This window comes from Plectropomus leopardus, chromosome 16, assembly GCF_008729295.1.
Source record: "Plectropomus leopardus isolate mb chromosome 16, YSFRI_Pleo_2.0, whole genome shotgun sequence".
Classification (NCBI taxonomy): Eukaryota; Metazoa; Chordata; class Actinopteri; order Perciformes; family Serranidae; genus Plectropomus; species Plectropomus leopardus.
The window spans coordinates 2,083,414-2,155,502 of record NC_056478.1 but is presented as its reverse complement, the minus strand read 5'-3'; the positions used below and the strand labels follow the sequence as shown (position 1 = coordinate 2,155,502).

At 38.6% G+C, this 72,089-nt stretch overlaps 2 protein-coding genes across 2 annotated transcripts; both read left to right on the top strand.

Moving 5' to 3' along the window:
• Window positions 1–35,324: 35,324 nt before the first annotated feature.
• On the top strand, window positions 35,325–49,765 carry kcnk13b (potassium channel, subfamily K, member 13b). Its single transcript, XM_042503749.1, has 3 exons — window positions 35,325–35,661; window positions 40,808–41,586; window positions 48,240–49,765. Exons 1-3 carry the CDS (start codon window positions 35,325–35,327, stop codon window positions 48,393–48,395), a joined length of 1,272 nt encoding a protein of 423 aa, XP_042359683.1. The 3' UTR covers window positions 48,396–49,765.
• A 5,583-nt stretch (window positions 49,766–55,348) lies between these two features.
• Window positions 55,349–65,074, top strand: LOC121955479 (26S proteasome regulatory subunit 4). The gene is made up of 11 exons (XM_042503455.1): window positions 55,349–55,381; window positions 55,905–55,958; window positions 57,506–57,602; window positions 57,993–58,117; window positions 58,302–58,487; window positions 58,730–58,858; window positions 59,766–59,862; window positions 60,545–60,734; window positions 61,815–61,966; window positions 62,507–62,661; window positions 64,724–65,074. The coding sequence occupies exons 1-11, from the start codon at window positions 55,379–55,381 to the stop codon at window positions 64,856–64,858; spliced, it is 1,323 nt and encodes a 440-aa protein (XP_042359389.1). The 5' UTR covers window positions 55,349–55,378; the 3' UTR covers window positions 64,859–65,074.
• The last annotated feature ends 7,015 nt before the right edge of the window (window positions 65,075–72,089 follow it).

Here is a 72,089-nt window from a genome sequence, read left to right as displayed (position 1 = left end):
TATCATATAATATTTGTTTTTCCTGCAACATATTTTTAAATATATAACAATATAATCATAAGAATTACAAATATAGTGTTCTGGACATTTTTTTCCTTTTTTTATTTAAAATTTTTATTTTAATATCTAATCCCCCAAAGCTAATTTTCAGATTTTCAGGTCATTTCTTTGTCACTGTTTCCTTGTCAATCAATCTTGGCATGTTATTGCCAGAGGAGAAGTTGCTTAACATCACCATCATCACAATCATGTTTCGACATTTCAAAAATACTGCTTAAGTTTTGCACAAATCTGTGAAACCAGCGTGAAACCAGCCTACTGGCTGCGTTTCTCAGCCTCAGAGGTTGCTGCTTGCTTTAACCATTGATAAGAAGGTTGCATTTGGCGAGTTCGTATTTTTAACATCACCAGGTAAAGAGTTTAATTAGAGACTGAAATTATGCGAGACTGTCATATAGCTCTGAGAGTTTTTACGCCACATGTTCTGCCCGTGTACATCACATGTACAGGAAATAATGATTTCATCATGGCGTGATTAGAAGCTTTTATTTAGTCGTATAGCCGTATAGCGTGCCACTGTCAATAAATCATTAAATCAGGGTAGCTCGGGGCTCGGTCAAAGGACCATCAGAAAGCCATTACTCCAGATGGTGCATTAGGATGAATATCATTACGATGATATCATCCCCCACAGGTCCCTTCTCTCCGCCGTCACCCTCATCATACTTTACGGCTGACCATCACGCCGCCATATTGTCGCTGTATTGTTCTTACATGAGGAGGAAAAAGTGTGTATTTTTATTTGCTCTGGATCAAAACACTTTGAGCAGGTTGTTCTTTTTAAACTCCTTTTCAGCGTATTAAGGAAAGCTCTTTACAATCCTCAACCCGAGAAGAAGAAGAAGAATCCTCAGGCTGAAACATTGTCCTCGCGTCTCTTTTGACTATATTTCTAAATTTATCCGTCCATTAGCGGGAGACACAGAAGAAGACAGAGAGAGTTTGCAGGAGCTTTTAACAAGGCGTCTTCTTCTCTTCAGTGTCATGCTCTACTGGCCTTCAAAACACGCAGCACTCTTTTGTGTCTTTATTATAGCTGATGCTGAAAAGCTCTGTGTGTGTGTGTGTGTGTGTGTGTGTGTGTGTGTGTGTGTGTGTGTGTGTGTGTGAGGGGCTGGCGTCAATAACATTTTAAGGAAGCTGCAGTAGGTGGTATTTGGAAACAATGTTAATTTCGTTGATGAAAACTGTGACTCAAAATGTTCGTCAACAACCTTTTTTCCCTCATGACGAAAACAAGACGTCGACAGGCTAAAAATAGATCTTTAATAGTTTTAAAAATGTAACACTATTTCAGCCTGTTTGCATATCAAAGTCATCAAATACCATCACTTTTTTCAGTGATTTCAGCATCAGACGCCAATCATCATGTGCAGCACAGATTTATTATTCTACTTTACATACATATTCCTGTTTTTTACACCAACAGAGTCTTATCTTTTATTTAATGTCGAGTGTTTTTATGTTTGAATTTGCACTGGAGAGTAGAGTCGCACCAGTTTGGTTGTACGCACGTGTAATGACAGTTAAGGCAATTCTGACCTTTTACAGCGGTGTGATTCGCTACTGGACGGCGTCAGCTGAGCCATCGGACAGCTGGACGACTCCTGCCGCAGCAGCACGATGGGCAGTGTCACTTCAGAACGCGGCCGAACTGAACATGTTGCGTCCACACGATACGGCGCGAGCTGGCTTCAGGTTGAAATGGTGATAACGTAATATAAGGAGCACGAGGGCGCCCATGGGGCAGCTAGTAGGACTGACGGATGGATCCAAGAAACCCACAACGACCTTTCATGCGGGAATTCAGTGTTTGCTTCCTGTTTGAATGTGGTGTTTTTTTACACTTTACCATGTGCCTCTTTTACCAATCTGTGTTTGATGACGTCCCAGTGTTGGTTACCATGTGCTTTTATTGCCTAAACATAACCACATGTAGCGTAATCCCACCATGTGCTTGTGTTGACGTCACGTTAGCAGCATCAAGGAACATCAACAGCAGACGCAAAAGGATAACTAGAGCCAATATGTAGATATAGCCAGCAGGACGGGATCCAGGGGTGCACTGGTATGACGTTTCGACAGTGCGTCGTACGTGGGACATCCCGGCGTTGGTCACCATGTGCTTTTGTTACCTAAACATAACCACGTGCAGCGCCATCCCACCAGTTGCTTGTGTTGACATCACAGTAGCAGCATCCTGAAATGTAAAAAACAGATGCAGAAGGACACCTAGAGCGTGATATTTAGACCCAAAGTTCACTGCAAAGCAGCAACATGTAACGACTTCTTGGTGGTTGTTGAGATTTTGGGGCAATAGGCTTTTTGGAGTTTTTTTTTCCTTCTTTTTCGGGGATTGCACCACACAGATATTAGTCTGCATGTGTAGTAACAGTAGGGTTTATGGATGTCTGCTAGTGTGTCTAATCAGTTTGTGAGGTGATATTAGAGAGGACAGTTTGTATTTAACTCTGTTTTTCCAGCTGCTTTGCAGAAGGATGCCCTAAAGGCGAAATATGCAGACGTGGAAATCTAATAAAAAAGCGGCAACATGTGACGACTTGGGATGAGAGTATGTTGGAAAATGTCGATCTATTTTTAAAAAAGAATATGCCCACTAACTTGTATATGAGCTTTTTTTCCGGGTTCTTCTGGTGAGTTCCAGGAGATCGTGGACGATGCAGCACTGACTCTTTTGGATCAGAGCTATAAAACTCCTCAAGCTGCACACAGCAGACTTTGGAGAAGTGGGCTTATGAAGATAAAATGGGGGTTTCTCCTCTCTGCAGCCTCCACACAGCCAGATACTCCTGAACCAGGCATCTGTGCTCTGGTGTCCACAGGGGCCGTCGCTGCTCCCAGGTGTGTTTACTCCTGCGACTGAATCAGGATACACAGAACACTGCTGCAAAAGAACAGATGAGTTTCATCAATCCATCGCAGGTTAAAAAAAGGGAACATTTTGGAGCAATTTCCACTCTGTTCTCAAATCTAGAAAACAAGGCTGCCCTTTGTGTGCGCGATCCAAAACTAAAAATCTGTCACATCTGTTGAGAAAGGTAAACGTGGCGTGCTCCCATTCATCCCCCGTGAAATGTTCCAGCACGATTGTTATGGTTTCAGTGACAGCCTGCACGCACGTCTCCCGCCTGCCATAAGACACTCAGGCACAAAGACGCACGCCGCAGCCATGCAAACAGGATTTCTACACTCCCAGACAAAATGAGATTATTTTTTGCCATTGAGATTATTCCAGGCGAGCGTTCGTGTTGTGTCTCAGCCCCGCTCAAGCGCATATTGCACTTCTCTACATCCAAGAAAAAAAATCATAATGTAATAAGAACGAGAGTCAATTGGCTGGTTTCACCTACAGGGCTGAGCGGGCTCGGCCGGGGCGCGCTCATTATTCACATCATTCATCCTCCCCGTGTTTTCTATGCGAAGAGAAATGAATTGTCTGCTGGGCTGTAGTTTAAAATAAACAAGCGGCGCTTTCAATCCATTTCTAAGTCGGAGTCGGTAAGCCCTGGCAATGGCCACTTTAGCCTGTGGTTGATAAGTGGTTATTGTGGGCAGAGGATGATACGGCGATGGTGAGTGAGAGGCTGCACATCCCATCCTCCCCTCGCCATCATAAACGCAACACTTGATCTTCTTAACGTCCCTCCTGGTGAATATGAGTAAATTAACCACTGACTGTACTGCGCTCCAACTTTGTTTGCCATTTTTATTGGCTTCTCATGCACTGATGACATCTCAGACAACCTGCTTTTTAACTCTTTAGATGCATAAAAGCAGCAGGGTGTAGGATATGGGGGGGGGTGGGTTGTGTTAGTGTTGCCAGATTGGAAATGTTAAACTATCTTTTAAAAAGACAGTTTAAATGGTCTTATTTTGGGAAAAATGATCGTACGCCAGTCACACTTTAGCAAACAATATTTAAACAACTTTTTGGCACATTTACAGATGTACCCGCTGCCTCGGAGAGAAACTTTTTCTCAGCCTACACAGCTCAGCCCACAGCTGACGGTTTTTTTTCCAGCAGGCGGCCGAGAGCTTCCGAAAACAAAAGACAGTGGCGCGTACTCGACTAATGTGACCCGAACATGGCCTACTCCAAACACGATTGGCTCTGAGGAGATCATGTGAGAAGGGAAATGAGTTTAAATGAGATGTGTAAACTAAAACAAGTGCTTATTGTACGTGTCACAACGGTCAAATTATCGCACATTACAGCAATTTTTGAATTACTGATCATTCATCGTAGAGAGGGAAAAATTATCGCACAAATACGATAATTATCGTACATCTGGCAACACTGTGTGACGTCTATCATGTGGATTGCAGATTTTAACTTCTCTAGAAATTTTCAGCAGACTTCAGCAGACGGGACAAAATAAATAGAAAAATATCAGAAAAATACAGCAAAAAAGCAGCAAATAAGTAAAAGTATTTGCAGCTACTGGCTGTTGCATCTACATGCACTGCTGTCGTCATAACAACAACAACCTTATTCTGAATCGTACCTTACAAACTGAAAATACACACTAGGAGCCACCCAAAAACCGTAGTGTCACTATACATGCACACTAACATTTACGTGGTGTAAATACTTTGATGTCAACACAAGCACACGGTGGGATGATGCTGCATGTGGTTAACAAGTGGCAACCAACGTCGGGGTGTCAACAAACACATGCTGGTACGGATAGTTAGGATTAGGGAAAGGAGGCACATGGTAAGGTGGAGAAAAAAACATCACATTCAGACGGGAAGTGAACACCAGACTTTTGCATGAAAGTTTGGGTTTGTTGGATCCGCTCCTGGCAGTAATTCAACCCAACGCCAGCCTGCGGTTTCATGTGGATGTGTAATGATGTACAATAACTCAGTGAACAGTTCTGTCTGCCGGAGTTCTCAGCTGACGCTGTCCAGTGGGATATTATGTGGACGCAAAAGGTGGCTTTTGGCACCGGGATCTTACGCCAAAAGCACTGTCAAAGCGGCAGCCTTTATTTTGACGACTTTGTTGTGCACATTTTCTTAAAGCTTACGGATACGAGCAAACGGAGCAGAATCAACGGAAATGAAGAGGCAGGTTGTTCGTACATTGTGCGATGAAAATGAATGCACCTAAATTCATACCTCGTGTTTTGAAAGGCTGCAGTCAGGTTGGGGTTTGGATGGGTCACCAGAGACACGTGTTTGGAGCCATGTGGACTTTGGATGAATTTCAAGTCAATTTAAGGTACGTCCTCACCATGTTTCTTCTCCTTCACCTAACCGCAGTAACTTAATTTGCCTAAACCAAACTTCCGTAACTGTTCATTAATCACATAACTGTACATTAAGGACATAACATCATTCACTGGGCGCTAAATCAGAGGACATCATACTACCCGTTCTACGTGAACACGTTGCGTGAGGGCAGTGTAGGGTATTTCAGACGAGACACGACCGAGGAGAGTGTTCTCCATCCACATGTCACGAAACGTTTATCGTTCTCACAGACCGCCATCTACAACGCTGCCTCCTTTTAAAGGTACATAATTACAACCTCCTCCACCGTCGCCTTAAATTTTGTCGTGTGAAACTTTGATTCTGTCCTCTAGTGCCATCTATTGGCTGCCAACATAAAGGACGCATAGAAGTATGAGGATCAGTTAATAACATTTGAATCTGATTTTGTAAAAATGAGCCTCGAGGTGACAAAAACACAAAGATTCTTATCAGCAGATGATTGTACACCAAAGAAAACACACTTTTTATTTTCTATTTCTTCAAATATACACCAGCCTAAATCCGTCACACTGGACCTTTAAGCGCTGCAGAGACGAGACGGAAACATTTCAAATTCAAATGTCACAACAGTGAAGTGTCACTTACCAGCTTTGCTGTGTTTGGGTCTTTTTTTAGATCCGAGAATCTTTGATCCAAAGTTTCTCTGGGCCGCACTAATTAAAAGATCAACATCTAACAGGTATGCCTGGTGGAGACGGCGGCGCAGACACTGTAGTAGTTAATTTCCCATACTACTCCTGTGTGGCTTCAAATTGCAGCAATTGGATTTTAATCTGTGTACCACTGATTAGTCATTTGGCTCCCCAGCCGCTGTGTAATTTGTTCCACAACAGAGAGCGGAACAGGCACGTGCACACACACGTACAGTACACACAGTGAACAGGGACACACACACACACACACGTTCAGGAAAGCATGCAAAGAGAGAGACACACACACACACACACATGCTGAGAAAGTTGGACACATGAGAGAGATGGAAAGGACTCAGAGACAAAAAAAAAAGCAGAAGAAGAAAGACTGAGAGAGATTTCAGAGTGTCTCGGCTCCCTCTCATGGCGCCCGGCTGCACGGCACTTAAAAAAGCCAGATTGATTGTCTACACTGAGCGAGCGTACAGATGTCCGGAGGGGATGGACAAGGTCGTTCGCTCAAGTCAATCCGTTTGGACTGTCACGGCAAAGTGGCTGGGACTCCTGCAGCCAAGGGTCAAGAGCCGAGCAGGGGGCCACGATGGAGAGGAAGAGAGTCGTTTCACCTGACAGGCGAGGGCGCCGCCGTGGACGCCACGTGTGCGGGCGTGATGGAGTGTCAGCGAACGCAGCTCATGACCCTTCATCCTCTTCGTTGGGTTGCCTGTCAAACCGTTTCAGCTGAAACAGCCTCAGATTCAGTTTGCAGTTTTTCTTTTAGTCTCCGAAACCTGGAACGACATCAGTTTTCTTGAGCTGCGTTCAGACGCATTTAAATCTGTGAAACACCAGCAAATTAGTTAAATTTTGTTTTTGAAATTGTGTCCTGCAAATTGCTGGACATTAGTAAATATAGAAAAGTATTTTGGAAAGGAAATTAGGGAAGATTTTCCAGAGAACTTCATTTTTAACCATCATAGTTTTAATTTTCAAGGTTTTTTTTTCCCGAATCATTTCCCCTCCTTCTTTTTTCCAACTTTCAAGTTTTGTTTTCTTCACATTGTATGATATTATTTAATTGTTTTTTGTTAAGTTTTTTTGTTTTTTACTTTTATGTAATCTCTTACATACATACACACATTCTGGGTCATTTCTTCTTAAGTTGGTAATTACGCTCTTGCAATGTGTTTTTTAGGTTTCAAAGGATTAACTCTTTGAAACCTGGAACGAAATCAGTTTTCTTGAGCTGCGTTCAGACGTCTTTCACATGCATTTAAATCTTGAAAGACGAGCAAATTAGTGACATGTTTTTTTTAGGTGGTTATAACGGCAATAAGAAACTGTGTCCTGCAAATTGCAGGACACAGTGTATTCAGAAAATACTTCCTATTATTATTATTATTAACAATTTATATTTATTTATTTATTTATTTGACCTTTTTTGTTGTTTTATTTTGCATTTTTTCTTTCTTCTTGTTTTTGTTTTTTATGAAATTTCAGGTAATTTTATTTTTACTCAAAACTTACAACTTCTTCCCATGCTTTTGTCTTAAATCAAGCCAGTTTGCTCAAAGGGTTAAAGCAGTCACTGCCAATTTTGTGTTTTCATTAACTTTCTGAGGCCCCAGCTTTTATTTTGTTCCCATTTTTAATTTCTCCAAGCTATTCAGGAGATGTAGGACCTAACAAGTATAATAAAACTAAGCGCTGTCTTTGAACAGTAGTTTTGGGGGAAAATGATGTGATTTGATTTAACTTGATTTTTTTCAAACATGTAAAAAAGAATATGTCCTCATATGGGGACAGAGGATTTATTTTCAATAGTATTTAGGTAAGTATTTAATAAAGTAAAAATAAATAAATAAATAGTTTATACTAGTGTCTGAACATTGTTGTGCAAAACCAAAACAACAAACGATGCAACATTTGTTCAGTGTTTTGTAACTCTGTGGGTCAGGGGTCACTGTCCAAACCGAAAACTGAAAAATCGTTTTTTCAGCGCTTAAAGACGGCTGTGCAAAAGCAAAATTGCAAATAATGCGTCATATCTAAATGATTGTGAGTCCGTCACACTTAATGCTGCAACATGCTGTGATTTGCTGCAATAATACAGTAATGTTATACTATATGTTACAATATGCGTTCATATTTTAGGCGCTCCGCCCTCTTTATTTTAGAGAATTTAAAAAAAAAAAATAGATAAATAAGTAACTCACATCAAGGGTCGCAGTGAGCTGCTGGTCTCTTTCTCTTTTATTCAGATGATTTCTTCGGCAGTCAGACTCAGACACACTGACCTGTCATACAGGCCACGCCCACAGCCGTCACACACCTGACAGTGACGAGGTAATCAGGCCACACCTGCAGGCTCCGCGCGGCTCTGCACCACCCAAAAGAAAACGCTTTCAGGGAGCACAGGAGCTTCAGCAGGTGAGTACTTGTGCAAGTTACTCTTTTGTTGATGTGAAGTAAAATTAAATCAGTAAAATTAATTTTCTATTTCTATTTCTGTTCTGTCCGAATTTAACCCATTATCCCAAATTACAATTAGCCTTTACAGGCTTTACAACATATGATATACATGTACAGTATACATATCCTTTGCACCCTCACAGCGGATAAAGGACCCCCCAAACACACTGACACACACACACACACACACACACACACACACTGTAATTTCACCTTAAAATGTCCTTATTTTTACTCTTAACTATTATTCTATATTCTATTCTTGATGTTAAGTCCTGCACTGTCCAAATTCACTTTTTTTTTTTTTTTTTAAATATTGTTGTTTTTTACATTTTCCATCATATATGTTGAGATATATATTCAGATTCAGATAATAAATAATAAGAATGAAATAATAACTGTGTGAGTTTAGGACCTGTAGAAATCTGAATTTCCAGCATTAAAGTTGTATTTTATGTCTTTGGCCACCAGAGAGCAGCAGTCACAAACTGTTTCACTGTCTGAGCTTCTGTAGAAACAGTACGATTGGACTGAAAGCTCCGCGTGAGGAGAGTTTTTGAATGAGTGAACATTGAGTTTTGACTTTCAAACAAGCTCCTGTTGATTATAACACACACTCTCCTCTTCACGCTCTACATTTACTCGGGTGAGAAAAAAACACACTGTTTAATTATTTTAAAGACACAGGAGCCAGTCTGAACCCCCCCTTTTTTAAATAAATAAAATATAGGTGCTATAAAACTCAAAGCAATGCAACACAGAATTTAGTCTTGAGGTGCTGTTTAACCCTTTAAAACTTGCAAAAAAAAAAAAAAAAAACAGTCAGAAGGCCATGAGCAAACAGAGGAATGACCCGGAAATAAGCAAGAAAATCTTTTATATATATATATAATATATATAATCATATATATATATATATATATATATATATATAATTTTCTAAATCTATTAATTTCTTGCAATTTGTGGAACATTTCTAACAAAGTTGCACATTTTCTTTTTCCCCATGTTTTTGAAAAAAATTGCACCAATTCGCTCGGGGTTCAAAGGTTTAAATACTTGTGAAAAAAAGAAAAGTAGTGCTGCTGTTTCATCATTTCAAGGCAACATTTGCAATTTAGCAATTTTCTTTTAATTATTTTTCCGCATTAAACAATTAAAAATTGAACTTTACTCATATTTTATTGTGAATGCATTTTTCAGGACTGTAGTGTGTGTTAACACCAAAAAACGGGTATGTTACCGAGGGGCAACACGGTACTATAAAGGGTTAAAGTTTGAAACTTTTCCAAAGTGCATCACCCTGTCAGGTCTCATCAGAGCTGTGACGCTGGTATCTCTGCTTTCACATTTGACTTTACAATTGTGACCTTTAATCGTACAAACATCATTAGGTGTGTGTGAAGCTACACAGTTTTTAATCTGTCAGAGTTTGGAAGAAAATACCCGCTTTGGATAGAAATTTTGACCTTTAATTACACTGAAACTGGGTTAGACGTCAGTTTTGTTGTGCTGCATTCAGGTGCCTTTCAATAGCATTTTAAATCTTTAAACCTGAGTTAATTGATGGATTTATTTAAAAACATAAAAAGAAAAGACAAGAAAATTACGAGGGGGACAAGAAAAAGACCTGAAAATTCGCTTTATAAAGACAGAGAGAATTATTAAAAAATATCATAATTAGATTTAATTTCCTGGTTTGTTTTTATTTTCTTTTTTTTGTGCTTCAGGTAATTTTCTTGTATATTTTTGCTAATTTCTTGCTAATTTTTTGTGTCATTTCTAGTGAAGTCGTTCATTACATCCTTTCTGTGTTTTTGAAAGAAATCAAGCCGATTTGCTCAGGTTTCAAAGGGTTAAATGTGTAGTTCGTTTTGGCTGAAACCAGGCTAATCATCAAAGGAATGTAATGTTTTCTGCCAGTGTCGACACAATCGTGAGGTTATTGTCAGAAAGCATGCACAACTTTATTAATGTTGTGTCTTTTGGGAGAAAGTCCTGTATTTGTTTGACGCATGCACCTCCGAAATCTGCTTCCTCACTCGGACTTTCATACTATTTAACTACCATCTGTACAACTGCTTCTTTAATCCTCTCCGTGCATTGGTCACGTGATTGCACATTTCATGATTATGTGGGTTAAATTTAGAAAACCTGAGCAACTTGTTTTAATTTCTTTCCAAAACGTGGAGAGAGGGCAATGAGCAACTCAACAACATATGACCCAAAAATGAGCAAGACATTCTTATTATTAAATTACCTGAAAATTACAAAAAAAAACTGATACAAGCAAGAAAATGACCCTTAAAATACAAAAAAGAGAGAAATATATGCATATTTTTCTGCATTTTTTTTAATTTAATTGTAAAAATATTTTTTTCACACTTTTCCCAAGTTTTTAATAATTTTTGAATAATTATCTCCTACTTTGTAGACTTATTTTCAGGTATTTTTTTTTCTACTTTTTATCTATTTTTTGTCATTTGTGGGGTATTTTTTGCCACACCTGTCTTGCTTTCTTCCCCATGAATTTGCTCAGGTATCAAAGGGTTAAACACACAAATTACTGGCTCATGGTTATGTGGGATGTATACAAATTGTAGTGCATTACTTTTTGTACGTACACATATAAACTGTGCATGAAAATAGCTCCAGTTGGTATCTCTGCTGCAGAACTCTTCAGCTCAATTCTGGAGCATTTAAAAAAAACCCATTGCCCCCATTAGTCTCTTTTCAGCAAAAACATGAGAAAATTGTGCAGGTTGAAAAATACTGAAGTTACCCTTTAGATGGTATTTGGTTTATTGAGTAACAGTGACATTTCCATCACTTTATTCCTTTACACGCTCTTTTCAGTCATTATTTTTTGCTGGTATGAGGACGGACGGTTCTACCTGCAGAGTGAATCCACTCAACCATTTCATCAAGTCTCTCTGGCCTCACGCTCAAAAACCTTTTTCTGAGTTATTCTTTTCATTTTTGTCCTTGTGTAAGTTTCCTGACCTCGTGATATTTCTTTTCAGTCTGACCGTTGACATTTTTATTTATTTTTCTTTTTTTTTTGGTCTTGCTGCATGCTGACTCACACACAGCTGCAAAATAGGACCAAACAAACCCAGAATAGAGCCACTTTCCTGCTGCTGGCCTCTTACAGTGGTGCCATTAATAATGATGTACTGGAGCTTTTTATCCCTTGAGGACTGTTTGGTGCATTTTCATGCTTTTTATTCTTCTTTTTTTAAAATAATTTTGGCTGTGTTCATGCATATGGAATTCATTTTGGCAAAAATTTTCATGAATTTCCAGCTCAGCTCCTACAATAAGTCTAAAATACACTGTGGAAACTAAATAGTTACATTCAGACTGTTCAGGTCAAAAAATGCTCCATTGAAACCCATTCAAACTGACATTTTTGATCCCACAGCCATCAAAGCAGAAAAACAGGACTTGTATTATTTCTGGGTGTCATTCTGGGCTTTTGACTCTGAATTTGTCATTTTGACTATTTTCCACCTGATGAGGTCATTTTTTATGTTATTTTATGTAATTATTTATTTATTTTTTTCCATATTTAGGATATGGAGAACATTCTTTTTCTACAAAGTGCACTGTCTCAGTCAGTGTTTCTGCAAACCACTGACATATATCAGGCTGTGATAAAAAAAAAAATCTCTTTTGTATCTCTTTTGTTTGCATGTAGTATATTGAAAATAATGCAATTTTTTGCATCTAAAAACATAGTTGCATCATAACAAAAACCTGAAAAGAAAAATTCTGAAAGTTAATAAATATTTAATATTTATGAGTAGGACTGATGTTGGTTGAAAAATAAACTGAATGTATAAAATCAAATTAATCTCTAATAGTTTTTATAGCCTGTTTCGAGAATAACATTTTGTGTGCAGAGCAGTGTCAGTATTTGATAATGCACAAAAATTAATTATGTATAAAAATCAATGTTGCTGCTAATCGCTGACATCCCAGGCTGTGATAATTTTAAAAAATCTACTTTGCATGTATTATTTTGAAAATAAAATATCTTATCTTGTGGGGTTTTTTTCATCTAAAAACATAGTTGCATCATTACAAAAACCAGACATTTAAAGGGTTAAAATTCTGAACATGAGTGAATATTTGATATTTATGATTGGTACTGATGTTGGTTAAAAAAAAAGTAGAAAATAATATTAATGTATAATATTTTTAAAGCTTGATTTTCAAAAGCGTATTTTGTGCGCAGAGCGATACGAGTGTGATATTAAACATTAAATTCTATAAAACTCTTTGCGTAGCTGGTTTATTTTGGGGATTTTAAACAGTACACACCAATCAGCCCCCGCTGCCCGTTACTTGAGCAGCTCAATAGCTCTGTTAAGACACTCCAGGCTCCACGAGCCAATCAAAAGCTTTGTTTTCTCTCACGATGTCACCAGGAGATGTTAATTAGTCAGCCGGTCGAGGTGGAAACCTAAAAATAACGATGACACGGTGACACCGCCGCCAAAATGTGCCGGGCCTACATCAGGGCTCCTTCAGGAATAAAGGATTTGGGGGGATAAGAAGATCAAAATAGTACTCATGGGTGTGCGCGCGTGCACACACACACACACACACACACACACACACACACACACACTTCCATCAGCAGTGAGAGCAGACTCATTTCTGCCTGTGAGCTCTTTCTCACCATGATCACTTGTTATCTCCTTCAGTCCAGTTTCTGTTCATCTCTAATCTGTTTTTTTCGTATGTTTCCACCCTCGGCTCGGTACCTTTTTGTGCCGCCTCCTGCTAGACCTCAACTGTTTGAGCAGTTGATTTCCAAAGAGCCGATTTTTATGTTTCAGCCGGCTAAATCGAAGACAGCAGGAGCAGCTGCACAGAAGTGGGAATCCGCTCTCTGTTCACTGGTATTTATCTGTCTGTGGGTTTGTGATTCATAGTGGAAGAGGTTCAATATTCTTCTTACTCTTGACTTTTCACAAGTATTCAAACCTTTAAACCTCGAGCAAATTGCTTTCACTGATTGTAAAAAACATAATAAATCATCAAAATAAATAATCACTTCACAATCATTTGAAAAATCTATGAAAAATATCCTTCGACACATTGATGTTTTGAGTTTTTTTTTCTTTTTCTCTTCTTCTCTGCCTGTTCTTTCTCATTAATACTTTTTATTATGGCCTATATGTATGTATATTTTTCTCCTGCATGTCTCCTTTTATTGAAATGTAAAACATTGCTGTTTTTTGTATGTGCTAAATAAATTAAATCACATTAAATCAAATCAAATCAATGAGCAACTTGCTAAGACAAGCAATAATAAATAAATAAAATAAATAAATAAATAAATAATAATAATCCAGATTATTATTATTCCAATTTAAGCACTTTGTTTTTTCAGTCATTTCTTGCTAATTTTTGGGTCATTACTTCATAAGCTGCGGATCACTTTCTTCCCATGTTTTTAACCCTTGTGTTGTTTTAACTGTCTGTATATACATCATCTGAAGGTAAAAAATGACCTGCCTTCACTAAAAGCCCTAAGCCCTGTGGTAAGAAAATGATTTTATAACTGTTGGGTCAAAATTGACCCCTCAGACCAGATTTTTACTGTTTTACAGCTTTCGTGGAAATATGAACAAAGGCAATGTTTCAGTTTTTCATATGTTGGGCTCATTTTTGGAAAAGTCATCGAGATTCAGTTGAAAAAGGTCATGTTGTGCTTTTCTATGATGGCGGTGATGTCTGACCCCTAAAATGACGTAAAGGTTACAGGAAGTCAGTCTGCTCTGCACAGGTTTCAAAGGGTTACAAACCCTCATTGCCCTCCAAAAAGCCCAATCAGTGCTTGAATTCATCTTCTCTCTCCTTCTCAACGCAGATGTGGCTCCACCTTCGGCCCCTCCATCGCCTTTGACGCGGCCCCTGGCCCCGGGGTTGCCAGGGAACGGTGACTCCTTGAAGTGGTGTGGGCGGACGGCTGGACGAGTGGATGGGTGGACGGAGACAGGAGACCGAGGTAGGGGGGTGATGAAGAGCCTCTAGTGCTCGACTCTGCGCTCGGCTTTTCTTTTTAATCTTCCTGCGGTCCCCGCTGGCTGTCAGACGCCCAATTAGACTTTTTCTCGCACGCCACTAAAAGCGACGGCTTTGTACCGTGTTGTTGTTTGGTGCTGGTGCAGAACTGTTCTTGGTACAGATTCAGTTCAGAATTTGACTAATGAGTCACTCGGTGTAAAAGAACTCGGTGCGTTTTGGCTGCATAAAAGCTTCTCTGCAGTACAAAACTAATTAGCAGTGTGGCCATGAAGCAGCAGCAGTGACGGGGTTAAAAGGCTCTGGGTACCACTGTGCAGATCACTGTTGTTCAACAGCACAATTTCTACAAGTTGCACCCTCGCCTATTCACTAATACACTGTCGCAGCTTTCAGAAGACATCAGGCTCAAAGGTCTCTGAAATATGAAGTGAAATTAAGCAGCTCCTGTTAGCAGCGTTTAACCCTTTAGGGGCCACTTTAATATCACACACACTCATATCGCTCTGCGCACAAGGTATGCTTTTCAAAATACAAGCTATTAAAAAAATTTAAACATTAATATGATTCTCTTTTTTCACTGAGTTAATTTTGTAACCATCATTCCTACTCAAAAATATAAAATATTTATTAATTTTCAGAATTTTAAGTGTTTAAATGACAGGTTTTTGTCATAATGCCACTATGTTTTCAGATGAAAAAAACCCACAAAAATTAATTTCAATATACTACATGCTAAGTATATATTTTTTAATATCACTGCTAAGAATATGCCAATAATTAGCAAAAACATTGATTTTTATACGCTATTATTTTGTCTGCAGTGTCAAATACTCATACTGCTCTGCACACAACATGGGGTTTTTAAAATCAGGCTATGAAAAATACTTTACATGAATATGAGCTTTTTTCAATACGTTTAAATACAATACAATACAATACAATACAATCATAAATATAAAATATTAAATTAATTAATTAATAATAAAATATTATTTTCCTTTGAATTCATTTTATTTGTTATGATGCAACTATGTTTTTAGATGCAAAAAAACAACAACAAAAATACACCAAAAATAAATAAATCAATAAATAATTTAACATTCAACATGCAAAGTAGATTTTTTTTTTAATATCACAGCCTGGGATATGTCAGTGATTAGCAGCAACATTGATTGTGACAGTGCAAGTAGTGGAAATAGCATGAATTTTCTCCATATGCCAAATATGTTTTAAAAATTACAAAAAATAAAAAGACATCATTGATAGAAAATAGTCAAAATAACAAATTCAAAGTCAAAAGTCCAGAATGACACCCAGAAATAATACAAGTCGTGTTTTTCTGCTCTGGTGTCTGTGGGATCAAAGATGTCCGTTTGAATGGTTTCAATGGAGCATTTTTTGCTCATATTTTAGACTTATTGTAGGAGCTGAGTTGGAAGTTCCAAGATAAAACAAAAATACGCAATGTTGCCAAAATTTTTGCCATATGCACAAACACAGCCAAAATTATAAAAAAAAAAAGAAGAATAAAGAGTGAGTAAAATGCACCAAACGGTCTCTAAGGATCAAAAGAAAATGTAGACAAAGAAACACTTAACACGTTAAATCAGTTATTGACTCTGTCTGTCTGTGGTTTAAAGCTCATCATCGACTTTGCTGAGTTTAGAGTTGTGATGGCACTTTGGATGACGGACATCTGAATACATTTTAACGCCTCCCAGAGCTCAGGAGCTCAAACAGGCCGGAGGAGAGAATCTGAGCTACCTGCTAAGATGCTCTTCGCTTTCTTCCTCGTCCTTTCTGTGCAGAATTGGCTTAAGACCACTTGCCATCAACAAAGGAGAGGTTATGCCATGTGATAGTTACCGTTGCACATGTGAACACAAATTTTTCTAAAAATCTTCAGGTTTGCTCACATCCTTTTGTACAAACACAAACAGCACAAATAAATCTGCAAAGAGGCGACGCAGGAGCGAGAAAAGAACGAGCCCCGCTCCGTCCTGAGCACACAGCTCCTGAGCTTTGTCTTTTGCAATATCACTTCAACAGATCCCCGACTCCTGAGAAGGTTTATTACAGCACCACGCTGGTGGCTCACCGCTGCGAGGCGAGATGAGGTGTTAATTTACAGCTGTTGCAGTGACAGCACAATCACGGAGAGGACGGGAATTGCTTTCCGCTCCAGCTGGATGCAGCGGCGATGATGACGAGGATGGCTGGTTGGTTAGTTAACGTGTGAAAAGTTAATAATGCAGCTCCAGACTATAATTGATTTGTTAGGATTTAATTAGATGTTTATCGTTTAAGAAAATGCTGTTTGAGGCAAAGCTGCTGTTCGATTCGACGCATCACGTCTAAAATAACACAATCTTACATCTCATTTAAAATGCGTAGAGGTCACGTTTCAAACAGAGCTTTTCATACACGTTATGTGTCTTAAACATGCTTTAGTTACACCGTTTTTTACAGGTCTGACCGTATCACATTCCTTTGCTTGCATACTGTGTTTCAGTGATACTCAACGTACAGCCCGAGGGCCAAATCTCCAAATCTGACCCCTGATAAGAGTGCCAGGTGGTTCCCAGGTATTTTCTAATTCACGATAAAAATGAAGTGATTCACACTGGGAACTGTTTTTTAGTATATATAAGGTGTCAGAGTGCATAAAACAGCATCAAAATAGAGCTTATTTATTTAAAAAAAGTGCCAGTGGAGGATCCCCCACACCCCCAGACAGAGGTCCTAGCTCAGACCCCAGTGTCCTAAAGTCCTATAACCGTGCTAAAATCCAAGAAATGTACTTAAGTCCTAGAAATGTCTTAATATCCTACAAATGTCCTTAAATCTTAGAAATATCTTAAAATCCTAGAAACACCTGAAGTTCTAGAAATGTCCAAAAGTCCCATAAATAACTTAAAATCCTGTAAATGTCCTAAAGTCATAGAAATGTCTGTAAATCTCCCAAATGTCCTAAAATCCCCCTAATGTACTTAAGTCCTACAAATGTCCTAAAATCTTAAAAACATCCTAAAATCCCAGAAATTTCCTTAAATCCTAACAATAATATCTTAAAATCCCAGAAACACCTTAAGTCTTAGAAAAGTTTTAATAATCCTAGAAATGTCCTCAAGAAATGTCCTGAAGTCCCATAAATGTCCTAAAATCATAGAAATGTCCTCAAGAAATGTCCTAAAGTCCCATAAATGTCCTAAAGTTGTGGAAATGTCCTTGAATCCTATTAATGTCCTAAATTATGAGAAATGTGCCAAAATCTTAGAAACGTCCTAAAATCCTAAAAATGTCTTAGAATCCTTGAAACAAACATTAATCTAAGAAGTGTTTTAAATTCCTTGAAATGTGCAAAATTTATAGAAATGTGATAAAACCCAAGAAAAGATCCCAGAAATCTTCAAAAATGTTAATGACATTTTAACCTAAAAATCCTAAAAACCTAGAAACATGTTAAAATCTTGAGGTAAAATCAGACGAATGTCCTAAAATCCCAGAGACATGTAAAGGGTTGCTGCTTGTCCCTCATGACCTCGTTAAGTTTTGCAGAGCAGGTTGCGTTTCTCTTCTATATTCAAAGATGATAATGACTAAACATTCACACGTTTTGTTCGTTATTGTCGCCCTCGTTCAGCAGTCGCCCCGCAGGCTTCAGCCCAACAGCAGGCGTTTTTTGTTCGAGTGACATCAGAGCGATCTCTGGGGACTCCTCTTCCTCATCTTCCTCCTCTCTCTAAAATCTGTCGCAGGTCTCTGCGAGGCTTTTCGGTGACCTGCAGCAGACTGCTGCTGAAGCCGTCTGCGATTATTCACATTTATCTTAAATCTGTTTCCTGTCCTCCTATCAGATGTTTGCATTTTAGAGTATTACAAAGGCAGCCGAATACACAGAACAACAATGATACATTAAAGTCCAGAGGACATTTTCAGCCCTTTTTGTTGTTGGTTTTGGTCTCTTTGTATAACTTTATATTGAAATTTTATTAATTAATTAAAATTAATTTTTGCCCTAGTGTTGTCTCGCTTGTGTTCAACAGGACTTTTTGGCTCTCTAAAAAAAGTTAAAAAAAACATCCATCCAAAAAAATGTAATTCAATTTAAAAAAAAAAAAACTAACTAAAACCTCCCAAAAACTGAAAATTATTTTTAAAAAAAAAAAAAAACATCCATCCAAAAAATGTAATTATATATATATATATATATATATATATATATATATATTTTAAAATGAAACTAACACCTCCCAAAAACTCAACATTATTGAAAAAAAAGAAAGAAAACATCCATCCAAAAAACCTTAATTATATATATATCTATAAATCTTTATCTATATCTATATCTATATCTATCTATCTATCTATCTATCTATCTATATATATATATATATATATATAAAGAAAATGACACCTCCCAAAACTCAGAATTATTTAAATAAAATAGAAAAAGACCTAAATGTTCATAGAAATATTTGGCAATTCATTTTCTGTGAATCAACTAATTAACTAATTAGCCGTACTTGTGCAAAAATCCTAATTTGTAGAGTAGCTAAAGCTTTTAGATAAATGCGGTAGAGTAAAAGTATAAAGTAGCAGGAAAAGAAAATACTCAGCAAAGTACAAGTACAAGTACCTCAAATTCATACTTAAGTACATGAGTACATGTTACAGTATAGTATAGTACAGTATAGTGCATGAGTAAATGTTACAGTATAGTATAGTACAGTATAGTGCATGAGTAAATGTTACAGTATAGTATAGTACAGTATAGTACATGAGTAAATGTTACAGTATAGTATAGTACAGTATAGTACATGAGTAAATGTTACAGTATAGTATAGTACAGTATAGTACATGAGTAAATGTTACAGTATAGTATAGTACAGTATAGTATAGTACAGTATAGTATAGTAATGTAAATGTTACATTCCTCCACGCTCCTAAGTGATTCAGACTTTCTTTACAAATTGCTGATGCACAAAAACAAACACAGATATGACAATAAATGCAACATATACACAGAAAAACACAAAATACACAAATACATGCATATGGACACTTAAAAAAAAGCAGGAAATGTGCACACGGAGCTTTGTTTTCACACCGTTCACTAAGAAAAAAATAACCATCTGCTACAACGACATCATTAGCAAACCAACAGCATCAGTTTTCAACTCTTCCTCTGAAAAAAAGCCACTTTTCGACACCTCCTGCTGTGAATCCGTGGCCGTGGTTTTTATCACAGTTGTGCCAAATGTTAGATTGATAATATTGTAACTGATGCTGTTGTTTCTGGAGCTAAAAGTGGTTCTACTCATGTCCTTTGACACCCAGTTAGCTCTGTTTTTATGGTTTTAATCGCTCATTTAAATACACTGAGCATCATGTTACTACGGCTCGTTCTGCCTCCCACAATGCACCTGTCAAAGGGGCAACCGGAGGCAGCCGAGCTCTGTCTGTTCACGCCATCACGACTTGTTTTTGTCAATTGAAGCTTTGATTATTCCACAGAAACTCTTGTGATTTCTCCTCAGAGAGATAACATGCCACAGAGTCGCGGTCAGGCTGTTTCTTCCAATTTGCTCGACCAAACAAAATTTGCATATTGAACGTTTGCATCGGCTCCATATTGATGACTTGATTCCCAGCAGGGCGTTGTGGTTAAATGAAAATCCAAAGTGGCCGGTGTGGCACAACATGGGTGGAAAAAAGCTGCTCGTGACACATCAAAAGGGCCGGCCACTGGGAATCGCCATGGTAACCGGTCTGCTTCCCCATGACATCGCCACGGAGGGCAAAAACCACGATGTGGTCTTTTAGAGGGTTTCATGATTCACTGGGGAACAAAAAGAAACAAATAAAAAAGACAGAGGAGGTGTTCAAAAGTCTTTGATTGGTATAGAAATTAATTACAACCCTGCTGACATGTGATTGGTTTTATGTTTATATTGCAAAAAGGGGGAGGCATGTCAAATTACCCCCAAACTCAAAATTATTTTTTAAAAAAAGAAGAAAAAAACATTTTAAAAAATAGAAAAAGACATCCCAAACTCCAAAATAACAAATGAGAAAAAATCCCTCCCAAAACTCAAAATTACTTTAAAAAATTAAATTATTTAAAGAACAAACCCTCAAAACCCACAAAAAACCCTATAAATAATTTTTTTTTTAAAATAGAAAAAAGCTTAAATGTTTATCAAAATAGTAGGCAATTCACACAAAAACACCCCCAAACTCAAAATTATTTAAAAAAGAGGAAGAAAACAACCCAGTAAAAAAAACCCCTCAAAATTATTTAAAAAGAAAAACACACCCCAAAACTCAAAATAATTAGAAGAATTTTTTTCTTTAATAGCCAGAAAAAGAACATATCATCGTGTTTTTACATTCCCAACAGTCCTTGAACAATAATAATGTGTTATTTTACAGGTTTATGAAACAAAGTGCCATGTCTTTTCCAAAACTTTCAGGGCATATTTGGTTTTCCAGAACTTCTTCAGGCCTGGGAATCGCTATTAGCAAGTTCCATGATATTTCCAGGTTTTTCATGACTGTAGGAACCGTGTTTTAAACTGTCTGAGCAGATTATGCTTCACTTAATGTAAAAAATAAAAATGAAATGGACACAGGCAGTCTGTGGTTACCATGGAGACGTCTAACATTTTGCCAAAGCATAAATTAAAAATGTTGCACTGCTCTTTAATTTCTGTCAAGTGACGCTCTTCATAAGTGTTGAGCGCCCGACTTTAAATCAGAGTGAAGTCTGTGGTGCGTTTGCTCAATGGGCCCCACGGTGTGGAAGATTGAGCTAATTTCATTCGACAGAAATAGAGCTTTTTTTTTTCTTCATGCACCACTGAGCAGCTTTCATACGAATGATGTACCCAGTTCACTTTATACATCCATGTATGTGACACAGTAGTGTTGAAATGTTAACCTGGTTACACAATTAAAAGGCTGCAGATAGATCCGTTTTTCTTGGTAATTAGGGGCCGGGCAGCTCTGCGGTCGCTCTTGTTTTTGCCAAAAATAAATGAAAAAAATCAAACTTGGCACAAAGATGCAGTCCCATCTTCAACAGGAGTTGGGGGCAAAAAGTCCCGATGGTGGCGCGACACTGGTGATTTAAAATTCCTAACAATCGGCTTTGCAGCTTTTACTAAACCGTAGACCCAATTATGAAGACGCTTTTGTAAATTCCAGCCTGTGCAGATGATGAAGTCCATCACTGTTTTGATCAAAAACTGTAAAACTAATTAAATCAAATCAATCTCCTCCCACATTTTTTTGCTCAGTATGCACCAAACACACAGCGCAGGACTGTAAACAGCTATTGTGACTTCTCACTGAATAAAGCTCCAATTTTCATGAAAAAAATAAAATAAAATATATGTATATGTAAAGAAAAATTACGAGGAAAAAAAACAAACAAGAAAATGACCTCAAAAAGTGCTAAAAATCAAATAATGATTTTAAACAAAATTATCTGCATGGTTTTCTCTACATTCTCTGCTTCTTTCAAGCAAAATTTCAGGTAATTTTCTTTTCACGTTTTACTTATTTCTTGAAATTTTTAGTGCTCACTGCCTCCCCCCAGAAAATGTTTTGGGTTTTTTTCACATTTTTAAGGGTTTAGATGTCTTTGAAAGATATCTGAATGCAGGAAAAGAAAACCAATGTCAATCCAGGTTTCAAAGGGTTAATCTAACACTAAGATCTGAAAGTATAGAGTTTTATGAGAAGGAAAACTTTCTTCTGAAAAGAGATGCAGCCTCTCACATAGATGAAAATGTGCTCCTGTGTCCGCAGACATCTGCCACACTTTGTTCACGATGCTGCGATCGATTTGTGGAAAGAAGACTGCGTGCTCTCTGAGAGCAAAGCAGGAAAATAGTGTTTGTCAAGGTAAACATTTATCGCCGGCCGTGCAGGAGAAAAATCTATTCACTTCTTGTTTTAGTGATGTGCTTTTTTATGCTAATAAGGGATTGCATGTATTAAAATAAAGCACCAAATTGAGCACGAGGAATGTGATTTCTGTTGCAGTTAGTAACTGTAAGAAAAACTACATTATTTCCAAACTTTATTGTAAAGTGATTTTTTTTAAAAAAGATCAAAAAACTATTTTGAAACCTGAGCAAACTGGCGAGCTTTCTCTCAAAAACAGGGGAGGAGGGCAACGAGCAACGAAAGAAGAAAGAAATAATAGACTTATTTCTTTCTAAGAAAGCAAGAAATAAGTCCCCCCCCCCAACATATGAAAGTTGTTAACCCTTTAAAGACTGGATGGACATCACTTTTTTGTGACTGTGTTTGCACACATTTCACATGTATTTATGCCTTCTTCCCATATTTTAAAACAAAATCAAATAAATTTGCATAGGCTTCAGAGGGTTTCAAAAATTATAATAATTCTGTAACATCATCTTAAATATCTACTTCTGATCATTTTGAATATAATTTTCTACCAGCTTTGAAAACTAAAAATGTTCTACATCTAAGGTTAACACTAAAGGTTAAAACTTGGAGCACGAACGCTGAGCAGTATTTCAAGTTGCTCTAAAAAGAAATGTCAATAAAAATTATGCATGTAAATATTAAAAAAAGAAAGAAAAAAATGATAAGGTGTGTGCAGGCCTCCCCCCTCTGCAGCAATCACTGACTGAATAATTTGTACGCTGTTAATCGCTTCATTATGCTCATCTGCATATAATAAATTATGTTCTCCGCATGTTAAAAAGTGAGTTCGTCAGTAACTCTGCCACATGTTGATCGCATATTTCAGACGTGATGGAGATTCTACTGTAAAAAAAACCCTGAGGGTGAAAATGATTGAATTTGGCAGCAGAGGCAATTTTAGAACCAGTTTTGAAAAGGATATTGAGAGAAATAAAACATGCAGGTGATTTCTTTAAAACATCAAAATCTGTGTGTTTGACAGATGAAGGTTAACTGTAAACTCGAGCTCCTGCAGAATGTTCCAACTCACATTTTCAGACTTGTAGATTTATAAATTTGAAGTATTTTCTCATCGTTTTATAGAAGAGGTTTGCATGCAAAATCAAATTATAGTTGGGAATCTTATTGGTAGCCGTGTGGAAGTCATGCGACTGTGGTTATATATCGTATTTCCAAGTTACGAGTGCATGAACGGCCCTCCAAAGATGTAATTAAGAGCAGGATATTGGGACATTTTTTCATAACAACGTTATTTTATAACACGAGTTGTTGACTTGACGTCATAAATGCATAAACATGGCAGGCAAAAGTCAATGTTTGGTCAATGGGAAGAAACTTTTTTATTCATGTATTAAATATCAATTTTTGAAAGTGTAATATGGTATTGATGTTACCTGTCGTCTATGTAGAGTGACCTAGAATAAATATAAAAATATAATAAACAATAATAATAAACTGTAAACAGCTATCAACCTGCTGTTCAAATGCTGGTCGCATTAAAACAAAATCAATCTTTGTTGTAGCTTCCACATTGTTCCCACTTAACAACCTGAAGACACAGAAGAACGACTTCACGGCCCTCTGACGTCACATGAACGCAGCACAAATTTAGGCTTTGAAAATCTTAAAAGTGATGTTTATTCATGAAGGTTGTCTTGCTGAACAAAACGTCTAAGTGTCATAAACTTTTGTTCACCTCAGAGCTTATTTTCTGCAATAATAATGGAAAATTTACAGATTGGCCCTTTCCCACTAGACAAAAAAAACACCAACATCTGAAACATCAAACAGCAGAAAGTGATGAGCAACTAATAAGAAATTTCCCAAAAATGAGCAAGTCATAAATGAAAAGTCACAAGAAAATGACCTGAAAAAAGCGCCCCCCCAAAAAAGAGAAAGTAAAAAACAAACATGAAAATGACTTTAAAAAAAAAAGTGCAAAAATCACTTAAAAATATCTTTTTATTTTTTTCAGAACACAATTTTAAATATATAATTGACATTATTATACATATATTTTTAGACATTTTCAGGTGTTTTTGACAATATCTAATAACGCTCACATGAGGTGGTATTTCAGGCGATTCCAAAAAGCTTTCGTAATACGAACCTTTCGTTGCCGGTTCCATCCGGCTACGTTCTCAAATAACGCCACTCATGCATGTTGCATGTGCACCCGCCCGGTGCCGTCGGGCCGTCCGCGGGCTCATAATAACAACGCAACCGGTTCTGTCCAAGTGTATTCTCATCTGACGCCGTCCAGCTGAGTACGGCTGGACGCGGAAGGTGGCTTTTGGTGTCACGCTGGTGAACTGAAAGCACTGAGAGAGCAGACGTATTTGAGAAGTTTGTGACCTACAGATAAACATTACCATCCAATAATATCGTAATGTGCAACGAACAATCTGTTTTCTTGCTTCAGATTTTGAAATAAACAGTGAACCTCCAGCAGAGGAAGAAGATGTCACATTTATCAAGCCGGCCGACCGCAGATCGGCCGTCGTCACCTCCCCGGGGAGCACGAAGCCTTTATCTGACATTAAAAACACGGAGCCAGAATGAAGGACAGCTCCCTCCAATTTAGCTTTGTTATTACAGCTCCTGTGTTTCTGCAGCCAGTCACTCCTGCTCACACGGAACAGGCTCATTATCTCTGCCGGCCAATTACGACAGATTCAAGAGGCGGACGTGTATCCCCCCCCCCCAACCCCCGCCGTGATTCACAAAAAAGCTTCAAAGGAAGCTGAGATGAAGGCTCTCCACACACTCACCAAAACTCTGAACACGCAGACATAAATATGTAAAGACATGAACGTGTCTGTGTGTGTGCATGTGCTGTTTACCCACAGAGGGTTAACTGGCTGAAATCCAGCTCTCTGTGTCAGCTGATACGACAGCTGAGAGTCCAACACTGTGGACGGACTGAACTACACATTTTTTGGCTACTGCCGATAACGCTGTAGTGTAATTGACTGACATCGGAAAAAAAACGTTGAATTAGCAAATTTTTTGTGAGTGTCAAAACCCTCACAAAACGACTGGCGGAAGTAACCCACTCGGTCACACTCGGACCCGTTCGGCTGCCGTTAATCTCTACTACGCGCGGTCTATGGGCCAGTAGCTCCAGGTATTTTACACATTTCTAAACCCAGAAAAAGAGTTTTTCTGCTTCCTGCGCCACTGAGCAGCTGTCATAGGAATGAACGAGGCCCCGCCCCCAACGCTGTATCCAGACTTCCCTATAATACATCCATGGGGTCCATGCATCGCCAGTTTACACGGCGACAGAAAACAAAATAATCTGGAACCCGGTTTCAAAAGTTTGCATTTTCAGGCCTCCAAAACGTCGTCTTGGTGTGAACAAAAGGCCAAACTGCAACAAAAGTTTAATGTTTCATGCAAGAATTGTTGCCATGTAAACAGCCCCGGAGTTAATACAGCAAGCCGATAACCACCTTCATGGCGCCTGTTATCTGTAAATGAGGCTTTAGGGTTTGTTGAGCCAGTGCAGGCTTTTTTTTTCTGTCTTTTTTTAATTTCCAAATATGTCAAAAAAACCAACAAAAAACAAATACAGCTTAGACATGAAACATCTGAAAAAAAAAAGTTCCTATCCAACTTCCCACTTCCCACATTGGCTCTTAGATAACTTTACAGCCACAAACACACAAAAAAAAAAGAAAAATGAAGAGGGAAAAAAAGATCAACAATAAAACAAATTTCAAAGAATACCAAACAAACAATGACAAATAAACATTAGAAATAATAATAATAATAATAATAATAATAATAATAATAATAATAAATAATGATAATAATAATAATGATAATAATATATAAGAATCACTCAATCAATCCACCCGAGGGGCTGAGAAAAATGACTCGATTTATTTCAAAAAACACTGGAAGAAGGCTATTAGCGACAAAAAAAGAAAGTACCCAAAAATTGGTCAAAAGTACAAGAAAATTACCTGTAATTAGTTTAAAAAACACGACAAAAATAAAAGCTGTAAAAAAAAAAAAAAAACAAGGCAAACAAGACTTTGAAAAAGTGCTTCAAAATTATTACAATTTTAAATATGTAATTACGATAATTACAAATATAGCTTTTCCCCTACCTTTTTTTCTTTTCATCCATGGACATTTCTCCATATCTTTTAAAAATAATTTTCTAAATCAACTTATTTTTTGCAATTTGTGAAACATTTCTTATCAAGTTGCTCATTGCCATTTTATTTTTTTTAAATTGCTCACAGTTCAGCTTTAAATGCTTGTGAAAGACATCTTGTTGGTAGAATATCGTCTGACTGAGACGGCAGCTATGTGCTCCTGTGTACTTTACTGTTGTTTGTATACAGTACATTACAACCCAGTTTCTAGTTACTATGGTTACGCCAGGCTCAGCGGATAAATGTCTCTCCTAGAGAGAGAGAGAGAGAGAGAGGATCACTGTGAATGCATTAAACTGAATCTTGTGATTTCGATTTTCATTTGCTTTGCTTTTGTGCAGTTTTTTTCCCACAGAGGTGCTGAATACATGATACAGATAGACCAGGAGAGCGCCTTTGCCCAGTGTTCATTCAGTAGCTGAAGGGCAAATGTTTGGTGCCTTTAAAAGATTTTGAACATTATTTTTTTGTATTATTGTTGAACAAAGTATCTGCAGGACTCGTAAAACTGATAGCCGAGGTTTAATCGTTTAATCTGGATTGATTAAGGTGTGAGCGTGAATCAGTGTTTTCTCTACTGATAGTCCGGCTGAACACGAGGATTTGCTAATATGATCTTTTCTGTTACAATCATTTTAATACAATCATTTTAATAGAGCCAACTGCTCCGATTCGTGCCAGAATTCATCTTTTTCTTCATGCTGCTCCTCACAGGGAGGTCAGAGGTCAGTGTCGGCTTGAAAACAAAACCCTGCAGCTGCAGGAGTTGTTCAGGTCCAGTGTCTTGCTTGGTGATATTTCAGCAGAGTGGTGTTTGTAGACCCGGGAGCTTAAAGAGGACCTATTGTGCTCATTTTCAGGTTCATTTTCAGGTTCTGATGAACAGAAACAGCATACCAGCTCCAACAAACTTCAGATTTGACATTTATTTCTAGAAAATTCAGTGTATCTGTTACCGCGGGTTAGGGGTAGGTTAGTTATGAAGGGCCATCTCCAGAGCTGTTCTCCTACTGATGAACCGATTAACTCGAACAAACACAGCAACAACGTCTAACATCTGACACTGAGCTAATAAAATGGTCTCATGAAACTTACAGCGACACACTGAAACGGCTTGATTATGTAATGTTGTATGTATGTTATTATGCAGTTAAACCTGTTACAACCCTTAAAGCAGCTTTGCACTGAACGTGGAAGCGCCAAGAAGCGTGACAATTTTCAATATAGCTTCCTTATATTTGAATAAATAAATAAAAACAACCAAAACAATCAAAATTATATGACCAAATACAAAAACCTCCAAAAAACACCTGACTTTCTGTCAACTGACTGATTCATTAATCAACTAATCATTGCAGCTGCACTTGTATAAACTGTTTGGTAATTTAATTTATATCGAAACATGTTTTAGAAACAAATGTAAAGTAACGTCAGTGTTCAAATAAATCTAATGAAGTACAAAGTACTATATGTTCCTCTGAAATGTTGTGGAGTAAAAGTATAAAGTGACATAAAAAGAATATATTCAAGTAGGGTACAAGTATCAAATTTGTAAATGTCCTTAGTTACGTTCCACCACTTCCTCCACATACTTCATTATTTTGAAACTTGATCATGTTTATTATGAACCTCCGACACTGAAACATCACAAATAAGAAAATGCATATCAGATCCCCTTTAAATTGGCGTTGCACTTTATCAATCTGTTTTTTGATTATGTGTATGTGCATGCAAATCCCGGGAGCTCCGGCCTGATGATGCTGCTGATGAACCTGGGCAAAATGAGATGAAGTGCCCACTTACAAACTGAGAGGCTGATGACAAACCCGTGACCTTGGCAGGCAATACCGTAATGATGGAGGCGGCGGAGCTGCAACTGTGTTGTCGCATCAAACAGAGAAAAAAACTGCAATCATGTACATCCAGATATTCTACACACACAGAGAAGCTTGTTATTAGGTTACAGCAGGTCTGCTACTGTGGTTACCGAATGTCTCGGCTCATGAATAACCCTTATTTGAATATTTCCAATGTATTTCCATGGAAACAGATCTCATACTTACCAGAAAAAAGCGTAAATTACATAAAGTGATTACTTGCTTCAGCATTCTCTATAAATTATATAAACCCAGACGCACTTGCCACATTTTTTTTCTTTGGTATATTTTAGCATGTGAATCACTGTGTAAATACATGGAACGTTATGACAAACTTAAATAAGTGTTATAATAAGACCGTCTGAGATATATTTCTTTACAGAATATTACTTTATTTCTGTGAATGGTCATTTTATGTGTTTCATATTCTGACAGAATGTGTTACTAAAGTCAGAATTAAGAGACATTTTGAGTCTTTCCTTTGGCTTCCAGTTTAAATGAGATTTTATCTTTTCACTGAGTAAGTTTCCAAACAACTGCAGAGCGAAATAGTGGATGAACAGACTCATCAATTTGTATTATTTTGCATATTTTCTGAAAATTTGGTTAAAACATGTTCTAACTGAATTTCCAGAAAATATGCAAACGAAAATATAAATGTATGAGTGTCCAATACTGTTGTCTGAAAATCAGGATTCGCAAGCATCAAGCTAAACAGCTGGTGGCACTTAGTCTCCAAAATACATCTATTTTTAACTAAGAAAGTATTAGCCAGTTTTCCACCAGCTTACAGAGCAATTACTTTTTGTGCAAATGCAGCTTTCTACCATCAGCAGCACTTAAAAAAGTCAAGATGTTGTTTACAGTGTTGCAGGGGAATTATGAAAAACTTTTGCACATAAAAAGTAATTAACCCCAACTTTAATGCTGCAGCTTTATGGGCTGAATAACAGATGCACTTCATGCATAAATTAAGAAAATTGTGAATAAGGATGCAACAGCCTCACAAATATCCAAATTTATTAATTCCTCCTTGGCTTCCTCAAATATAAAGTCAAATATATATTATAATATGTACACATTGATATTTTCATTATTTCCCGTAATTTTTAATGGTTAGTTAAAGGAAAAGTGTTTAAGATTTAGGATGACTGGGTAGTGTCTCGAGGTAAGGACTTCAACCACCTGAAATTAGAATTAATTCACTGTTTGCTGTTGAGGAGGTTTTTACTGAGAGCTGAATTATCCACGGAGGTCTCCTCCTCTCCAAAACACACACCAGCTGATTTAAACCAGTAAAAACACTGAATAAAGACGTTTCACGTTACAAATCAGTGTTTTTTCAATGCTTTTGAATACCATTTGTGATAGCATGTGCTTTTGTTGTCTAAACATAACCACGTGCAGCGTCATCCCATCATGTGCTTGTGTTGACATCACGATAGTAGCATCCCAGAGCGTCAACAGCAGACACAGGATACCTAAAATGTAATATATAGACATGGAAGTCCACTGCAAAGCAGCAATATGTGACAACGTGGGATGAAACTGGTTAAAACACTCAATAAAGTAGTTTCACAATGAAAAATCAGGGTGTAGTGCTGTGCAACAAAATGACGATTATACTCCAAAGAGACATACTTATTATATTATTTTCCATTTTTGCCAATAGGTCCCCTTAAATCCCACACCCTGGACCTTTAAAATCATTTTTAAGTACCCAGAGAGATGTTTCCTCTATAGTTCCAGGACTGAGACGACATCATTAAAGCCCCATATACAGATTTATGTGTTTTGTGTGTATGCATGAACTAGCAGATTACTTGTATTCACACCCACTTGCATGCTTATCACTGCCCACGCTCTGTCACCATTAATGACCTATAATCGAGGTTATATATGCACAAACATGAATGTGTAGTTTGTACGCTGACGGTTTTTGTAAATTAACTCTCACTTTAATCAGTGTGAAGAAGAAGCTGGTGCTCGGGTTCATTCAGTTAGCACGTGTGTTAAAACAAGTCATGCACTACTACTGAAAAATGTACTAGTTCTGCTGAAATGACTATAATATTATTGGGTCTGGCTTAATACCCATCTGTCTGCTGTGAGTTATATTATTAATAAAGCCACCACAGCCCACTGATCTCCAGCACTTCATGAAGTAAGACCAGAATGCAATTACCAGTACTTGGCATCAGAATCCAGATCCATGAAGTGAAAGCAGAATCACTTGAAGTATTTTAAAAGAAAATAAAGATTCTGCCAGAGAGCAGGATTAGAGATACACACAGATAAGTGTATATACACATAGTGTTAAATCTCTCCAAGAGCGACCTGGCCAACAGGGCAGCATGAAACATAATTACAACAATAAATATAAGCAAGGACAAGGCAGCTTTATTTGTATAACACATTTCATACAACAGGGCAATTGAAAGTGCTCTACAGATCAATATAATATTTAAAAATAGAAGATAAAGATTTACAATAAACGAGCTAAAATATAAAACATAAAATATAAAACATAAAATCGATTTTCAAATTACTTAAGAATTCTAAAATAAAAATCACCATTAAAAATAAAAAAGAGTGAAAACAAGAAGTGCAAAGAAAAATTATTAGGGCCCAGAGAAGACGTGTCCGTGACGCATCGCTCTGTGTCTCATCCAGCCGCTCGCGCTGAGCTCTCATTATTATTACCAGGGGCAGATGTAATGTTTCGGGGGCCTGGGGCCACAAGCACATGAGCTTATTTTCAGCCTTTCTCTAACTAGGAATGTTGGCAGGCTGTTGGCAGCTATAGGAGAAGTAGGCCGACTCAAAAGATTTTAATTCCTGAGTAAAATGATTAATAGCACAGAAGTTTGACAGAAGCTGAAGTCAGAGTCCTGCACTCAGGAGAGGTTGGCCTATTATCAGCACAATGTGCTTAAATTTACCTGAAGTTTGTTTAAGATGGAGCTGTTTGAAGTTGGTTTTCGGAGTATATGTCCTATCCATCTCCAGTGCCGCGAGAATCTCTGCCTCTGCTGGTTGTTGCTGCCACAAGTCTTTGTCACTGATGGCATTTGTTGCAGACAGGTGTCAATGAATGCTTGTATTTTGTTGACGTTTATGGCAGTGGTCCTCCATGTCTCAGAGCTGTAGAGTAGGATTGACTTTGTGTTGGGGTTGGTGTTGACAATTATTTTTATATATGGTAAACATCAGTGGACCCAATATGGAGCCCTGTGGCACGCCTTCTGATTCAGGGAGCAAGGCAGAGGAAAACCCAGCAAACTGGACACAGTGTTCTCCCTTACAAATCATTTGTGAATAAGAAGATAAAAACATCCCATTTATCTGTAACATTGGCTTGTTAGTAGATGTATTTTCTACTTTGAGTATAGTTGACAACAAGAGAAACCGGAGGGTTTGTTCATTGATCTCTTCAGGAGCCATGGCAACTTCCACAAAATCCAGCTTTAATTCAAAGGAAGATGTAGAGAGGTACAGCTGACAGCCACAGTCAGCAACGTGAAACACAAATATTTAGAGGTAACAGACTGTATTCAACATCCCAGTCGCCTGAATGGAAATTAATAAAATAACTATCCAGTTGCGTTTAATATTTTGTGACAGAATCATTGTTGGCAGGGTTGCCTGTTTTTATACTTCATTGTGAGGAAAAAGACACATTTCAAAGGACTCACTGTATTTTTTTCACTTTTGAAAGCCTAACAATGGAAAAACCTGAAAGAGACGGGATTTGGCTATAAAACATGTCACTCTTTGATTAAGGAAAAGCTACAGACCTTGAGTTTGAGCCTTTCATTGTTTGAAAAAGAGCAATCAAAAGCTCAGGTTGTTCAATGAAACAGGGACAAACAGGAACACCAGTTATTATTGAGGAATATATGAGCTGGAACTGAATTTTATATTGACAGTTCAGGATAGTATAGTATAGTATAGTATAGTATAGTATAGTATAGTACAGTACAGTACAATACAGTACAGTACAGTACAGTATAGTACAGTATAATATAGTGTAGTGTAGTGGCCTCTTGGTAAAGTATATGGTACAGTATACTATTAAGTATACTATGGTATAGTACAATGCAGTATGGTATAGAGCAATACGGTGCAGTATAGTATAGTAATAGTGAGTTGATATACTAAGGTATAGTATAAAAACTACAGTACAGTTCAGTATTGTGTGTTATGACCGCTCACTAACATGGCGTCCTGAATGTCTGAGAACAGTACTATCAGGTGTAATGTGTTGTGACCCTGAGAAACAGAGAAAATCAACACCGTTCTGATTTTATCTCAGTGTCCTGCACACATAAGAGTTTATTTATAACTCTTTAACAGCCACTCCAGACCACAGCAGTTGCTAGGAGAGTAGAAACAACACTGCAATCAGCGCTAATTTCCAAATAACTGCCAGTGAGATATAATAGTTTGCTGTGTGGTATGGATCGGGCCCAGTCTATAAAGTGTTTTTATCGGGGAGTGAGTCATGTCAACAATGAGATTGTTTACTCTCATGGCTGTTTGGTGCTCAGATGCGCTTGAATGGCTTCCTCCTCTTAAATTACTATAAAAACTCCTTCTAACTAACCACTTGGCTTCCCTCTCACATTTTTTACTCACCTTTTTATGTATAACTACCATCATCATTGTTCTGCATTTGCTAAGGAATACACCCTGAAAAACTAATAAACTTCTCAATACGTTCATGGCTGAGAGAGACTGTACAGTTTCCAGTTAAAATCATGTGTTTAGATTCACGTTCAGTCTGGAAATGATTTCCCCGCTTTCTCGTTGTTGCAGCCTCAGTCAGGAGCAATCAATCCGAGATGATGGCCTTTTGTTCAGGTGGCTGTTATGTTACAAAACAATAATTTCACATAAAGGACACTGAAAATGACATCCACTGATCACCCTGGTGTCCTTGTGAAATATAATGTTATGAAATAGTGTTGTTCAGTCAGGCAGAGATGTATTCATAACCTTTATTGTAGCTGTATTTAGCACTGTTTCTGTTTGTTATATTCATTATCATTCATGTAATGGGACTGGACCTCTTTGTAAGAGTATGTTTCGATTTGGTAATCTATCTTTTTTTTATTAATAGTGTATGAATATATTAGTTTTACTTCAAAATACTGCTTTTTCACCTCATTTTGTGCTTAAGTTTGAAAAGTGTTATCTAACTAATGATCATTATTATTATTAGTAGTATAATTTGAACATGTGCAACCCCACAGAAATGCACAGTTTTGGTGCATAAAAAATGACCAGAGTATATGAAATAACTGTTTAATACTTTTTATGCATTCAGTGCTGTTTATTGTTTGTGCTCTAATGTTCTTCATTTTGGTTATGTCATAAGGAGGGAGGGGAGGGACTACATTGGTTTCTGATATTTTATTTTCATTCTGTACTTTCTTTTATATCTGGGAAGCACTTTGTGCCTAAACATGAGAAGTGTTATATAAATCATTATTATTGTTGTTTTTATTATTATTATTATTAGTAGTAGTAGTAGTAGTAGTAGTAGAAGTTGTTGTTGTTGTATATTTTGCAACATGGGCTTTTGCCCTGGAATCTGTAACTTTTGCATAAAAAAATTACCAGAATATATGAAATAACTGTTTGATGCTCAAAATGTTGGTTGCAGTACTGTTTAATATTTAGTGGTCTAACATCCTTAATGATCTTAATCTTGTACCTTGTGTTATAAGTTACAATGTAGTTTTGTCATTTATTTTATTTGTCATTTAATGGGGGCGGGGGAGGGACTACTTTGGTTTCTGATATTTTATCTTTATTCTGTAATAATTTTAATCATAGAAGAACTAACTTAAGCCAGAAATGCACAGTTCTGGTGCATAAAACATTGTCTGAACATATGAACTAAGTGCTCAAAATTTTCTGGTGGAGGACCCCACAACTTTGAAACAAAACCTACACCCCTGTTTAAAGCTCATAGACAGTCACCACTAATGTCTAATGATGCTTTCAGTTGACCTGGAAAAGCTGCCGCTCTGTCCGCGGCTCTCTGACGCCTCATCATGTTGTTAAATTCCCAGTTTTACAGAAATAGCTCGTTTGTTGTCCCTGTGATCCTGAATAATTTATCTCGCGCCGTCATTCCGTGGTGACATTTGCTCACAAGGTCCCGGGGTAAGCGCGCGGGCAGGAGCATGAATCCCCCACCGGAGCCCCGGAAAGGTCAAGTCATATTGATCTCACTATGCAAACGCGCTCTATATTGTCAGAATCAAACCTCCAAAGTTTGGTTCAGGTGGAACATTTCACTCATTATGTGACTCCGGAGCTGAAGTGAGGAGACTGCGGCTGCAGTTTGGCAGATCAGACCGAACAGACTCGATGAAAGGACGGAGGCTGTGAATTCATCCGCGTGCTGGTGGTCAATCGGCGGTGCGTAAAACGCGCGCTCAGGGGTGGGGACTTCTTTGGAGAGGCAGGACCAGAGAGCGCGACAGGGCGACTCTCTGCATCCACAGGTTGTCGCGCGGCTCTCTCCTCTCATCTGAGCATCTTGGCAACCCAGAGATAGTCGGTGCAGCCGGTGGGGAGGAAGTGAGGGGACGCGTTTTTGGACTTTGACGCTCGTAAGAAAAATGCCAAATCCACAGCTTTGGGAAAACTTGATTACAACCTGCATGGGCATTTTAATCGCACCGCGCAGGACTTTTCTGTCATAAAAAAAATTGTTTTTGTCGAGGACTGTGCGTTTTATTCGACAGCACCATGCCACAGGTCCCTCACTACAGCCGCGCCACAGAGACATAATGGCCTGCAGGAGCGGCTGCTGCTGCGGCTCCGGTCCAATAAACGAGGACAACGCGAGGTTCCTGCTGCTGGCATTGTTCATCATCATCTATCTCCTCTGCGGGGCCGCAGTGTTCTCCGCGCTGGAGCAGCCGAAGGAGCGCGAGGCGAAGGAGCGCTGGGCGCAGAGGTTCGAGCACTTCAGCCAGAAGTACAACCTCAGCAAGAAGGACCTCAACAACTTCCTGAGGAACTACGAGGAGGCGAACGTGGCGGGGATCCGCGTGGACACGATCAGACCTCGATGGGACTTCACCGGAGCGTTTTACTTCGTGGGAACTGTGGTGTCAACCATTGGTGAGATGGACAAACAAACGTGTCCATTATAACTGTGTCAAATACAATTTTCAGTCAGCTTTAGGGACTGTTCTCTATTTGTCAGTGGAGGGAAGTGGACAGGGTGTGACTTCTTTTGATCCTCCCCAAAGCTACAAATATCCTAGAGCCTTCCCGAGTTCATGACCCTCCCTCCACCTTAAACTAGTTATGAAATTTAAAACTCTGATTTTGGAAAGTTAAAAGTTGAAGACAAAGGTCTCAGTTTTACACTCAGTTAGTCCCTGCAAACTGTCAATGGAGGTAGAAAAAAGTGATATTGATGAAATATCACTTTTATTTTCAGGTTTGGTTATGGTTTTTGCATTTGTCCCACAAAATGCCCCTAAGGACCACTGGAGATTTGGAAATCCAATGGTAATTTCAGTTTTTACCAGTTCGGGCTATGATAAATGGTGCAATTTTGGCGATTCAGCGGTAAAACAAATATAAAATACAGCCATTTAAAGATGGATATCCCTCCCCTAAGTTTATGTTTTATGACGGAATCGTTCTTCTAAAATCATTTAAAACATTTTTATCCTCCCCGAAGCTACAAATATTTTTCCTTGAGCCTCCCCAAGTGCTAACCCTCCCTCCATCAAAAATGAGTTATTAAATTTTAAAATTTTGATGTTTGAAAGTTAAAAGTTGATGACGAAATCCTGGAGTTGAAAAAAGTATTGGTTTTTCACTCTCATCACATGATGTGTTCAAGGACCGTTGTAAATTTGAAATCCAACAATAATTTCTGTTTTCACAGTTGCTGGTGATTAGAAATGTGTAATATTAGCAATTTTTAAAGAGAACATGCCTCCCAAACCCACACCCTGTGAGTTTGGAGGGCATATTTTCTTTAAAAATTGCTTGTCAAATACATACAAAATTTAACCCTTTTACTTTGTCCCTCCCAAGTACTTAAAAAATATTTAACATGCCTCCCCCTTTTTTCACCACCCCTCCCCTCTATAAAATAACAAACAGTTCATTATCATATTTTTCTGAAAACATACACCATGAAAACATCTTAAAATTCACAACAAAATCTAAATTATTAATCAGTTATGAGAAGGGGTGGGAAATTAAGTTCATTCTACTATCTATCTATCTATCTATCTATCTATCTGTCTGTCTATCTATAACTGTTCATGTATGTTTATTGTTGTTTTATATGTTTATTCGATCTACCTTAAGTCATTTTTAAAGGTGCATTTGTGTTGCAACATTTCTTACCTTTGACTCGGCTCATGCAGTGTAATTTAGTGAGATCACCAAAACTAGACCAAGAAGAAAAGGCAATTTAACGTTTGCATCGGTGCAGGATTTGTCCTCGACAGCCGTTTTCCATCTCAGTGCTGCTCAGTCTGAGAGCGCTCGAGGTTTCAGTGTCAGTGTGTCAAACAGAGGGGAGAAACAGAAAGAGCCTCTAACCAGCAGCTCTGCTGCTCACACTGAAGATAAACTGATTGGTCTTATCTCGTCGATATCTCTGACTCGTACCATCTTGCTCTTTTTGTTCTCACTGTTTTGTTTTTAGTATCTCGGTGTCTGCTGGACAGTGTCATTAAAGCGTCTGTGATCAGAGTGAGTTGATTCGTGATGACTGACAGTTTGACAGGCAGTCTGATTAGACGGGCCATCACAATTTAAATTTTAATTATTGTGATGAAGGAGCAGAAATGCATCAAGTTCTCGACTGAATATATTGTGATTCATGGTTTCCATCCACCTCAAATGTTGTCACAGGTTTGGATGAGTTCTATCAGCAGCTAAGATATGTGTTAAAGGGGTCTAAAAAATGTTTTAGTATGATAATGAAACTTTTTTTACCTAAATGGCCTAAGTAAATCACATGGTGTCATTGTGCACGGATTGGTTTACTTTCTAATTCAAACCATTTATTTGACATTCAGGGAAATGTGTTTTTTCTGAGATGAGCAGATGAGATGTATGTTGTAATGCGAGCTTCTCTGTTGTTTGTTGTGGTAGCCGGTCCAGCCGTGCATGCATGTTAGTGCATGTTTGTATGCCACTGGTTACCTCATCACTGTCATTTTTCTCTGCTCTCTTAGAGCAAATATTGCCGATATTGCCCATTTTAAATTATGGAAGAGGAGGAGGAGTGAATGCTAAGATACTGCCCAAACATTACATTAGAGACCAAAACAGTTTTTTTGTTTTTGTTTGTTTTTTGTACCACGCTGTAAACGTGTTTATTTCTGCTGTAAAGTTGGGCATGTTATCATGGGGGTCTATGGGGATTGATTCTCTTTTGGAGCCAGCCTCAAGTGGACATTAGAAGTACTACAGGGTTTGCACAAGCTTTAATTTTCAGCCTTTTAAATTTTTCACTTAGTCAGGAACTGTCTGAAACTGAAACTGGGGCAATATGGTTTGATTTCTTTGGAGAAAAATGTGGAAACAAGGTAATTACCAACCTGGCAAGAAATGTCCATCAAATTGTGAGAATTTATTAAAGGGTGACAAGAAAATAACCTGACAATTAATGTTTAAAATGTTGACGGTTTATTAGAAAATTATCCAAAAATGTCCAGAAAGCTACATTTGTCATTTTTAAAATTATATCAAATCATGGTACAGAACAAAAATGTATACATGAATATTTTTTTAATTTCTATGACTTTTTATGGATTATTATCTTTTTTGTTTTTAACTTTTCTTTGCTTATTTTCAGGTAATATTCCTCTTATTAAAAAAAACAAAAACAAACAATTTCTTACTTATTTTTGGGCCAAGCCCTGTTACATTGCCCATTGCCTTTGTCCATGTTTTTAATAGAAATCAAAGGGTCAAAGGCACATAGAAGCACCAAAGTTCACAGTCGGGTATTTATTGATGCATTTTATGACGCAGAAAAAAATGTGAATGTCTCTTCAGCTTGTGTTAACCACAGACCTGATTTTAGGCTTTTTCCCCCCAAAAAAAAACAGTTAAAAAAGGCAACAAAAAACACTGATTTCAAGACGAGGGAACCGGAGGTGCTGAGATGCTAACTCATTTCCAGGTTTTAGGACTTATTCCTGGAGCGCTCTGCAGATTTAAATGATTTTCTTGAGTTACTGTGGTTGCATTTTGTCACTAACGCGGCGCCCCCCCATTAACACCAACCATTCTCAGAGCTTTTACGCCTGACACAGATGTCACACTGACACAGTGGCACTATTTTCTCTTTTTATTCATGTGTATTTTATTACACAGGTGAAATGACTCATCAACATCACATTTAACTGAGCTTACGAAACAATGAGGGGAGAAAAACATCCATTAAATCCATCCCATTTGGCTTTATCGCCGTGTTTGGAAGGAAAACTGCAGCTCAATTAGCACCTTGAAACAAATCTGAATGCGGAGGAAAACAAATCCAAGGTTTTTTTTTCTTGAGATGCAGAGACATTTATCTCTGTTTTTCTGGTGAAAAAGTGCTCTCATAATGTAAGATTTTACAGCCGCTGCACAAAACACAGCGCAAGGCATAATCGCCTTAACAATTACAATATGTGTTCAAACAAACTGAAAAGGGATCATTGAGCTTTCAGTGTTAAATGAGGGATGAAACAGACTTCAGTGAGATTGCTGCAGTCGATGGAGACCTCTCAGTTTGACTCCCATTATGTTCAGCTGTCAGTTCACAGGAGACAAACGAGAAGTCGCGCACACTGACGGCGTCTCAGTTCCCCTCGGAGTGAAACCAGTTTTAATGGGTTCTTACCTTTTAAAAAAGAGAGAAAATTGTACAATTGAGACGTGAAGAGGCCCCCAGTGGGCCTTCTCAGTGAAATGTTACACAAACTGACACTTTGAGACTGATTGCCGTGATGTGCTCGCTCTGAAAACACCTCGGCTCTTGAAGTGAGTGAGCAACAAAAAGACGAAGAGAGAAGAGGAGCGCGTCACCAATGGCAACCCGGAGGACTGAGGCGGTTGTGTGTGTGTGTAATTTACCCTCAGAAGGAGAGCAGATCGTAATTAGACATCGTTAAAGACAGAGAGGATGAGAGTTTTGGTTAAATGGTAAATCAAAGCAGCTGGAGGCAGCGGACACACTGCCAATAATCCCTTTATTGCATTATGTGTGTGAGCGTTTTTCATTGAGATGCTTTTATGTAATATAATGATTTTATTCTCTCCTTCTGTTGAGATTCTTGCCTCTGTGAAGGACAAGTAGCTCAACTATTTTAGAGCCTGTTTCCACCTGATATTAACAAGTGTTTCGGATCATTTGATCACACGTGGAAAGCGCTAAATACACGCGTAAAATAGGGCCGCCCCTTGAGAGTCAGAGATTCAGATATTAAGTCAAAGACCCTACAGGTGACTGAGACTGCTTCAAGTCGAGCAGTTTTAATTTTTGCTGGTAATGTGCTGTGCGGTGTGCTTCTGGGGATGTTTGGGCCCCTGATTTTGCTCGGAGTGAGTGCTCTTGACTTTCACATCACTTTTTGGAGCTGTGGACATGCAGGCAGCGGCACAGAGGAGGAGAGACGAGTGAACTTTTGGGCCAAAGTGTTGAATTTACAGATAACAGCAACTTAATACAACAGTCTCTTATGTTTGTTTGATATCTAGCGTCGGCAAAAAATGTTGCTGAACATTTTTTTCTTTGTATGGAAAAAAAAAAAACGTTGAATATTCGTATTGAACCGTCAAATCCGATTTGACAGACATAATTCTGAGTCGGGTACAGCCCTAGTGTTAAAAACCGCCATGATGCTTTGTGATCGCGCATTATACACCGGTGGATGGCATCAGCTGAAAACGTGGTTGTACAGAACCGCTAGCGTTCGTATTATGTACCGGCAGACGGCTGGACGGTACCTGTACCGGCACCAAGATGCGCGGATGAGAGGCGTAACTTGAGAACATGTCTGAACCAAACCTGTTGCGTCCAACTTGATAACTCATGAGCACGTTGAGGGAATTGCTATTTGAGGAGAAACCTCAGGAAGAACAGCTGAGGAGGGATCCCTCATCTAGGAGAGACAATAGATTTCACAAAAAACAATGAAATGACAGTAAAATACAGATGTGCATTCTAGTTCGCTGTCATTCTGTCAGTATTCCTGTGCAGATTTCTGCTTATTTCACGATGTTTCTGTGTGTATTTCAGGGTTTGGGATGACCACTCCGGCCACCATCGGAGGAAAAGTCTTCCTGATGTTTTACGGCCTGCTCGGCTGCGCGGCCACGATCCTCTTCTTCAACCTCTTTCTGGAGCGTGTCATCACCGTCATCGCCGTCGTCCTCAAGTCCTGTTACGAACGGCGCCATAACAAAGCTGTGCTGCCGCCAAACGGCCGGCGGGTTTCTGAGGGGAACAGAGCCGGGGAGAGTGGCCGAGGAAAAGGAGAGGACCTGGCCGGCTGGAAGCCTTCGGTGTACTGCGTCATGCTCATTCTGGGAGCGGCCGCCATCTTGGTGTCCTGCTGCGCCTCGCTCATGTACTCGGCCGCCGAGGGCTGGGGCTACCTGGACTCGCTGTACTTCTGCTTCGTGGCCTTCAGCACCATCGGTTTTGGGGACATGGTGAGCAGCCAGCGGGTGGTCTACGAGGGCCACGCCACGGTGGCGTATCGGCTCGGCAACTTCCTCTTCATCCTGACGGGCGTCTGCTGCATCTACTCGCTCTTCAACGTCATCTCCATCGTCATCAAGCAGGTCCTCAACTGGCTGCTGAGGAGGCTGGAGGCGCCCTGCCGCTGCTGTTTCCCCAGGAGGGGTCACCACCCGCACCGGCACCCCCGCAGGAACGTGGTGGCCCCGGGACACCTGCGCGCCCGCAGGGACCCCTCCATCGAGACTGACGCCATCAACGAGAGCGAGACTGACACCGGGCGCAGGATGTCGGGGGAGATGATCTCCATGAGGGACTTCCTGGCAGCCAATAAGGTGAGAGCGTCAGAGCCGCAGCAGGCTGTGAGACATCAACATGTCTGATGAAATCATGTTTTATAACACGTGAAATATTCAGTTATCTCCTTCAGTCATTTGATCGAACCGTCACAGCAGACAGTCATTCAGTCAATAGTCTGGTTTCCTGTTTTCGTGTTACTGCGGTCATTAACTATTTCTTCACGCTGCTCTCAGTCAACAATAATAATAATAACTTTATTTATATAGAAAAAACAGAGTTTATAAACTGTTTTGACAAACAAAGCAAAAGCAGAAACGGGATATTAAGAAAGCAATACAGCAACAGAAAGCCAAAAAAAACAAATTTAGATAGAGCTGGATAAAATTACACGAAGAGGACATATAATGCAAGATGCCGGATGTAAAATGTCAGTATAAAATAATATAAATGAAGGTCCAAAAACAACAAAAGCAATGAAACCACAAAATAAAAGGAAATAAATTAACTAATTTAAATAAATTAAAAGACAACATCACCAAAAACAAGTCCATAAAAATGAGTGTCATGTGCGTCATGAGAGTCACTGCAGAAACTCTGAGTACTTCTCATTTTAGAAACCAGTGTTAAAGATTTAGTGTGTCAAACTTATTGGCAAAATGGAATATAATATGTTTTCTTTAGTATAATAATGATCACCGAAAAATCAGATAACTTTGGTTACTTTGAATGAGCCTTTTATATCGACCTATTTTCACTTTCACATCGGCATAAACCGCCTGTTGGTCAGTGATTTCGGCATCAAACACTAATGTGAAAAGGCATCTTTTGTGGAAGTCATCAATTTTAAATGGTAACAAAATAATAATCCAACAAAACCCAGCTATCTGCCTCCCATATGAATGTAAAAACAAACCATGATGTTTTTTTTAAACCTTTTGTTGGAAATATTTGTAAAATCGAAGTGTGGAAAACTGAGATTTAACATAAAATTGCTTCATTTAGTGTTTTTACTGGTTTAAATGACGGTTCTGGAGAGGAAGTGACCTCTGCGGATAATTTGGCTCCTGATGAAAACCTCCTGAATGTCTGGATGGTAAATTATCAGAGACATTACCCCGACTTGCCAAACCGCTTTGGGAAACCACCAATTTTTTAACAGGAAAGTGTTTAATTTAGTGTTTTTACCTGTTTAAATCAGCTGGTCCGGTTGTTTTGGAGGAATAGACCTCTGTGATAATTCAGCTCCTGGTAAAAAAAATCCTCCTGAACACTGAAGGAATTCTAACCAGGAGAGGATTCGCCGCCTGACGCCACCAAAACCCCCGAAATCTTTCACACTGGACCTTTTAATCATCTACTATCTAAATAGCATGAACATAAGCAGGCTCACTGAGGTTGCATCGTGTGATTAATCTTTGATAAGCACTTCCTGCGTTCACATTCTGGTGAGCAGCAGTTCATTTCTGTTGTTTTCCAGACTACATTAATATTATGTGTAAATGTCTGTGAATACAGATGGCCTCACTGCATTACTATCAACCCTTCAACAGCACTCCAAACCACTCAGAGGTGTCAGTTGTCCATAGATTTACATAACTACTACTCTGCTCTTCAGATGAGACGAGTGAGCAGCGTGACCTGCTGAATGTAAAAATATGCTCATTCACTGCAGAATTATTCTGAAGTGAAAAAAACCAAACCTGAATTTTCACACGTTCTGAGTATTCTGATCACAGAGCTGTAAGGTTTTGACTTGGGAAATTTGAGAACTAAATGGTGTGATGCTGTGGCGAGGATGTGAGTAATCTGGTGCTTAACACAGGCGCTAAACAGAAAAATGAACATTAAGATGTGGAAACATGTTAATCTAGTCGACTAACATGTCATCCCAGGTGACCGTACCTTAAAGGTGAAGCTGGATATATTTCAACCTGAACCCTATTTTTCCATCTTTTTGTGTACAATAGACTCATGGAACAGCTATTTTTGACATTGGGCCAGTATTGAGAGCAATATTTGTAACATTGCAAGACCCCGGATGGACTGTTTGGTTTGGCTCAGTTCAGTTCAGTTTAGTTCAGTTTAGTTTAGTTTGAATTTGAGTTTTTTACAAACAATTAAAAACTGCATAAAATCCAGATGGATAAAAAAACAGTGTCAAGAGGTTAAGAAGTCAGAAGCTAATACAAACAGACGCCCCCTTAACTTGAAATCAATAAACAAAAACAAAAAAGAGGAAAAAATGAAGCAAAAACAAATTAAAAAAAAACTACATACCATTTTATAGAAAAATACAACAAAAGATAAATGACAACAAAGAGCAGGACAAGTGACTAGTCAGTAAACAGTCATCCAATAAAAACCAAGACATACACAGAGGACAATAGAAAGTGTAAAGGAAAAAAATCATATATATATATTGAGAGCAATATTTGTAACATTGCAAGACCCCGGATGGACTGTTTGGTTTGGCTCAGTTCAGTTCAGTTTAGTTCAGTTTAGTTTAGTTTGAATTTGAGTTTTTTACAAACAATTAAAAACTGCATAAAATCCAGATGGATAAAAAAACAGTGTCAAGAGGTTAAGAAGTCAGAAGTTAATACAAACAGACGCCCCCTTAACTTGAAATCAATAAACAAAAACAAAAAAGAGGAAAAAAATGAAGCAAAAACAAATTAAAAAAAAACTACATACCATTTTATAGAAAAATACAACAAAAGATAAATGACAACAAAGAGCAGGACAAGTGACTAGTCAGTAAACAGTCATCCAATAAAAACCAAGACATACACAGAGGACAATAGAAAGTGTAGAGGAAAAAAATCATATATATATATATATATATATATATATATATATATAAAACATTAAAGATCATGAATAATTAAATGTAATGACAATTTTAAAAAAACATATTCATTAGCATTTAGCTCAAGGCGCTGCTGTGCGTCAGTTCAGCCTCACTGTCTGCACGTTTGACTTTTGTTTTCTTCAGCATAACGCTGATTAAACGATTTGAGATTTACAATACTCACAAAAACCAACACAATGTGTCTTTCCCTGTTTGAATGAAAAGAACAACTCGTCCAAAGTTTAATTCAGCTGCAGAATGACTGATAACATCAGAGCCCAGCATGAATGGATAAAGTCTGACGTGTTTGTACGTATTGTACTTGTGCAGAGAGGAAACAGAGAGAGAGAGGACAGGAAGGGACGGAGGGAGAGAGAGGACAGGAAGGGACGGAGGGAGAGAGAGGACAGGAAGGGACGGAGGGAGAGAGACGGGGACATTTCACTGGAGTCAGACTGCTGCTGCTGCACAGCGTGTTATGCCGACCTTTTCATTTTCAATCAAGCGCAGCTGAACACCGATGATCTGTGGGCAGACTTTAGTGGCAGCATGAACTTGATTTCTTTTTAGAGCCTGAGGGTCGGTGTTACGTCCAATATGAAGAATCTATTTATTGCAATCATCGGTGTGGATGCAGTAGGCGGAGGAATCTTTAAAAACAAATCTCCAAACAGTGAGCCATCTTTACGGGGTCCTGCTCGGTCTAGACACTGAAGATGAGGTCATCGTCTCAGGGTCGTCCTCGGCGAGATGATGTCATATCTTTATGCAATTAAATTACTTTGTGGTCATTTCAGGTTTAAGAGTGTAACCCTCAGGGCCCGCTTTTAATATCACACACACGTGTATCGCTCTGCCGTAAACTTGGCTTTTCAAAATCAGGTTTTAAAAAACATTTTACATTAATATGATTTTCTACTTTATTCAAGTTTATTTTTTTAACCAACATCAGTCCTTATCAGAAATATCAATTATTTATTAACCCTAGTCATGATGCCACTATGTTTTTAGATGGAAAAAAAAACAAAAAATGAATTATTTACTAAGTACTACATGCTGAGTATTCTTTTATATTGTCAAATCCTGGGAAATATCAATGATTAATGGCAACATTGATTTTTATACATTTTTATTTTTTGTGCAGTGTCAAATACTCATACTCATACCACTCTGTCACTGACTTTGCTTTTCAAAATCAGGCTATAAAAATTATTATTAATTCAAATTATATTTTAGAGATTTTAACCAATATCAGTCCTAATCATAAATATCAAATATTCATTAATTTTCAGAATTTGAACACTATAAGTGCCAGGTTTTTATTGATCATGGCACTATGTTTTTGGATGAAAAAACAAATGAATTATTTTCAATACACTATGTGCAATTTTTTTATTTCTTTGCTGCTGACAGACTGGGATATGACAACGATCAGCAGCAACATTGATTGTGACACATCAATAGTTGTAGTTTGTGTTTCATTGGAGCATTTTTTGCACTTAACAGTATAAATTTAACAATTTTATTTACACAGTGTATTTTAGATGTATTGATAACGTAAGATTAAAGAAAAATATTCAGTTTTGCATAATTTATGCCATATGCATGAACACAGCGGAAATTATCAAAAAATGAAGAATGAGAAGCACGTAAAATGTGCCAAACAGTCCCTACACAAATTAAGGTCAAACGGCAGTCGCACCAAAGAAATTTTTCTAGGGGTGTCCAGATGGGGCACTTAAAATCTTTTTTGGCACAGCAAAAACAAAAAGCTATGAGTGAATTTGTTCATGCTGTTGTTCATGCTGTCCACAACAGTCCTGTTTTAATGCCGATGGAAAGTTGGGTGAAGTTTTATAGTCCACAAAATATTGCCGAAGGCTCACGGGGAAAAGGCGTCACACTCATCTCACAAACAATTGAAGCAAATGGTGACCAGGATTCAAACATTGAAAAAAATACACAATAAAACCACAAAATGTCTCCATACTGCTCGTCCAAATTAATCCAAGTGTCCTGAAGCCCCGATGGGCCAAGTTGTTTAGAAAAACGTCACTGGTGCCATTTCTTTCGCCTTGTTAAAGCCTGTAGCAGAGAGACCTGTGGAGTTAAGAACAAGTCCCTTTGTCTGATTTAAAACTACTGTGTGCAGATATCAGGAGCTCCCTCTTGTCCAAATTTGGTCACTTCTGGCTCCAAAAAATCCAAAATGGAGACAGCTAAAATAATGAACTCAAGGTTTCACAACAGGATTTTACAAACCAATGTGTGACGTCACAGTAGCTATGTTCATTAATTTATACAGTGCACGTATAACTTCAGGCAGAATCTATACTGCAGCGTAATCATAATACTGCAAATATATAAATATTGCAATACTTTCATGAGTGGGCTGTTTGTAGGCTGAGTCACCGTTCTTTTACCTAATTTGGTGATAGATAGAGACTTAACAGATATTTATTAAAATGAAAATCTTCAAGATTATTACTTTGTATTCTGACTGTGCCAGATTAAATATCAGGTGAATCACCAGAGTTATTAAAACTCATAGTGAGTGAGTGAGTTTATCACAATCCATCTAACATTTGTCAAGACATTTCAGTAATAATGAAAAAGGTCAGTCTAAAAGTGGCGTCGGAGTAAAAGTCAGGGGATCAGTGAAGTAAGGAGTCTTGCCTACAAGGGGATTTGGTGAATGTCTGTACCAAATTTATTAGAAATCCACCCCAGAGCTGTCATTAATTACACGTATTATCTTTAGATATCTCAGTCTGGATCAAAGTGCTGCTGGTGTGGCTAAAAATACACTAATTTTGTGAATCATTTCCCTTCCATTTGAATTTAATGTTGACTAAACACAAACAGTATTACACGCGTGTGCATTCTCTGCACGGTGTTTCGCAGAGCGACAAATAAAAGGGAAAGGTTGGTGTGTGGGAGAGTAAATATCTGGTTTCTGTCAGTCACACTTGTTCAGTATTTGTCGTCTTTGTTCACATGAATCGACTCACCCAAAGGAGAGGAAACGCACCATCTGGTTGCCTCATGACACACCTGTGAAATCAGACGTGCCTGCCGCCGACACGATGTGTTAATCTTTGTCTCACGAGGCTGAACAGGCTGCACGCACCACCTTCAAACACAAAGACTTTACTCAGAGAGGACGCTAAAGTGCCCTCTTTACACAGAACCTAAGAGTTTAGGACGTTTTTAGGATTTTAGCACTTTTGTAGGATTTTATGACATTTTAGGATTTTAAGATGTTTCTAGTATTTTAGCATGTTTCTTGGATTTTAGAAATTTTTTGAAGATTTTAGGACATTTCTACAACATATCTAGGATTTTAGTACATTTCTAGCATTTTTAGGCTTTTTTGGATTTTAGGACATTTTCAGGATTTTAGGACCTTTCTAAAACATATTTTAGGATGTTTCTAGAATTCTAGAACATCTTTTAGGATTTTTGGACGTTTCTACGATTTAGAGTGTTTCTACGATTTTTCTACCAGAGAGGCTTAGCCAGGGGGGTGTGGGGGATCCTCCACTGACACTTTTTTGATAAACAAGCTCTATTTTGATGCTGTTTTATGCACACTGAAAGAAAAGAAGAAAAGTGATGTTGATCCAGGATTTATACAAAGACCGTTTCAGTGCTGTTACTACCTCCCATGGCGAGGCAACTATGCCCCCCCCCCCCCCACCATACTTTGATTGTACCTTTGATACAGAACACAGAGGCGGCATAATGGCGTAATAATCCCACCTTGAACAATGTAAAAGTGGCTATAGTCTGTGCAAATGTGTCCTCATCTGTTGATTTCCTTTTCTTTTCCTGCAGGTGAATCTGGCCATTATGCAGAAGCAGCTTTCGGAGATGGCCATTGGGCACCCGCGCCAGTCCAGCTCCAGTTCACGTCAGAACGGGTTCTCAGGAGGGGTTGGCGCCCTTGGCATCATGAACAACCGGCTGGCAGAGACAAGCGTGGACAGATAGGGGGGAAACAGCGTGGATCCTTTTCAAAGGACACAAAAGGCTGAGAGGATGAGACGAGGAGGGACACAGAGGACGGCCCTCCACGGGTGGTCTACGAGACTGAACTCATGTAATTCATCTTTTTCCGCCCCCAGCAGCCTCCATCTCAGCACACTTTCCCGTCAAGAACACGGCTCCATGAATGATGCATGATAGTTTACTGGAGTCTCACATCTGGACGGTGCTCAGCGTGCTGGCATGTTCCCCCCGTGAGGAATGCAGTTTCCATGGTGATAAAAAAGCCTGCCTAGAGCTCTTGTATCTAAGCCTTAAAAACATGATGCACTACACGCCACTTCACACCTAACCGCAACTTCCACTCGTCTATAGTACTTCATAGTCCTCACCGTGGATCTGCCCTCGTCCATACTGTGTCTGACATAAAGATAGCTTTAATAAAATGGGCGTTTCACACTTTTGTGTCTGACAGAAGTTATTATGTAAAGCTGGTCAATTTATGGATAACTGGATCTTTTCCTTTAATGGAATAATACAGATTTTTTTAAGTGGGGTTGTACGTGGTACTCATCTACATTCAGGGTGTTACATACAATAGATGTTTAGAGAAGCAAGCTGGAGTCTGACACGGAGAGTTTTCTGCTGTGGACGGGGCTGAGCCATGTTTTAGTGAGTTATCAAATTACACAAAGGGGGGCTTTTCCGCTATGATTGACAGCTGTGACAGCCAATCCATGCATTTCCATTTAATGGAACTGCTCACGATTAGTCAGACGGGTGTTTCGGCGGAAACTCCCCCACCGCGAATATCGCTACTGCCAAAGTACCAGCATCAGGTTGAAACGCTTCTGGTATCGACGTGATATAAGAAGAACAAATAGGGCGAGCCGGAGAGGGGTAGTGGATGGATCCAACAAACCCCGGACTTTCATGCAGGAGTCTGGTGTTGGCTTCCCATCTGAATGTGATGTTTTTTTCTACAAATTACCATGTGCACTTTTAGCCCAAACATAACTATCCGTTCCAGCATGTTGTCAAGTTTGTTGACATCTCAGCATCGGTTGCCATGTGCTTTTGTTGCCTAAACACAACCCCCCGCAGCGTAATCCCACCGTGTGCTTGTATTGACGTCACGGTTGCGCCGTCCAAGAACGTTAAAAGCAGACACCGAAAGATACCTAGAGCGTAACATGCAGACGCAGAAGTCCACTGTGAAGCGGCAACATGTGACAACGGCAACACGTGACTTCTGTGAATCTGAACCAACCCTTTAAAACGCCAAAGTCACACAACAACACAAATACACTTATTGATTGAAGCAGTGGAAAAACTTGCAGCTCTTTAGTTCAGCGAGGTAAAATCGCTGTTTTTTGGGGGGGTTTTTTATGGAGTTTGGCTTTGAAGAGAGTAATTTAACAGCTTCATCTTGAATCACTGTCTGACATCAAGGTAAAGCATTAAAAATATTCTAAATGCACTGTGCACTCTACTAATATTGAGTTTTTAAGTGGCTAAAATATTGTGTGTCGCTGACCTCTCCACAGCAGTACATTGCTTATCTTCTGTATCTTCTGGCATCTACTGTATGTAATATACTGTCTATGTATACGTACCTCATACAGTCCCACTTCAACAAATCTGAACTATAACTTAAATGCAGAAAACATTGTTTAACACTCAATGGCACCCTCATTCACATCATTCTTGACCAAAACAAATGCTTCATGGCCACATCCATTCAATAGCTTCCATCTTGGCACTGCTTTCACTCATTGTCACGACAAATAGAACAACCCCCCCCTCTCCAAAAAACCTCATCACAAAACAACCCGCCCTATCTCGAGCTAAATGGATGGTGTTCGGACTCTGAGGATGAAACCTATTACGTGAGGCTGCTGTTTACTTTCAGTTTGCTGCACATTATCCAAGCACGGACGCAGACACGAGGACATTTTCACACCCTGATGTTGTCCAGGCCTGTAGGTGTTTGTTATCGATATAAATCCAGAGATTCAAGTTGCTCCAGGGCTTATTATTTGATTTTAGCTCAGCAGTGTGAGGTTTATGTTTTTCTTGCAGTAAACGAAAAGGACAAAAGAGAGAGACTGTTCATAACCTGCCTGCAGAACGATTGGTGAAACCTGAGGGCAGCCAAGGTGGAGGAGGACTGGTGGACACTATATTATGCTGATTTAACGAGATGGTATAGCAGTGATGCTCAATGTATGGCCCACAAGCTAAATCTGATCCCCAATAGGTGCCCCCCCCAGCAATTTTCTAATTCACAAAAATAAAAATAAAGTGATTCACACTGGGAATTGTTTTTGTACTTTTATACATAAGGTGCCAGAATTCATAAAACAGCATCAAAATAGAGCTTGTTTTTCAGAAAAAGTACTAGTAGAGGATCCCCCACACTGCCGGACAGAGATCCTAGCTAAGACTCTAATGTCCTAAAATCCTAGAAATGTCCTGAAATCCAAGAAACTTACCAAAATCTGAGAAATGTCCTCAGAATTGTCCAAAAAATCAGAAATGTGCTAAACTCCTGGAAATGTCCCAAAACCTGAGAAACTTCCTAAAATCCAAGAAATATCCTAAAATCTTACAAACATCCTAAAAACCTAGAAAGTGTCCTAAAATCCTTTAAATGCCCTTAAATTCTAGAAATGTCCTAAAATCCTGTAAATTTCCAAAAATCCTTGAAATGTTTCTAAAATCCTAGAAATGTTGTAAACTCCTAGAAACATCCCAAAATTCTAGAAACGGCCCCAAACACTTGAAACTATCTAAATTCTAGAAATGTGCTAATTTGCTAGAAAAGTTCAAGAGACATCCTAAAATCCAAGAAATGTCCCAAAATCTTAGCAATGTCCAAGAATCTTGGAAATGTCCTAAATCAAAGTAACGTGCTCAAATCCGGAAAATGATCTAAATTCTGAAAAATATCCTGAGATCTTAGAAATGTCATAAAATCCTGAAATCCTGTGTGGCTTCTGCGACTGGCCGCTGGCCTCCTGTCAGTTTGAAAAGTCTCCACCAAGCAAAGCCGGTTGAGTCTCCGGGTGTAAAATAATCCTCAGTCTCTCTATAAATCCATTTGAGAGGAAATTATACGTTGAGAATCCTCCGGGCTCCACCTGTCACATCAACAGCTCAGCTCTGGCGAATCTGAATTAAGTGAATCTGATTTCCAGAGAAAAGGGGCAGAGAGGCAAACCTCTCTGATGTTGTCTTGATAAAATGACAACCCTGCAAACCTGCAATGAAAAAATGAGCTACAATGTTTTGCACAGGGATGTCATGATTTATTTATTTTTTTTGAGAGGGATCTCCAGTCGTAAGAATACTATATCTGTGAGTCATCTGCTGCAAAAATCCTTTTCAGCTCACAGCACAAACTGAGAAGAAGGAGGTGAGACGCAGATGGCACACAGAATTAACATATGCACAGGAAATCATGTCTTTGTAACAAAAAAACCCACTATATAATTGAACGTTTGCTACATTTCCCCCCTCCTCCCAAACAGCATTTTTCCACTCAGGATTAGGCAGGCCCACTGAGCTTTAGGTTTCTCAGCATGTTGAAGTGATGCGCGTGGGGCTGTAATTACAACAGAACTCCGAGTTCTGAGTTTTTTTAGAGAGAAAAGTGTGTCTTTGAAGCTTTTCCAAAACCAAAACCACACAAGCAACAGTGAAATGAGTATAATAAACAGGGTGCTTAACTGCTCAAGCATGAGCCAACTCATCACTATGTCCACTTAACTAGCTTACAGTAGCAACTCCAGTGCCGAGCACATCATCAGCACAGATTAGATAGAGCCTCATCCATTTATTCCCCCAGTTCGTGGAAGTTGGTCCTGGATGCTATCAGCTGGTCACAAAAATTATGCAGGAAGCCCTTCCATTGGATAAAACATGATAAAGTTCTCTCTGAGTGTTTGTCCAGTGATGAATTTGGGATGCAGTGGAGAAAATGTGATGTAGTGCAATCAAGGGTGACCTTTCAGTGGAGAAAACAAAATGCATACCTCTTGGGGGTCCTTGCAGTGGAGAAAATGTGATAAAGTTATCTCTAGGGCACATTTCTAGTGGAGAAAACTTGATAAAGTGCCCAAAGTGTGCCGCTCCATTAGAGAAAACAAGATGCAGACTCCTCTTGAGGTCCTTCCAGTGGAGAAAACTGGATGAAATGTCTTTAAGGTGTCCTTTTAGTGAAAAAAAAACATGATGCTTTGCCATCTGAAGTGTCCTTCCAGTGAAGAAAACATGATTAATGTCCACCAGGATCCCATTCTAGTAAATTAATGAATATATACGATAAGATACCGATAATCGATAACTTCATTTTGTTTGTTTTTCATTAGTTAAGGGTATGAAAGGCTGAGATGTGATGAGTACAGATGAATTTAATTTGTGCATTTTCAGTCCCTAGGTAACAGCTCTGTTGTGATCTCTGCAGATTTACATGTTGTTCTGCTTGTTGTTGAAGGAATAAAACATCAGATATCAAACATCAGATATAGGTGGGAGACAGCGGAGAATGAGAGCAGAGTGGTGCAGACACCTGCGCGGACACCGGCGGAGAATGACAGCGGAGCAGACATTGGGAGACCCCCGCACGGACACAGCTGGAGACATCGGCGGAGACATCGGCGAAGAATGTGAATGGACATTCAGAGACACCGGCGGAGACACCAGCAGAGAAAGAGAGCGGAGCAGACACCGGCGGACAATGAGAGTGGAGCAGACATCGGCGGAGACAGTGGCAGAGAATGGAATACGGAGTGGACACCGGAGGAGACACAGCAGAGATTGAGAGCAGACGGACACCGGCGGACAATGAGAGTGGAGAGACATCGGCGGGGACAGTGGCGGAGAAGGAATGCGGAGCAGACACCGGAGCAGACAATGGCGGGGACAACGGGGGGAGAATGAGAGCGGAGCAGAAATGGCTGAAATGCGTTTTATCAACATTCTATCGACAACATCTCATATTTCAATTGAAGCAAAATTATATCGCGTTTGATATCGTTGTCGTTTTATCGCCCAGCCCTAGATGCAGCCATTTTCACTATATTTGGTCTTTGAGCACATGAAACTACTGTTTTTCCATGTGTTTTCATAAACTGTTTTCCGTTCCCAATTGTAGCCTATGATAACAAAATAGCTGTAACTGGTATCTATAAACTCAACAATTTTAACATCTCAAAGATATGCACATAAATGCAGTGCAAAACATTTTTATAAGGACAATATTCAGTATAGGCCTACACAGTGTTAGTGTTTGCCCTCATTTTTAAGACTTTGTCTGTTAATAAAAGTATGATTTTTCATTTGATTTTTATATATATATACATATATACATTCTGCAAATCAGTCAAATCAGTTCATTAACAGAAGAGAGTGTGTGAAAATGACACTGAACAAATCCTTAAATATCGCAATCCAATAGCTCATACTTATGAATAAAACTGACAAAAATAGCTTGAATCAAGCAGCCTCCTCTCTTTGCTATGGAGACCATCTCATCCTCAGACAATAATCTGATACACGAACTGCAAACATGTTGCTTTGGTATTGCCAACACTCATAAACACTGCACACACACACGCACACACACACACGGAAAAGCCTAATAGAGAATGAGAGAAACTGTGCCTACAAAGATAATAATAGCTTTGAACAAACGGCTGTTTCTGTCTGTCTGTGTCTCTCGGTGAGACTCGGACAGATGCAGACACACAAAGACTCTTTGTTAAAGTTTTTTTCTGGGTCAGGACAACTCTGGCAGAATTACTGACACCGCCGTCGTACCCACTGCGATGGAAACAGACTCTAATGGAAGAGCCACGTGGGATTTGACAGTGTGGTTTTATCCTGCTGAGCTGCAGAGGAGCTCTCAGTGTTACACCACCATTCATGGAATAACCTTCGTAGGTGGGTGTTTTATTGTTGTGATCACAAAAGGTTTGAAAACTCAATGTTCCCGAGTAAACGATAAGACTTTCTGAGAATAAATGAAAGTGGGCGTGTTTTCCTTATTATGACATTTTGGAGGAAAAAAGCAGTGATTTATATATTAGTGGCTGTGGAACAATTACTTTGCACATGTACAGACGAGTCTGACAAGAGCTACACAAATAATGACAGCGCTGCACAATTAGCTCATTACCTTAATGACTTAATTAGGATGAGAGGAAGGCTTTGTCGATGTTGTATGCATAATTATTGATTGATCATTTGCATGAATGTGACAGGGGACGGGAAATGACAAGCAAGTAAATTAAATACTATGAAAGCCACGGCTGTAAGATCCTGGTGCTGGTGGAGTATGTGCACGGTGAACAGTTTTTTTTTCCATAAACAAAATTGGGAAAATACTATTTCTGCAGCTTTAGTCCATCCTCAGGGTGGAGATATTACTGACGATGCTGTCATTAAAGTCACACATGAAACTTGTCTGTTTACTGTCTCTTTTTGTTTAAATTAAAAAAAAACAACAATATTTAGAGTTTTTAAAATTATGTATTCATAAATGTTACTGAAAAAATCTTTTTTTTATTTTAAATACTTTTTTCCAGGTCATTTTCCTTTGTTTTTGTTTTTACTTTCCTTTTTTATAATAAATAAATAAATAAATCAATGAGTAAATAAATAAAAAATAATAAAATTAACGATAACAAAGGAAAATGACCTCCCCCCCCCAGCACACACCTCATGCCACCAACTTCTCTGTAACAAACAAACAAAGAAACAAACAAGGCACATTTTCATCAAAGCCATTTTGTATCGGGTTGAACAAGACCAAAATACAAAATTGTATTTTTTATGTGTGACTATAACTGAAATAAAACACACAAAGTAACAGGCTGTCTCAAATTAACTAACACAGTCACAGCTACAGGTGCCTTGCATTTTGACTTTTTGGTCCCTTTCGTGTTGCCGTACCCTCTGACGTCAACTCAGAGCGACGAGTAACAATGGTAAGTGAGCAAGCAGTTTTCTCTCCGGCTCGTATTTTTATTTCAGTAAAACCTTTTATTCACCAAAACCGCATTAATCGTAGAGCCTGAAACTTTAATACCTTCGCTTGCACGTAGTTCCAGTGTAGTTTATGCGATATTTGTGATTTAACATCAGAATTTAAAGCAGGTTAAACCGAGTAGCCGAAAGCTAGCTGTTAGCTTCATTAGCTTTTTCCTCTCGGTGTAGCATCGTTAGCTTCTGTTAGCTCAGTCATTCAAGCTGCAAGGAGGCTTTTTGTTTATTTGTGTTTACTTTGTGGTGTTTATTAGTTTTTGATGATGATCTACGCTGTTAAAGTTTGGCTCTCTAGTATAACAAGCTAACGTGTTGTGCTCAGTTAGCATTATTCTGGCGACGGTGGCTAACTCTGCTGTAAACAGCTAATTTAAGGAAGAAAATCTCCATCTGTAAGAGTCAGAATTCACTGTCAGGTACTTCATATTTATTTAGCTTTGTTAAATATGTCTGATATTGTTTTAGGGTCAAAGCCAGAGTGGAGGTCACGGTCCAGGAGGAGGCAAGAAGGATGACAAGGTGAGAATGACACAGCTTCTGCTGGCTCCATTTGTTGTTGTTTTTAAGCTAAATATTATTATTCTTTTGTGTGGCTTCTGAACTAAACTAACGTGTTCATTTAATATTTGAGCCAAAATGACATTTGCAAACTCATTTTTCATCTTTAATAATCAAGCTATAAAAATAATCGATTAAAAAAAACACAAGCTGGCATCACTGTCAGATACTGAAGCAGAGCTGTTTGCTCAGTTCTTATAATTTTCTAAAATTATCATCCCTCACACTGGTTTTTAAATGTGTTTAATTTTTTTTCTAAATGCCTTCAGGTTTTCAACAAAAGGCTCTAAAATGTGGAACACACGACCAACAAAAATCAATGTTCTACTATTTTAAAAGTTCTTAACATTGTTGTCAGTGCATCTGACCTTGATATTTGTGTATTTTTGTGTTGTAATTCTGTGTCATCCTTATTTAAATATTCACATTTCCTCTCCCTTTTACCACAAGTGTTATTGCACGTCATTGATAACTAGGGACAGAAGTTGGAAACTAGTAATAGCTATAATCTCTGTGTGTTTCACATACACAGAGATTATAGCTTTTACATCCGTTACTACAGCTCGTTTGCAACAGGCTGACGTTGTACTATGTTAATTTGCCCCTATAAATTAAACCACCCAAATACATTTTATACAGTGAAAGGTGTGATAAACCCTCAACTAACTGCCTCATCTTTTTAGTTTAGTATTCCAGTATATCATGTTTAGCTTCAGCTCTTTTCTTCTCATGTCTGACCAGCCAGCCACACATTTGTTATTTTTGTTGTCCCACTTCTCAAAGTCTGTAATTATTGTTATTATTACTATTATTATTATTATTAGTGCATTAAACCTTATGTACGTAGTGCTTTTCAAAACAAAGTTACAAAGTGCTTCACAAAAGTAAAAATTGAGAGGTAATGATAATTTTAAAAAATGTACAACATGAGATATCAGGAGCTACACATTAGTGATAAATAAAGAAATAATGATAATAATTCAAAAATATAATTGTGTCTATGTTCTATGTTATGTATTTTTGTTTAATCTTGGGATTTCCAGCTCAGCTCCTACAATAATTTTAAAATACACTGTGGAAACAAAACTGGAACATTCAGACTGTAAAGTGCAAAAAGTGCTCCACTGAAACCCATTCAGACTGACATTTTTGATCCCACAGCCATCAGAGCATAAAAACTGTTTCTCTCTGCATCACTTTATCTCAAAAACTATTTGAGCAATTAAAACTTTTTTTTAGATTTGTGCTTAAGCAAGCCCAGAAAACACTTCCACCAGCAGAAATTTAAAAGTTGCAGTCAGTTGCAGGCACAAATGGGTTAACCAATTCTATGACTTCATTCAAAATCTTATGTAAAAGAGTATAACAAGCTTTTGTACGATGTGAAGGAAAATATTTTGTTGGTTATTTTTGCCAAAGAAAAAACCAAGTGTTTGAAACACTGTAATTGACGTGTTTCTGGCTGTTAGATGTTCTGACGTTTGTCATCGCTCTGTCCCCTAAAAAAGGATAAGAAAAAGAAGTATGAGCCTCCAATTCCCACCAGAGTTGGAAAGAAAAAAAAGAAGACCAAGGGACCAGATGCTGCCAGTAAACTGCCATTAGGTAAGAAACTGAAAAGGCAGAGAGTCGTGAAGACATGTTTGAACTGTCTGGTAGCCTGTTTCTGTTTATGCGGCTTTTTGTTGGAAGTCTTTCATACTTACCAGCTCAATGTGAGCTCACTGGATACAGCTGTGGATAATATTTGGCAGTTATCGCTGACATACCGGATAGAGAGATTGTAATACTGTTAAAACTCCATATGTGGCAGTACTGAATAAAAAGAACACAAAATAATCCATTTTGATGTAAAAAATGAGGGTGAAGCCTGGAAATGACAGACTTAATGTTCAACAGGGACTCTGAAACAAAGTGTTTGTGTTTGGATCAAAGTGGTGTTTTTACTTGTTTTAACGTACGTCTCACACAGGCTGACACGTGTTTGTTTTTCAGTCACTCCTCACACTCAGTGCCGCCTGAAGCTGCTGAAGCAGGAGCGCATCAAAGACTACCTGTTGATGGAGGAGGAGTTCATCAGAAATCAGGAGCAGATGAAACCTCTGGAGGAGAAACAGGAGGTCAGACCTTGTTGCACATGTGCCTCACTTGTTTTTGTGCTGTATATTAAATGTGACACAATAATCCCTGTCTATTTTTAAAAATAATTTATTGAACTTAGGTCGAATTACACAGCAGAACAGTCAAAGACTTAACCTCTTCTGTTTTTCTCTTACAATAATCCTGGTCTTATCTGTTTTACAGGAGGAGAGGTCAAAGGTGGACGACCTGCGGGGGACCCCCATGTCTGTGGGCACTCTGGAGGAAATCATCGATGACAACCACGCCATCGTTTCCACCTCAGTGGGATCAGAGCACTACGTCAGCATCCTGTCCTTTGTGGACAAAGATCTGCTGGAGCCGGGCTGCTCTGTCCTGCTCAACCACAAGGTAACATTCAGGCAGGAAAATAACCAAGACACCTTTGTTTTTAAAAAGTGCAATTCAAGACAGTAAAAATGAATTAATTAGAGTTACTTTTCAACAGTGTTTCTCACTCGCTGCACCACTCTTCAGCAATTTAGGGTCAGCAAGTATCTGACAACTTCTCAACTGTAAAGAACAAGATTTAAATTTCTGCCACCTCTGTTAACGGTTATTAAAGTTGTCCTATGTTTGTGTGTCTCTTTAAGGTCCATGCTGTCATTGGGGTGCTGATGGACGACACTGATCCCCTGGTGACGGTGATGAAGGTGGAGAAGGCCCCACAGGAGACCTACGCTGACATCGGCGGACTGGACAATCAGATCCAGGAGATCAAGGTACAGTATGCAGCCCCTCTAGGATTTTAAGATGTTGCAATCGCAGCAATTCACACAAATTCAGCCAATTTCTGTGACTTCTGCACCACTGTGCAACTTTGTCCAATCACTGCAACTTAACTGCAAATTAGAAAATTCACACAATCAAATCACAAATCACAACTATGTTTTTTTAAATCTTCACTTGCCCCTTCATTTTTATAGCAAAAAAACACCTAAAAGTATTACAACTTGCATCAGAACCCTTAAGAAAAAGCTGCTTTGAAATTGGGCATTTGGAACTGTAACAATTACAAAAACAGCCTGTGAAATCCTGGAGGGACTGAGCAAAAAACGCTGATCTTTAACCCGCACTGTTCACATGAGCCTGGAACATAAGGTGGCCGCTGTTCAGCCAAAAGTTACATGGTTTTCCTTTAAAGTTATACTACCCCCAAAATCTTTGTAGTGTGAAATGCTGATGGACCTAAAAGGTCAGATCCTGTTTGTTTTAACAGAAACAGCCCCGAATTCACGGTTTCCAAACCCACCAGACTCCGGTTATATTAACAGTGATTATATCATCATAAAACACACTTCATTCAAAGTCGACAGAAACAAAATAAAACTCACAAAACCATCTTGGTTCATTTGTGTCTGTTCCAACAATCACCAACTCTGGTTTGGTTTAAATAAACTCTTAATTCATTCACTTTGATATGAAAATTTGTTGGTTTTAAATACGCTAAAATTACTGTTTATTAAATGGAGTCTGGTGGGTTTGGTGACCAGTAGACACACAAACTTGAAAAAAGGCTCCGAGCTGAAAAATACAGAAATTATATAAATTGAAGGTTGAGCTGTTGATGTATGTTACATCTTTTTGTTGGACGCTGAGTTTGACCGTGCCGTTTCCTCCTGGTTTTAGGAGTCGGTAGAGCTGCCTCTCACACATCCAGAGTATTATGAGGAGATGGGCATAAAGCCTCCCAAAGGTGTTATCCTATATGGACCACCTGGCACAGGTGAGTGCGTTCATTAAACATTTTCAACTGTGGCTCTCAAACGCTAAATGGTCAGTTTTCAGAAGCTAAAGTTTATGGTAATGAGAGAATGACGAATTTTTGCAGGCTTTGTAATTGTTATAAGCCATTTTATGAAGTCTGATCAAACACAGTGACTCAGCTCTTAGAGTCAACTCAGAGGAATAGTTTGGATTAATTGAAGTGAAGTTGTATGAGCTCGTTATCCGCAGTCAGCGTGTTACCTACAGTAGACGAACGTCTGTACGCCCCCAGTTTGGAGACGCTGGAGTACTGACGCAGAAGCTGAGCAGAAGTGGAGGTGGCAGCAGCAAAGTGTTTTTTAACCACCTCAAAAATGTAATGCTCTGCTTTGTCACGAAAGGTTAAGTATTTTATCATTTTACCTATAAACCGTAGTCAAAATAAAAGCTCCTATGATCACATGTATAAAAAAATCACGTCCATAACCATAATAAAGTATTTTAAAAACTATTTTCCCAAAAAATGTTCTTTGGTCAGCTAATACTTTAATTGCCGTGAAGGAATTTTTGAAATTCCACTACGAAGATGAAAAATTCAGAAGTTACCCGTCACCTAACCCCCCCCCCCTAATTTGATTTAATTCTCATGCTAAAGATTTATGTGAAAATGTGATTAAATATGAACGTATGTTATGTTTCAGGTAAGACGCTGCTCGCCAAGGCCGTCGCCAATCAGACATCGGCCACGTTCCTGCGCGTCGTGGGCTCCGAGCTGATCCAGAAGTACCTGGGAGACGGGCCCAAGCTGGTGCGAGAGCTCTTCAGGGTGGCAGAGGAGCACGCGCCCTCCATCGTCTTCATCGACGAGATCGATGCCATCGGCACCAAGAGGTACGCAGACGTCTGCTTTAAAACAGTTTGAGACTGAGAGCATCAGAGCGGTGATGACGTGCCTCCTTTGGTGTGAGGAGGAGATGACAGGGTGTTGGATCAGTAAGTGTGAAAACTGGCTTTTACACTTTTATTTTTATTCGGCTTTTAACAGTTCGGGTTAATTATATCGTCTAAGTGAAAGTGCGTTTCTGTTTGGGAGATTTAAAATGATGTAAGTCCATTAAACTCAGGTTTGTTCTCAGGTGATGTCAAGCAGGAGCTGTGGCTTTCTTCATCTCTTTTTTGTTTTAATTAGATCTTTATTTTAAATATGTTAAATAAAACAGGAGAACAAAATCAAATATAAGCAAGAAAAACATCAGAATTCCCATCAGGCATATTCAGTAAACAAACGTATTTCACGTCAGAAAAGAGTTGGAGGAAGTGACTTGAGAAAACTTTTAAATATTTGTTTTATTTTACGACAATATTGTCTCTGAAAATGCATCATATCATGATGTCTGTCCTGTAATTTCAATTTAAAAAATACAAACTCATGATAAAAACCAAACCTAGAAATATTGCAACTTGGATTGCCATTTTTTTTAGAAAATCTGCTACAAAACCAGACGTTTAGTTTTTAGTTTAGATTAGTTTAGTTTTGTGTTTGGTTTATTTTAGTTTAGTTTAGATATTAGTTTAGTTTTTAGTTAAGTTCAGATTACTTAAGCTTAGTTTATCTGTTTCTCAAAATAAAACCCAGATAAAATATAGAGTGAGATTAGATTAAAAAACCACGTGCTACACAAATGTCTGTCTGAACAGGAAGGATTTAAACGCTTTTTTCTGCTTTTTAATAAACAGAAAACAAAGCATGACAGAGATAAAACATATAAAAAGTACATGTGAGGCCGCAGTGGAAACCTCTACTGACGTACATGAAACCGCATCCAGAAAACATTATTATAGTAAAAAACAAGCAATCAAAACACCAACAACCACAGCAGCCTGCAGAGCTCCTGTCCGGACTGTGCTGTCGGTCTGGGGTTGTGGATCAGTTTAGTGGATCCTGTAATATTTCGTGTTCGTGGCGTGCAGGTACGACTCGAACTCTGGCGGTGAGAGGGAGATCCAGAGGACCATGCTGGAGCTGCTCAATCAGCTGGACGGCTTCGACTCGCGAGGAGACGTCAAAGTCATCATGGCCACCAACCGGATAGAGACGCTGGATCCGGCCCTCATCAGACCCGGTCAGTACGAGTCTGTCTGGATCGGATTCTGCTGAGTCATGGTTGAGAAAAACAGATGATGTCATGCTGGTTTTCTGCTTTTGGAACTGAATGTTGTTTTTTTCTCCCTCTTTAAAACATAGACTCGTGCTGGAGGCATCACTTGTTTACCAGAAATGAATTTAATTACACGTAACAGAAAAAAATCGTCCTCATTATTGTTTCTGAGAAGACTAATTAAGATTTCCTCCTGATGAAAATTATGTTTTTGAAAGTTTAAAAAGCTTAATTTCTGAAATCAGTTATTCACTTGACCTTTGTATGTTTCAAAAGTTAATTATAAATTTATGTTTTCTCTTATTTTAATGTATTCATTTAACCCTTTAAAAGACAGGTTTTTGTCACACCAAGACTTTGAGAAACACCTGTGAAAAATCCACGCTGTGATTTGCTCTCAAAAAACCAAAACAGAATTGCGTATTTTGGTTATTGTATTTCTGTAAATAGCTCTTTTCTGCAGCAGTTTATGACGTCGCACTTTTCTTCTCTCCTCCTCTTCAGGGAGAATCGACCGTAAGATCGAGTTTCCGCTGCCCGACGAGAAGACCAAACGGAGGATCTTCCAGATCCACACCAGCCGCATGACAGTCGCAGACGATGTCACCCTCGATGACCTCATACTGGCTAAGGACGACCTGTCAGGAGCAGACATTAAGGTGAGAGACGGCGGGTTTCCATTAACCTTTATATTGCGCAAATTGAAATTGCTAATGTAAAATGCACCGAATGGAGACGCGTTAGTTTAAAAAAAAAATTGTTGCAAAAAAATGTTTACACTTGCATGAGGCAGTGTTTCAGGTCATCCAAAAAAGCCATATTTGGCACTGCAGTGAAAACCCTTTTTAGTCTTTTCTAGGTCACATGATGCTATGACTATGAGCTTGTCAGTAGGAACTGGCTCCCATGATGCAGCAGGAGCTGCTATTGCATCACATAACTCTGACAAAGTTGAGCGGATCATCTGGAAGTTTTGAATCCACAATTCCTCTGTGAGATCGTGGACTACATCTCCCAGAAATCCCTCATACGTGGCCGCTCACATGTATAACGGGCTCGCCTTTCCATCATGGCTCCATAACACGCCTACGTGGCCTTGGATTGTAAATAATGACGGCTAGTTTGGTGGCTGCAATAGAAATAAAGCTGCTAATGTTTTAAACATCCATCGCCATGGTTACTGGGATGTTATCACCAGAGGAGAAGTTGCACAACATCCCTCAGTGGAAACACAGTCATCTCACATTTGTGTTTCATCTACATTTTGAAAATATCGCTTGATGTTTTGTGCAAATCTGTAGGAACGCTGTCGAGTGAGACTTTCCCTCTGATCACAGCAGCTGGATCCAAAATCAGTTTGACTTTGTTTTGATCAGCCACATTTTTCTTAACATCAGAAAAGATGGTATAAATAATGTGAAGGCTGATAGAACGAAACGTTTTAGATCCAAAGATGAAACTTGGATCCACCAGGTGATGTGAGGTCGCTCTCCGTGTTCACGTGAGCGTGGGTTACGCGGCGTGTTTGGGACTGTGTGCAGTCAGAGTGCGTCCTGACGCTGCAGACAGATGCTGTGTGTTTTGTCGGTCTGCTGCGGTCTGGTTCTGTGACTGCGGACACGTTTATCGATGCTGTGAGTTCAGGAGGTTTTTGGCAGCGAGCCAGTTCATACTATGACTCACCAGGAAAAGATGAAGGGCTGATTCCCTCAGTACTGCAGTTTCAACACTTATTTATTAACTGAATTACATCCTCCACTCAAAAAAAATCCACAGTTGACTTAAACGTTTAACTCTTTACTTCTCACTGATTCAACTCTGCTGCCCTCATGTGGCGTCTCACAGAATTACACTTTTACCAGACAGCACTCTGATAATTCAACTATTAAAATAAAGTTTATTAAACACACTTTAGTGCTTGTCATCGACAGTAATGTTGAATTTCCCCCCGGTGTAACAGATATTTATTTATTTAAGTCTTAAGCACCAACTTTAGTTGTAGTTTCTGTTATTCTTGCAAATCAGAGTTTTTGTAGCATGAGTCATGAGTTTTCCCCATAAGGCAGGAAAAATAAAAAAGTTATATGAACAAAAAACCCCAAAGCAGAGCATTTAATGCTGCTTTATGCTCCTGCGATTTTACAGTAGACCTGCAGCACGTTTTCACGTTTTTGTGCCCAGCGTAAACGCCTCTTTCCTTTTTTACCGTGTTTATTAAAGCTGAAATTATGAGGGAAGAAAAAGCTGCAGGTCAAGAGGCAAAAGTGTTAAAAAAAAGTAAATCATTCAACTTTTTTACAGGAATAAAAAAAATGAAAATCATGTTTAGGAAGTTTCTATGATTTTTGTAAATTTCTGTGATTTTTGAGTGTTTCTAAGATTTAGGAAGTTTCTGTCATTGTAGGACATTGGTGGGATTTTAGGATATTTGTAGGACTTAAGGAAGTTTCTGCTATTATGGGACGTTAATAGGATTTTAGGACATTTCTGCGATTTTAGGACATTTTCAGGCACCTTCTGTATACTAAAAGTACAAATACAATTCCCAGTGTGAATCACTCTGTTTTTATTGTGAATTAGAAAACGGCTTGGGGGCCACCAGGCACCCAATCAGGGACCAGATTGTTGAGTGTCACTGCTTTAAGCTGTAGGTGCACTGCAGTCACTCTGTATTCTCCTCCTCCTTCTCCTCCTCCTCCTCCTCCTCTCTGTGTCCTCCAGGCCATCTGCACAGAAGCCGGCCTCATGGCTCTACGAGAGCGCCGCATGAAAGTCACCAACGAAGACTTCAAGAAGTCGAAGGAGAACGTCCTGTACAAGAAGCAGGAGGGCACACCGGAGGGGCTCTACCTCTAACCTCCAAACTGTCGAGTTCCTCTCTCCCCCCAAAACTCACCCCACACTCACCCCACACTCACCCCGCTCTGTCCATCGCTGTGTGAAAGAGAGGAGGCAGCAGCTGAGTTGTCCGCCTCCCCAGAGAGAGTTTTGATATCTTTTGTGCATGTCATGTCCGGCTTATCCCACTCTCCTGTTACCGTTATGTGAATAAAAATATAAATAAAAAATAAAGATGATATTGTGTCAGTCATCTTTTTGCGTAATTAGTTTTATTTTCCGTCTCGCGGCGCTCTCTCAAATCTTGTTTGTCGGGAGGAAACATCTGTCGACTTCTTATTAGATTTCTGTACATCGCGGTGCTGTAATATCTCGAGATAATTAATCACATGAATTATTCAATTAGTTCAGTCTCTCTGTTGTCGCCCTCGATGTCACAAACCGAATTAATCTATCAGTATGCAAAGTCGCGTTTTTTTTGCCTCACGTGTCGTCCTCATACTTCTGAGGATGATTTACTTATTTCGAGAACTCGGAGACAAAAGCCTGCAGGAATCGCCCGTCCTCTGCTTTAAAACAAAACTAACTGCTAGAATAATCCGTATCACTCCCACACGTTTGACGACAGCGCAGATATTTACACGGAATTAAATCTCGGAGATAAAACACCCTGACTGCTGCGTTTTACTCTGACGTTACCTCCAGGAGCAGCACAGTGTCACTGCACCAGCGCTTCACTCTTAAAGCCCCAAGACAGTTTATTCCACTCGTTATTATTATTATTATTATTAATTTAAAAATTTTTAAAAGAAATTAAACCTAATTTTAAATATATAATTATTCTAAATACAGTTTTTTTTCTCCTAGTTATTTAATTTTTTTCTCTACTTTCCAGTAATTTTTTTTGTTGCCTTTTATTTTTATTTTTTTTGCAAAACGTTCAATGTTTCTTGCCATGTTGCTGATTTCCTTTTTTTACTGTTTGTTACAAAAAATCAAACCAGTTTGTTCAGGGTTCAAAGGTCCAAAAGTTTGTAGAAGGTGTCTGAATGCAGCTCGAGAGAAGTCAATCCTGGTTTTAAAGAGTTAAACCTGACTTACTCAGCTGGCTTTGTTTGGGGGACATTTTTGCAAAATGACAGGAAGACAGTCGCAGCAGCTCCAGAGATGTTCCGCGGATTTTGGGATATTTCTACATTTTTATAACGTTTCTTGAATTTTAAGACATTTCTTAGATTTTAGGATGCTTTAAGGATTGTTGTTCTAAACTTTCGGATGTTTCTGGGATTTTATGACAATCCTGCGATTTCAGGATGCTTTGAGAATTTTAGGACGCTTCTATGATTTTAGGACATTTCTTGGATTTAACACGTTTCATCTAGGAAGTATCTGGGATTTTTGGACATTTCTAGGATTTTAGGATGCTTCAAAGATTTTAGGAAGTTTCTTGGATTTTTATACGATTCAATGATTTTAGAAGTTTCTAGGATTTTAGGACATTGGTGTCTTAACTCTGGCGTCTTTAGGGAGGGTGTGGAGGATCCTCCACTGACACTTTTTGTGATCAACAAGCTCTTTTTTGATGCTGTTTTATGCACTCAATCACATTATTTTTATTGTGAATTAGAAATTTTTTGGGGGGGCCACCTGGCACCTTATTGGGGACCAGAGTTGGCCCCTGGACCATACGTTGAGTATCACTGGGTTAAAGGGTCCGTGCGTCTCCAGCAGCGAGATGTTAAAATAAATGATGGTGCATGTTTTGGTTGCTGCGCGTGATAATATATTTCTGCGGCGGGGGAACGAGTGCCGGCTGTGATTTGATTTCTCCGTCTTTCATTCAAATCAGCTGCACATTGTCACGGCTCGGTGAAGTCGATCCAGCTGAGCTGCCGTCTCGACATGCCGAGAACATCAGCGCTGATTTAATTCCTCCTGATGTGGATCCGTGTGTAACTCCGTGCTCAGCAGAAAGTGGCCCCATGCAGCAGGCATCCAGCCACCTCGCAGGGCCGTCACCAGGGCCCCTGTGAGAGCGGAGCCGCCGCTGCAGCCCCGCCCCCCTCCCCCTCTCTCCTTATTAAGGAGAGTGTTTTAGTCAGGCCATTTCAACCGCGACACGTACATCGCAGCACATTCAGCAAAAGGAAGAAGAAAAAACGTTTAAATCAAGCGTGGCGTGTCGGGCCTGAGAGCCGGGAGCTTACGGGGAGAGTGGCGCTCTGATGAGGCGTTTGCCCCATCAGCTCGAGGCGGGCGGGGGTGTTTCTGAAGCCGCCGCCCTCGTGAGCGCACGGATCCTGATGGGGGATGATACGGCAACGCTGAACGCGGTGCTGCATTCTGATGGAGCGCCGCTTTACAGCAAATAACGACGGCGAGATCATAAATGCCCAAACACACGAAGGGACAAACAACTTCTGAAGAAATACAAAAAAACACAAATATTCAACATATATATATATATATAGAGAGAGAGAGAGAGAGAGAATTTGTTTCATTTGTAGAGGACGGAAATATAGTGAAGATTAATTGTTTGCATTTCATCATCTATCAAAGGCAGCACGAGATTTAAAGACTTTAAACTTTAAACTTTCACAAAAATTTAAACCTGCTGAAATGTGAGCAAAAGGTAATAAGCAACTTGATAAGAAATGTCCTGCAAATTGTGAGAATTTTGTAGGTTTAGAAAATAATTTTTAAAAACTGTAGGAGAAAAAGCCCAGAGAACTATATATTTATAGTTTATTTTAAGAGAATTATTATAAGTTTTAAGCAGTTTTTTTTTTTTACGTCATTTCCTTTTCTTGTTTGATTTTTCTTTTCTTTTTTTTACTTCTCCATTTGCTTTTAAATGAATCTAATTTCCAGTACATTTTTTTGTATTTTTTTATTAATTTCTTGTTAAACCACACTTTATTCAAAGTTGATATAAACAATAAAACTAAAAAAAACAAAAAAATCAAAACTGCCTTAGTTCATTTTTCCACATTTCCAGCAATTACCAACTCTGATTTGGTTTAAATGAACCCTTAATTCACCCAGTTAGATGTGAAACTATGCTAAAATGCACGCTAAAATTACTGCTCATTTAAATCTGGTGGGTTAGCCGAAAAACTTGGGAAAAAGGCAACGAGCAACTGACCCAGAAATTAGCAAGACATTAGTAAAAAAAAAAGTACATGAAAATTAACTGAAAATTAGAAAAATGAAAAACAAACAACAACAAAAGCAGAAAAGTAAAAAAGAAAAAGCAAAAAAAGAGGAAATTATCTAAAAATAGAATTTTAAAAAGCTTAAAAATTGTAAGAATTCTGTAAAATATGTTTTAAATATATAATAATTATAGCCATAAATACATAGTTCTCTGGACATTTTTCCTAGCTTTTTGAATTTTTTTTGCAATTTGCTTTACAAGAAATCAAACCAATTCGTTCAGCGTTCAAAGCTTTAAATATTGGCAAACGGTGTCTGAATGCAGCACAAGAAAAGTGATGTTGATTCAGGTTTCAAAGGGTTAAACAGAGAGGATTTTACTCTTTAACAGAACAGTCAGTGTCAGTAGGGATTTTTCCATAATCTTAGAATAACAATCTGAACCCCACAGTGACAAAAACAAACACTTTTAATGGAAATACATTGACGTCGCTCAGTTGCCCCAAAGAATTACGCTGCAGTCGGTTGTGCAGCGATCTCATACTGTATTCGTCATACTGAATTCATTTCATAAACTGTTGTTCACATTATTCGCTTAGACACAAAAACATAAGAAAATAGGGTCCAGGTTGAAAAATACCGAAGTTAACCTTTAAGGTGAGCAAAAATCCCTCATGTTCAAGCAAACTGAGTGACGATGCTCCTCCTCTCACCTCGGTGTTTCCTTCCACGGAGTAAAACAAAGAGTAAAACAAAAAATATGAATATGTGTCTGACTGTAGGACGCACCGCAGCCAGAAAAATGTGCCTGTGTGAATGTAATAGCAGTTCCTCCTGTTAAACGGAGCAAAGCACTGAACAAATTCAGTAAGAAGTCTCGATTAGTTCCAGCAGATTAACGAACGAAAGAGCTCGACTCGAGTTAGAGATATTTGACCTGATGAGACAACCGAAAACAGTCGGGTTTGGTTTTCTTTGGCTGTGAGCAGCACAACAGCTAAAAACATGTCCGCACGACTGATGACTGTACAGAATTACCTGGAAATATATATATTAAAAAATAAGAGAAACAACAACAAACAAATGGAAAAAGTAAAAAACAAAACAATCAACAACAACCAAAATCAAACACAGAAATGACCTGGAAAAAAAAGCTTAAAAATTATAATTATTCTGTAAAATGCTTTTAAATATATATAATTATGGCATTTAAAAATATAATTCTCTGGAAATTTTTGTAATCTTTTTAAAAAATAATTAATTTCTTACAATTTTGGGGACATTTCTTGTCAAGTTGCTTATTGCTTTTTTTCTCCTTGTTTTTGAAACAAATTAAAACAAGTGAATGTAGCACATGGAAAGTAAAGTGAAGAAGGATTCAAATGGTTAAATATAAATGTAAATCTAAATGAAGCTGTTTTTAAAATTAATAATATTCAGTGATTTTCTGATAAATATTCTGAGGTTAGAAGAAGAGAGTTCACTCAAACTGTCCTTTATCTTGCAGTAAACTTTTAAATCAGCATTTTGGTCCTTAAACCATCAATTCTTTTCTTGCCTATACGGACATTTCTTTCTTCGTACGTGTCTACAACAAAGTGAAGATTTGCCTGAGACCTCACAGATGTGATTATGGTTCATTTGTCCACTGCATGCACAGAAACGCTTCTCTTAAAATCACTGCATAGCTGTGGGACGGTAACCGTATTATCCTGTCAGCTGTATAGTTTGAGCTTTAAAGGGACACTTAAATCCATAAAAATACATATTTGTCCTCTTATCTGTGGTGATATTTATGAGTCAACATAGTTTTGGTACAAATTGCCAAATGTTTGAGATACTGGGAGACACAAAACTACCAACAAAAAAAAATACACAAAATGACAACAAAGTGACAGAAAATAACCAAAAGGACACAAAAAGGGAACAAAGATAAAATAACTATGAATGGAGATAACAAAATCACAAAATGACTAAAGGGAGACACAAAATGAGTACAAAGTGACAAAAATGACCTTAAATACAGAAAAAACAACCAAAATAGACACAAAGTGGCAAAACGAGTACAAAGTGACACAAAATAACTATAAATACAGACAAAACAACCTGAAAATAACATATGACATAAAATGACTACAAGGAGATAAAATGAGTATAAAGTGAAACAAAAGACCAAAAACACACAATGTGTCTATAAATAAGGGCGAAACATTAAAAAAGAGACTAAATGACTAAACAAATACAAAGTGACACAAAATAACCATAGAGGCAAAAAACAGACACAAGCAGACACAAAATGACCGAAAACACACAAAATAACGATATAAAGGACAAACAACCATAAAGAATCACAAATGAGTACAGAAAGAAACAAAATAACTATAAAAAGGGATAAAATGACTACAAAGTGACACAAAATAACATAAATATGGACAAAACAACTTCCCAAAAAATGCAAAATGACCACAAGAAGATATAAAATATATTTTTTAAAAGCACAAAATTGGCACAAAGAGAAACAAATAACTATGAAAACTGAAAAAATAACAAAATGAGTAAAAATGTGATACAAAATAACCAAAAAGAATTTAAAAAAATAACAAAAAAGAGGCACAAACTCTGTGTGTCTTTTCAGTCCCAGAGGAGATGTCGGGGCCTTTGATATGTCTGTCGGGGCCTTTGATATGTCTGCCTTGTCTCCTGATGGGCCCCTGCATGCACAGGGGCCCCTGCTCTTCATAAATGAGACACCTGTGTCTGGATTTACTGTGCGGCCTCTCCTCGGTCTGACAGGGTTTCTGCTGTAAACATCGTCTTCACAGTTTGTCCGCTGGATGGCGCTTCAGTGCCAGGGTCTTACACACACACACACACACACACACACGGCGGCTGCAGGATGTGTGTGTGTGCAGATTATGACAACACGGTGAGGACACACAGGCAAATTCTGCGGCGTCATTGCTCAACTTTAATGCGTTTTATTTTGAAGGCGAACGCGTGTCAGGTTTACTTAATAAAAAAAAGCTAAAATGGTGATGAAATGAAACGCAGCCGCGGTCAGAAACATAAGTCGCCCCGTCAGGCTTCACTGTTCATCTCTCGTAGGCCTGCCACACTTTGTAGCAGCCAATAGTAAGTGTGCGCACTTCCCCTGTGGAGCCTATCAAACATTCACCGGGGAAAAGTGCCGCGCTTCACACCAAATTCATCTAAACGACCGCACGCGGTGAGAACGCGCTGGAAACGCGGCGCTGAACGGTGCGCTGGTTTTTAAGATTCCCGTATTTATATTTATTATATTTCCATCAAGTGCCACTGCCTGGTGCAATGCAGGTCCCGTGTAGCCAATCAGCGCCTCCGACACATGGAGTATAATATTGCAGGTCTGCAGCGGCCAATCAGAAGCGCCGACACACACCGGCACAGCAAAGTCTCCAGCGTCAACGAGGCTGCTTCCTACACTTATGTATCCTTCCGCGGCTGAAAACTAGTCCCCTCTTGTTGGGAACTCTTTCTTGGAACATAAGAACACAGATGGATTCATAGCAGCTAATGCAACTTTTTTGTGATTTAATATTTGTTTATATTGAGTTCATTTTTTGGATAAAATTAGGAAATTTGAGAGCTGCTCCAATTTAAAGGCACAGTCTGCCTTTTTTTCAAGCTTTATTAGTTTAATTATCAAAAATGCAAATACATTTATATGATTTATTCATAGATTGAGGAGTTTACTTTGAATTATGTGTGATTTTAAAGATTTTCCCAAATATCTTCCACATCAGTAACTTTTAATTTTTTTTTATTTTGCCAAAAATATTATTATCTTTACAATAAAATGATTTGTTATTATTATCAGAAAAATATTTTTAAAGAATAATTTAAAAGAAGAATATAGATAAGTCATTCAAGCCTTTCTAGATAATGAAACGGTCACTAAAAAATGCAGACAAACAAGTTTTTGTGCTCCGTGCGGGTGGCTCAGCTCCGGTAAAGGTTTTTCAAGGTTAATTCCAGTCTTAGTGTAAACTCTGATACCTTAATAAGTATTTGGGCTTAACTTTGATTTGCAGATTTATTGCTACTTAGTGTAAAA

Excerpts from the sequence above, each read along its gene's own strand:
- kcnk13b (XM_042503749.1), top strand. The coding sequence starts at position 35,325 with ATGGCCTGCAGGAGCGGCTGCTGCTGCGGCTCCGGTCCAATAAACGAG. Across the intron at positions 35,662-40,807 it reads AACTGTGGTGTCAACCATTG|GGTTTGGGATGACCACTCCG; the intron begins GTGAGATGGACA and ends TGTGTATTTCAG. Across the intron at positions 41,587-48,239 it reads ACTTCCTGGCAGCCAATAAG|GTGAATCTGGCCATTATGCA; the intron begins GTGAGAGCGTCA and ends CTTTTCCTGCAG.
- LOC121955479 (XM_042503455.1), top strand. Across the intron at positions 60,735-61,814 it reads GATGCCATCGGCACCAAGAG|GTACGACTCGAACTCTGGCG; the intron begins GTACGCAGACGT and ends CGTGGCGTGCAG. Across the intron at positions 61,967-62,506 it reads TCCGGCCCTCATCAGACCCG|GGAGAATCGACCGTAAGATC; the intron begins GTCAGTACGAGT and ends CCTCCTCTTCAG.